The 66,272-nt window shown below is 38.3% G+C and overlaps 2 protein-coding genes and 1 long non-coding RNA gene across 3 annotated transcripts; all 3 read right to left on the reverse strand.

Moving 5' to 3' along the window:
- Window positions 1-30,010: 30,010 nt before the first annotated feature.
- On the reverse strand, window positions 30,011-40,117 carry LOC109976756 (deoxynucleoside triphosphate triphosphohydrolase SAMHD1-like). Its single transcript, XM_065952175.1, has 15 exons — window positions 39,928-40,117; window positions 38,113-38,139; window positions 37,977-37,989; window positions 37,069-37,229; window positions 36,727-36,842; window positions 36,195-36,277; window positions 34,845-35,012; window positions 33,800-33,894; window positions 33,473-33,602; window positions 33,290-33,381; window positions 33,048-33,163; window positions 32,348-32,487; window positions 31,393-31,467; window positions 31,160-31,264; window positions 30,011-31,075 (listed from the first exon to the last, which is right to left on the reverse strand). Exons 2-15 carry the CDS (start codon window positions 38,121-38,123, stop codon window positions 30,014-30,016), a joined length of 2,367 nt encoding a protein of 788 aa, XP_065808247.1. The 5' UTR covers window positions 38,124-38,139; window positions 39,928-40,117; the 3' UTR covers window positions 30,011-30,013.
- A 3,006-nt stretch (window positions 40,118-43,123) lies between these two features.
- Window positions 43,124-46,191, reverse strand: LOC136178176 (uncharacterized). The gene is made up of 3 exons (XR_010665559.1): window positions 45,960-46,191; window positions 45,726-45,832; window positions 43,124-44,415 (listed from the first exon to the last, which is right to left on the reverse strand). It is a non-coding gene; the product is annotated as an uncharacterized lncRNA (long non-coding RNA).
- A 663-nt stretch (window positions 46,192-46,854) lies between these two features.
- LOC110005498 (deoxynucleoside triphosphate triphosphohydrolase SAMHD1-like) lies at window positions 46,855-60,114 on the reverse strand. The gene is made up of 19 exons (XM_065962581.1): window positions 59,524-60,114; window positions 57,473-57,493; window positions 57,336-57,351; window positions 56,607-56,767; window positions 56,273-56,297; window positions 53,451-53,570; window positions 52,783-52,875; window positions 51,878-51,970; window positions 51,326-51,426; window positions 51,021-51,129; window positions 50,838-50,929; window positions 50,596-50,711; window positions 50,160-50,299; window positions 49,198-49,287; window positions 48,966-49,070; window positions 48,733-48,839; window positions 47,158-47,192; window positions 46,958-47,049; window positions 46,855-46,866 (listed from the first exon to the last, which is right to left on the reverse strand). Exons 2-19 carry the CDS (start codon window positions 57,481-57,483, stop codon window positions 46,855-46,857), a joined length of 1,518 nt encoding a protein of 505 aa, XP_065818653.1. The 5' UTR covers window positions 57,484-57,493; window positions 59,524-60,114.
- Between the last annotated feature and the right edge of the window lie 6,158 nt (window positions 60,115-66,272).

The following is a 66,272-nucleotide window of genomic DNA, read 5'->3' on the forward strand; positions in this document are numbered from 1 at the left end:
TTCAGCGTAGGTTTTAGGAGACACAATTTTGCGGAAACAAAAAGTACATTTGCAAAAATAAAGTCCTTTTTGTGGTGCTTGAACTTTGTAGTGGCCCTCCTTTAAGTCGACAGTACTCCCAGTGGCCTCATGCCAGTCTGAGTTTGAGACCCCTGGTTTAGGGTTTAGGTATGATATCTTGATTCAGCCCATGAGAGCAGTACGGTGAGGGAGATTGGTTTCACCTGGCTCAGAGTGACACTTCAGAGAGCCTCTCTGGACTTATAAGACACCAAAGAATTCAGTTGCAGTGGTTCACAAAGAATCATAACATTACGAAGTTGCCAGCTCCTGTCAAAGTTCAGTCTTAAACAATGTGTTCTGTCTTTTATCCCAGGCTTTACAAACAAAATCTGCTGTAACAAAGGTTCCTTTTTTAAAACTTTTCATAATCGTCATAATTTGAAGACATTCTTTTAAAAATAACATCCCTGATGTCAGCATACATCGGGCAATAAAACAAAAAGTGAATCTCGTTTTCAGTTTTTCCCAACTCACACAAAAAACAAAAACTCTAAAGCTAAAGGCAATGTTCCTGAACATAGTTGAGCGCAGAGGGATCTTTGTCTTCTAGTTAAATTAAATTTAGCATAGGCTTCTATGCTGCAGCAATCCTTTATGAGACAGTATGTGCTTAGTTTTGGTTTGCACCACATATCCACAGACCATTTCTCTTTGTACGTTAGAAACATATTATTTTTTATCTCATGAATATCACATATGTTCCATAATAGAGATGGGAGGATGAAGCCACATGACAAATGATGGCTGATAAAGCCTCCACACTTGATTCAAAAAATGAGTCATTACTCAAGGCTGTCAATGACACAGTGCTCGAGTAGGACATCTAGTGGTCAATAAAATGAAGTGCAATTGAGACATGTTATTTATTGGTTCATGAATTGTGTGGGATTTTATTCACCGTGCTCATTCCTGTTCGACTACACAACATGGTTGTATCGTTTCAAGTTGACACAATAAAATACAAGATAAAAATGAACTCATGTTGAAGACAACACGTCTGATTGTAGCTCTACTTAGCCTGACACTTTGTGATATGAATCATATTCTATCCTATAACAAGTTTAAATAGCTAAAAAGATGTTTAATAGTGAGTGTTCAGGGGCTGTATTCACAAAGCCTCCTAAGTACTAAGAGTTGCTCCTAGTGACAAAATTCTAAGAAAATTTGTAGAATCAGGATATTTTCTAAGAATTTCCCCTCAAAGTTAGGACTAGATCTTTGTAAGTAAGTTATTCACAAAGTGTCTTTGCCCTTTGGAGAGCTCCTCAGGTGTAAAACTGAGCTCCTCAGGTGTAAAACACCGTATCAGAGAAATGTTCTTTAAACAGGACATGAAGAATATTTTTATTGACTCATAGGTGGGCCTAACAGACATTAATGATTTGTGCAGACATTTCAATCCATCTCTGACTTTTTTTAGTAGAACGTGAGACATGTTGAGTTCCTTTGTGTGGTTACCTCCACAGGTGCATTCAATAACTAATTAGGACTCTTAACCTGCTGGTGTAAGGATCAGCATGTGAAGAAGCTGCTGCACAAGTGGGCATGTGATTTCAAACATCTTGTAAGCTGGGGGTGCCCACACTTTTTGGCTTGTGAGCTACTTTTAAAATGATCTACCTGCATTAAAATATGCTAAATATATTTATTTATATATATATTGAGTATACTTTATATATACTATATATGTTGGCATACCTTGCATCACTGCATTAACCCTTAAGGCACAAAACAGTTTAGTAATTTCCAACCAGGGGTGTCAAAGTCATATTGGGTCGGTGGCCTGATTGGTTCAAATGAGACTTCGAGAGGGCCGGACTAATTTTGCCAACATCACTATAACTCAAAACATGTGTATATATAGGCCACTGTATTATTTTACAAAATAAATAAAAATAAACTACTGGTACAGAGAACTGTATTTTAACAGTAACAAAACAGGTCAGGCATTAATCATTATGCTATCCTTGCATCATATTATTAAAAAGATCTATTTCACTTAAGATGAGTTTTTAAAACTGCAGGTTACAGATTTAAAACACAAAATATGTCATTGAGACCTGCATGTTGGCACATGGAAATAATTAAATATACCACAATACAGAAGAAAACAACAATCAAATTTTTAATTAAAATGTTTTTGAGATTATTAACTTATATATTTGTTAATATTGCTGTTCAAGGTTATACTACTCTTCAGTGTCCCTTCTCACCTGCAGAGGTCTTGAGGGCGCTTGTGCAGAAAGGATGGTGCGACCTTAGCATGCGTTTTCATCGACCTCTCTAGAGTCTAAAGCCTTTGATACGGTGTGTCACGGTCACCTGGCTGAAGTTTTGGACAAGATGGGAGTCGATGCGACACTTAGGAATCTTATCGGTGATTCCTATTGTAGCGCCCATCCCATGTAGCTATTTGATTTAGTAAATATTAAAGGGGTGTTATAGTACTATGGGCAGGGCCCTGGGTACTTTATGGCTGACCGTGCTTACCTGTGTAACAGAAATTAAGTAACTTATTGCTTAACCTTTTTTAACTTATGATTTTAATAAATGGCGGTGCCTCCACTTAATAAGGAAATATGAACTTTTTATTGCAAATCCCACTAAGAATTAGATGTCTAACTTAATATTCCTCTTTTTAAACTCAAAACACACCTTAATGAAATTAAGTATGACACAAAGACTTCTCTTTAAATTCAAATGTCAAATTTATTTAAATCACAATGATTTTAACCATATAAAACAAACACACATACAATATAATTCTTTTCAATATTACCTCAGTAATAAGTCGTCAGTTCAATTGAATATTGACTAAGGGTACCCTTCAAGCTTTAGACTTTAGGAAAACCTTTTCAACAGATACCTTCACAAATAATTATGAATACACACTGAGTAAAAGTACAGTGTGGTGGCAAAATGCTTATAAAATATAAAATAGTATTTTATTGGTGAGGTGCCCCAATCAGAGCGTCCTACAGAGTAGCAGCAGCTTTAGAGGGAGGAGACAAGAGCATTATGGAGAGGAGCGCACCGGAGGGGGCGAACTGGGGGAGAGATGCACGACCTGATGAAAAGGAAATCCCTGTTTAAAATATAATGTTGGTGAAAAGAGGGAAATAGGAGAACATAAATATCAATGTTGAAATTCTTTTGAATACAGAGGCTGTGAATGTTCAGTTTTCTTTGGCTATAAAAAGGCAACAATAACCTATAGTTTAATCCTGGTGTTTCTCTTCGTTAATGATTATTGAAGCGAAATAAAAAATAAATGCATGACATTTAAAACATATTAACATGCGTGGGGAAAACGTGATCTTTATGTCTTCTTTTATTGTGCCTCTGTCTCCTCCTAACTAACATGATAGCAGCATGTTGTGTGTAACACTGGTCTCCTGCATTAACACCTTCCTTTCAAAGGTGTTAAATACAGACACAGTCACAATCACCGCAATGTTTGTCAGGTTTTGTCAATTTTTAAGAACAATTTCTCAATGAGTGTCATTAAATTTACAATATGATCAACTTGTGACTGTTGAATTGGTCGTGTGTGGAAGCCAATGCAGAATATTTATCAGTTTAAGCAGCATGATGCTCGGTTAATATTACATTACACCACCGCCGGTTGTTGATGTTTGCGTTCACGTTTCGGTTAGTCTCTTAAATCAGTAACAGTTATAATAAATCAGATCTTACCTTTAGTTTTATCTGGATCTTAAATCAGTAACAGTTATATTAAATCACATCTTACCTTTAGTTTTATCTGGATCTTAAATCAGTAACAGTTATATTAAATCAGATCTTACCTTTAGTTTTATCTGGATACATAGAGAAATATTCTACCCTCGTATATAGTCCTATGAATTTCAGCCTGCACGGTGAAAGTAAAACCTGTTCCTCTCGGTATAGTCCACTTATCACTCAGACTGTAAACATGTACAAATTAGTAATGATGCAGGCCAGATTACAATTATGTGACTTTGTTTTTGCCCTAGATACTTTTCAGACCTTACCAGACTTATTTATTTTTACTGTAAAATAACTGTACAGTCAATGAACCGCATCTATGAGCAGATTTTATATTACGATTCTTGGTTTTAAATACAATTTCAATCACAATAACGATATAACAATATCAAGAAACATAGCATGTCAGTTATTAGGTTTGCTCATTTAATAAAATAAAATAAAAAGATAAAACATGCCGGATAAGTAACCTAGCGTTACAACATTTTAGCTAACCTTAGACTGCTTATGTGTTAGCTAGCTAGATAATGACTTTAACCAAACAATGACACATAAATCACACTTTTTTACTTACTGAAAGAACTGCAAAGATCCCTTAGCTCCCACAGGTCGGTTAGAACAGTTTACTGCAGAACAACTCATTTTGCCAGCTCAAAAAAGACGAAAAAACTGAACGGAAAAATTCAATGGCGTCTCGGCTTTCCTTCACTACGTAACTTTTGTTATTCACAAAGAGAGCTACGGAAGATCGGCGGCTGTCAATCATCGTCAAATATGACGTAAAATCCCATTTTTCAACCTCAAATAACTTATTTAATACAAACTTCACAGAAAAATGAGCACTTGAACACAATGTAGGGTGATAATAACTAATGATCACAGCAGAGTTTATGTTTGGAAAAAAATTATGTGATGAGTATTTTAGCTTTACAGTTTGACCCACATCCCATCTGTTATCATTGAGGAGGCGGGGTTTATAACCTATACTGCAGCCAGTCAGTAGGGGGAGCTCTAAAAATAAAAGCTTCACTAGACCGGGGACCTTGTCCCGTCCATTATTTTTACAGTCTATGGGCTGGACTCACTCAGACAATAATTGCACATGACGTTATTTTACATTCTTTGTCAATTGCAAACTATTAATAACTAGAAACAGTTTTTCCCGATGCCACACAGTTTTGATGTGCATTTGTTGTGTATTACATGGAAATGTTTTCGGTAGCTACATGTATGGTCAAGTACAAGATAAACACTATATAACTAACTGCATTATGTTAAATAATAAGATAACGAACCTTAATCAGCTGACTATATAGCTAGCGTTACCCTGCTCCAACGTTTTACATGTGGTTAGCTTCATGATACTTTATTTATATTCATTCTTATGTAACCTCATTGTATTGCACCTTCACACAGTGACCAAAGCGCCAATTCAATAATCAACCTGACTTTTCACTACTACCTGTAAAATAACATGAACTCACCTCTTCCATCAAGGCCAGGAGGAGAAAAAAGCGTCTTCTCCGAGCTCTTCTCCTGGCCCGCCTTCTTCTCTCTAGCACTAACTCCATAGCAACACGCTGCGGTGTCCACATGGTGAATGCAACTCAGAATTCAGATGTTGACAGCTGGCTTTTATTCTGTCAGCCATGGGGCCATTCATGACTTGGCCAGAGGGATCATTAGTGCCCTCATCTGAGTTGGAGTGTCAATAACATGGGGCGGGCTAATGACGTCACTTCCATACTGAATGAATCAGACAAAGTAGGCACAAATATCTGCCTACTGTGTGTGCATACTGAATAGTAGGTACTAACAGTATGCAGCACGGATAGTACGTACTGCTTACTGCCGACTGAAAGATTGAGTAGGTACTTGGCAATTCGGATACGGCCCGTGAGAGCAGTACGATGAGGGAGGCCCTTTCTGAATAGCCACAGTTCAGTATGCAGTACGTACTATTCAGTAGGGAGTTTCAGTATACTGAACTTTTGTGGTCATTCAGTATGCATATTTTGTGTCAACCTCAGTATACTGAACATTTCAGTATGGATACTAACTTCCTGGTTTTATGCAGTATGGATCAGATGCGTGCTTTCAGGAAATTAATTGTATTTTATCACCCACAATGCTGTGCGAAATTAAACGTAAATCGTCACGTCACGTCCACCTCCAAATCAAAACAAACGAGCATGGATTAATTAAATCAATTTTTAATCTAGAGTTAAAGTCCCGTCTGAAATCACTACTTTAAATTAACAACAGAAAATAAAACAAATGTCTGCATTATTATAAAACCTTTCCCCCTCTATTTAAATAATGATTTCACTATTTAAATGCGTCTTTATTGGTTTATTTTATATTCTGTATCTTACAGAAATTAAATCGTAGTTAAACGTTGTCTCTGCACGTGGTGTAGCGACAACAACTTCTTCCTGAACGTCGAGAACGTCGAGACCAAGGAGGTTGTTGTCGACTTCCGGAGAGTCCCCACTCCTAAACCCCGACTGACCATCGACGGTGCTGCTGTGGAGAGAGTGAGCAGCACCAAGTTCCTGGGGGTTCACATCAGTGAGGATCTCTCCTGGACAACCAACACCACATCACTGGCCAATAAGTCCCAGCAGCACCTCTACTTCCTCCGCAAGCTGAAGAGAGCACGAGCCCCCCATCCATCATGTGCTCCTTCTACAGAGGCACCATCGAGAGCATCCTGACCAGCTGCATCACTATGTGGCTTGGGAGCTGCACTGCTGCCAACCGCAAGACCCTGCAGCACAGTGAAGGCTTCTGAATGGATTATCGGTGTCCCACTCCCCTCTCTTCTGGACCTCTACAGAACCCGCCTCACCCGCAAAGCAACCAGCATTGTGCGTGACCCCACCCACCCCTCACACAGCCTCTTCAGCCTCCTGCCATCGGGGAGACGGTACCGCAACCTGCGGGCCGGCTCCACCAGACTGGGAAACAGTTTCTTCCACCAAGCAGTCAGGAAGCTTAACTCTCTCCCCTCTCTTCGTTCCCTCCCCTCTGCCCCCACGAACACTGGACTTTGAAACCCCCTCCCGTTTGCCACCAAGAACTCTGGACTAATAACTCTGAAGCTAACTATTCAAAAGTACACTCAGTTTACTGCACATTGCACAAGTTTACAGAACTCTGGACTAATAACTCTGAAGCTAACTATTCAAAAGTACACTCAGTTTACTGCACATTGCACAAGTTTACTTTTTCTTTAAATTTTATTTTATTTATCATTTTGTACCTTTTGCACAATTTAGAATTTATTACTGTAAAGATTATTTCTTATTTTTACCTCATTTTATTTTATCTATTTTACCTTATCTTATTTTACCTTATTTTGGTTGTATTGCACCGCGGGACGGAGACAAACGCAATTTTGATTCCACTGTATGTCTGGCATATTTTGAAATTGACAATAAAGTTGACTTTGACTTTACTGTTTTTCATTTGATCTTTCCTTTATGTAGGCTACTGTATGTTATTTAGTTATTTAATCTGTCTTTTACTTGATTTACATTGTGATATTGTTTTGTTTACCTGACTGTATATGTGCATTACTCTTCTTGAATAAAGCTAAACAAAAAAAAACAGGTGAATGCGGCCGGTTCGGGAAACGTAAATGACGCCACTTCCTTACTGAATGAATCAGAAGAAGTAGGAACAAATATCTGTCTACTGTGCACGCCTACTGAATAGTAGGTACTAAACAGTATACAGCACAGATAGTAGGTACTGTCTACTGCCTACTGAAAGATTGAGTAGGTACTTGTCAATTCGGATACAGCCGGAAATTGGTTTCACCTGGCTCAGAGTGACACTGATTCAGAGACCCTCTCTGATTGGCCAGAGGCAGCAGGTGACGGGGTAGAAAAGGTGGAAGAGGACAGCACACTGGTTGGTCTGTGTGTTTAGACCTACTTGCAGACTTTTCATGGTCAACTTAATAGAGATGAGAGGATGAAGCCTCATGACTAATGATGGCTCATAAAGCCTCCACTAATGATGGCGAAATGTGGCTTTGTGACGCAATGAGGCTTTCCAGCCAATTGTATAACAAATAGATTCATTACTCGAGGCCTCATTTAACACAATGTACACTAGTGACACCTACTGGTCAAAACAATTTAGAGCAGCCAAATTATTATTGATCACATCACATGCCATTGCATTACTGACATGTTATAGCAAATTGTACTACTGCGGTAACCAATAAGGATTTGCGTGATATCACTTTATAACATACCTTAGTTAATATAATCCTATTATCTTTCGGTGATTTTTTTTTTTTTTATGATTTCCTATCAAGATATAGCCTATGAAACAATAATATATATAAATCTATTGTTCAACAAGTTTGAGGACCTATGTTAACTACAAGTCCAGGAAAAAAAGCAAGATTGAAAGAAAGAGGGACAACATTTGGGGGTTTGATTGGGCAGTAAAAGTGCTTCTGTAGGCTGTAGGAATAGGTTTTTTGGAAACAATTTCCCCAGCCTTAGCGAACACCCTTTTACATGATACAGAGGAGGCTGGTGTGCACAAGAATTGTAGTGCAAGCTGGTAGAGGTAGGGGTAGACAGACTTTTGTCTTTTCCAATACAGCAGTATGTCATCTGATCTTGGGAGGTTAGTTTCATTGAGGTAGTGCTGGACCTCAATAGTGGCATCAGCAGTGACATTGCAGCTTCTTCTGCTTTGGTCCACACTGTTGTCCAGCAGGCACCACAGGTTTCCACCTAATAAATGTAGAAAAAAACATTATTGCCAGTAATTATACTTCACATGATACAAATATACCAGGACTTATATGTCAACAACAATTCAGAAACTGAGCAGTAAACATAAAATTACCAGAGGTTGTTGCAGACCCAGCAACTTGGGTTGACGTTGAAGGTTGTGCTGGTGTGTCTGATGGCAATGGAGGAACATCTGGCATTTTAATAATTCTGGCACACTCAATTTTCATTCGCCTAACTGCCTCACTGGCCTTTGACTGGCTGAGGAACCCAAGACTTTTGAACCTTGGGTCCAGCATGGTTGCCATAGTCATTATGCTCTTGGACTCCACATTAGCCAAGCTTTCCCTGATGCATCTGACCAGGTTTTCAGCCTGTCGGACAAAGTCTATGGTAAAGAGCAGGGCTCTTTTGCTCAAGAGCCTGGCGAAGCTATTCTTCTGCGACTTACTGAGGCCCAGGGCTCCCAGTAGAGAACCGTTAGGTCCGTGCCATTTCCCCCGCGCTCCGATGGGGAAACCCTGCACACGGACCCGTCTTAGAGATGGGTAAAGACCCCTAACTACACTGGCAAAGGGCCTGTATTTGTGATACTTGCATTTTGCAAGATCGCTGAGGGTGTCCTCTGAGCCCTCGAAGCCGATCGCTACGTCGGCGATAATGGCCTGGGGTCCTTTCCTCATAAGGAGGTCAGGGACCCCGACTGTCCCGGCCGGGGTGGTCATCCTCCTCTCTCTGTCTACAGACCAGCCTCGGCGGGTTGCCTCGTTAGCGAGGAGTTCACAGATTTTATTGTGGTTACTCATTCTATTCTTTTGGAGCCCCGGGCAGGAACTGACAATGTGCCGCATGGTTTCTCGATGTGATTTGCATAGACGGCAGCTCAGGAGGTTCTGAGCCGTTGGCCGGCCCCTCGCGCCAGACACCAATGTGGGCATCGCATTAGACCGAAGCTTCAAGGCAGTGATGGTTTCAGACTCAAACCGGAGATGTTCGGCCTGATTGCACAACCAGACGTTGCTTATGCGGTCGTCCCGGAAGACCGAGACGCCGACACCTTGGGAACATAGTTTGCTCCATCTGTCGAATTCAGCATGCCGCCATGCCGAGAGAGACACAGGGGGAGCATTCGCGGTGGGCGAACCCGCTCTCCGAGCCGCCGTCGACCCCAGCAGAAGACTCGACCGTCAGCCTCACCAACTCCAACAGCTTGGGCGGGAGGGTGGCAGCGGATACCACCCTCGTGTACTCATCCGCGGAGGTCAGCATTAGCGACAAGCGACGGAGCCCAAGGGCCGGAATTAACGCTCCGAGCCGAACCAGCCCTAGACCCCCGTCGCGAACCCTTGAGTACAGCAAACCGTCCTCGGTCGACTGCTCCAGATGGAGCCAGGCCTTCACCTTGGTACGAATGTCCCTGTCACAGACGTCCAGATGGGCCCGGCTCACATCTCCTAGGTCTGCGATATATGTCACCCGGGGGAGACCATATATTTTAAGGAGATCGACCCGCTGCGTCGGCTTCAGTTTAGCCTCAGAAATCCTCCGCAGGATCAACAGCACTTTGCTCCGTAAGTCCGGCCTAGCAACTCCTTTAATTGGATTTATCTGGATCCCCAGATAAGTCACAGTTTCCCCCACCCCCACCATGTGGATGGGGGTTTCAGCAATGTGCCAGGGTGGGCAGTTGTTGATAGAAATCTTGCTTTTGTCTCTCTTCTCAATAAGAAATCCATGGCTCTTTGCCAGGTTGACTCGGAGCTGACAGAGTCAACCCGGCAAAGAGGTTGACAGTTGGCAGAACTTTCCAAGGATTGCCAGATTCCTGGACATGCCGTCCCAGGAATCACTCAGGAGGACCAAGTCGTCGGCAAAGGCCAAGGATGAAACCGTCAAATCCTTTACAGTTACTCCCGCCCCCTTCTCCTCCAGAAGGCGAAGAAGAGGGTCGATTGCGAGGTTGAAAAGCAAGGGAGACATGGGGTCCCCCTGCTTAACTCCCCTGCGCAACCTGATCTTCCCTGTGAGACCACCATTCGATTTCAACCTAGTAAAGCATCGCTTATAGGAGTTATTGATGAAGTCCCTGAGCGTCTCATCGACCCCCCTCTTTTCCAGCACCTCCGCCAAGTGGCCGTTATTCACCGATTTGAAGGCCTTTGAGAGGTCAATGAAGACACATGCCAGGGAACCGCTGTCTTTCTTACACAGGTTGATGAGGCCATCCACTACCACAATGTTCTCAGAACAACCAGGGGCTGGTATGAAGCCCCTCTGGCGGGGGTGCAGGGCGCACACTTCAGTCAACCGGCTAGTCAGAACGCTGGACAGAGTCCTTAGGATCACGGAGCTGATGGTGATGGGCCGCCATTGATTAATGTCTCTCTGTAAAGAGCTACTCATGGACTTAGGGATAAGGGTAGTCAGACTACCCCTTAGACAGGCAGGAAGACGGCCGCTAAGGACGATCGCGTTGAACAGATCTGCCAGTTTGACCCCCTTCGGATCCCACCTCAACAGGTCTGTCTTGCGGATGCGATCGGGCCCGGGGGCCGAGCCACTTTTCATCTTCTTCAGCGCCCTCAACACCTCCGCAGGTGAGAAGGAACACTGAAGTGGTGCATTGTCGGCTGCAGGGAGGGCCCCGAATTGACCCAAGCCGCGAAACAGACAATCCCTGCCCCACACCCTTTTGGTATGCGCTCACAATGGCTTCCTTGTTGATACTGCAAGCAACCTCTTCCACGCCGTCCAGAATCCACCTAGCCGCTGCGGACCTATCCGCGAGCAACCGTTCCTGGGTAGTCTTATAGAGAGGACAAGCCCTGTTCCTCTTTCCGCCCTCCCCCCCCCCACATTCCTGTTCAACTACACTACATGGTTGTATGGTTTCAAGCTGACACAATAAAATATAAGATAAAAATGAACTGATGTTGAAGACTACACGTCTGTAGTCGGCTATAGCTCTACTTAGCCTGACACTTTGTGCTTTTAATCATATTCTATCCTGAAACAAGTCTATATAGCCCCTAGCTTAAAAGGTGTTGAATAGTGAATGTTTGGCAGGCTACAAATCAGTGTGAAAATTGAAATTTTCTTCTCAAATCTGATGGGAATCAAACTCTCGTTCTACTGTTTGAAAGTCGTTGGCCTTACGATGCACCACAAGTCCCAATCACATTCCTCCATGGTTGTTTGAGTAACGTTAGCTACTACACTCCCTGGTCCTTCATCAACTCCCATTAATTTGCATGTTACAGCACTTACATCAACTGTTTTCAGTTGCTACGAGTATCATGGTTTAGTAATGTTATAGAATCTTTAGAACTGAATACAACACTGTCAAACAACATCTGTCAGTCTCTATTTACTTCCAAAGCTCAGCTCAGGTCAGCTCTCCCTAAGAGCCGACACAACCTAACCAGTGACAGAGTTTAGATACCGAATGAAGCAGTAAAATGGTTCATACGTTATAAATCACATGATTGTTCCGAACCAAAACACACACGTCTGACTGTATCATGGAACTAGAAAAATAGGACTGCACTAGATGATTGTATGGTTTCAAGTGGATACAATAATAATAATAATAATAATGACAATAACTATTAAAGACTTATTTGGCATGTCTGATTGTAAACCTATACTCTTGACTTATATTTTATGTTATGAAACAATTAAATGGTGCTGCTACATTCAAGACGTGCTCTACACAGACTGGTGTAAATACAGATTATACTACAGATCTTGGGATTCATGGGTAAAGAGGGTGTGCTTGAGAAACAGGGCAGTGGGTGTGCTTGTGTAACTGGTTAGGAGTTTTTACTTAGAAATAAGAGTTTTGGGACTCAAGCGGTTTCAGAATCAGCTTCATTGGCCATGTATGCTTACACACTCACGGAATTTGTCTTCAGTAACTTTGCTCTCAATGTACAAAGTTAAACATGAAACATAATATATACAAAGCTAAAAAAGACAATAGTGCAGTTGTGAGTAGTGCAAAAAAAATGCTGAGATGAACATGATAATATGTAACAGATGGTTAGTATATATGAGGTAGAGTTTTTACAGTGTTTACATAGGCAGTGTGCATAGTTCGGTGAGAGGATAATATTTCAGTATATACATGAATAAGTGATTGAAAAAAAAAAATTTCTCTCTCCCTCCTCTCTCTCTAATCCATCCACACACACATTTACATCTCATTCACAAATTTTGTTTGATAATGTTTGTTTGCTTAGATTAGTTTGTAATAGCTATTTGTTTGATTAAGTTAATTGATTTTGGATTGATGTTGCTTTGTTTAAATAAATTCTGTTATAATTTAAGAGAGCAGTTGTTTGTAGTTACTAGTGTATTTGCATTGGGATATAAGCTGTGTGTGCGAGGGCTTTGTGTATGGAGTCCACGCCTTCAATTTATTAAATACAGTTATAAATTATGAATAACATTAGTAATCAGTAACTAATTTGAGACTGATTTTAGTGATATTTTGGTTATTCTTCCCTGATTTCAGGGTGGTGCCCCCGAGTCAATTATACATAGTTTAATAACATTGTTATTCATATTAAATAATTAATTAAATCTAATTATTAATAATATAACCAAATTTGACTAGATAAAAACCCCAACACAAACCAACATACAGATTGTTCAGACAGTCCAATAGTGTGCAGTCTATCTTTCAGAATTACATAGTCAACCGTATCAAAGGCCTTCGAGGAGTCAATAAAAAGAGCTGCACAAAATCGCTGACTACTTTTAAAGGCGCTATGGTTGTACTGTGTTTTTCTAAACCTTGATTGATATTTACATAAAATATTATTTGTTAATAAAAATTCTTTACGTTGGTCACTCACAAGACATTCCAGAGTCTTAGCCAAGACAGAAAGTTTTGAAATCAGCCTTTAGTTGTTTAAAAGGGGAGGGTCTCCTCCTTTTAACAGGGGGAGAACAAAAGCAAATTTCCAATCAACGGGAATTTCCATGGAGACCAAAGAAAGATTAAACAGATAAGTTAATGGTGATGCAATAAAATCAGTAGCTAACTTTAAAAATAAGGCTCTAAATTTTCTGGGCCTACTGGTTTCTTTATTTCTAAAAGTCTGAGGGCTTTGTGCACCTCAGCAACATTAACTGGCCTAAAATCAAATAAAAGAGGAACAGTTTCATGATATGCAGAATGGACAGGGGATTTAGTCTGCACATGGTTAACTGTCTCAAACAGTCATGTCACAGGTGTAGAAAATCAGGAACTGGACCCAAGTGCAGAATGAAGAAATAAAAATATTTATTTCAACTAAAACTTACTATCTTGAAAAATTGAAATGTAATAAAGGTAGCCACGAGGAATGACTGGGAGACTGACAACTAACATACCACATCTGACATAAATACAAACAATTGACAAGGAATTGACACAGAGGGGAAGAAACACAGAGACTAAATGGACATAGGGGTAATCAAAAACAGGTGAGACTAATAACACAGGTGAAGATAATGAGGGCAATCACACTGGGAAACACAGAGGCAGGAATAAAATACAAGAGACACTGAGGAGAACTACAAACTGAGTCATGAAACACTGAAGACACACAGAACTCAAGAAAGTAACAAAAACACACTGAACATAAAGAAACACTAGGATACAAAGTTACAAAATAAAACAGGAAACACTTAAGACTGAACTATGAAACATTAAGACAAAAGCAACACTAGGATAAACAGGCGAAATTAAAACATGGAAACCTAAACGCTGAAATACAAAACTAAATAAGATCAAATCATAACAACCCAGAGGCGATAAAGTGCTCATTGAACAAATTAAGCATTGTGGCTTTTGTCAGCAATGTTTTGAGAGTCCTTGACAATGCAAGGGGGAAGTGTTGCACCTTTCCTATTTCCAGATAATGACTTTATAGTCTTCCAGAACAACCTGGGATTATTCAGATTAGTGGACGTTTCACTGTGGAAATGCACAATGTACAAGCATTCTGCAGTCGTCTATAAAACAAACAATCGAAGTCCAGGCCAGAACCCATGCTTTAGCCCAAGCTACATTGCACTCATTCAGTAACACAGATAAGTCAGGAGTAAACCATGCAGTATCATGACCTTTTACCCTGTATTTTTGAAAGGAGTGTGTTTATCAACAATACCTATAAAACCATCGCAAAAATACTTCCATGCACTCTCAACATCATCAATAAGATTCCTTTTCTCCCAGTCAAAGGCAAAGTGATCATGAAAAAATCCCTGTTCCACAAAACGCTTCATATTTCTTTTTATAATGATCCGTGGTTTGGATTTAGGGAGCTTGGTGTTTCTCACTCTGGCAATAGCACAGTGTTCACTGATACCGTTTGCAAAGATGACTTATCAGGACATTTCAGAGAGGGTCCAGTTGGTTTACCAACAATCTGAAGAAGATTCAATGAGTCACATTGTGCCTTAAAATCATCAAACTCTGGACTCATCCAGTTCCAATTAAAATCACCAATTAGAACAATTTCATTAGTATTTACTTTTGATATGAAGTTCATAAAGGAGGGAAGTGCGTTACTGACTGCTGAAGGTGTTCTATAGCAGCCTGCAACAGCAATGTGAAGCCTTTTTGAAACCTCAAGATCAAGAGCCAGGAATTCAAATTGCTTACTCAGTGATTTGGACAGTAGTCTAATTTCTCACTTTTGATCAAGTTCTGGGCCTCAACAGGCTGAATATTCACTTCTTCTACAAGTGATACTTTGACATTGTGAATGTTGTTGTAAGCAACGTGTTTCTGCACAGTGAACATTGTGATTGGTCTTCAGTTAAAACCACCTCTTAACCGAGGTGCTGGTCCGAGACACCATCTTTCACCAACCTAGAAGGCTGTCTTGAATTCTCTCCCAAAACAACCGAAGCCCCAGCCCCACCTTGGAACATGTGACTCCAACGACCCGCAGCTGACTTGGGGCGGTAACGACTCTAGGTGAACGACTCGACCACTCTGATGTGACTCATCCACAGAGGCTTAAATCTCAAGCTCCGTCCAGCAGAAAGTTTGGAACTGAAGAAGCCTTTGGGAGGAGAGGTGAAAGGTCTCAGTTAGTCTTCCGGCGCCGCTCTGGGTGGTCGCCCAGCTCCGACCCCCCCTCGTTATTGTTTTTTACTTTATTTTGTTAATATTTACTTTTTGTTGCTGTAACTTCGCGAGTAACTCCAACTCCAAACAGCAAACATGGATATTCTTCTTTTTGGAGTATTGGTGATGTTTTTCTCTCTCTGTGGACTCTTTAAAACTTCCTCGGGAGACCCATTCAGTCATGGCTCTATTGTTTACACCCGTGAACAGCTGGTTGCGCTGTGCCAGACAAAGTCCAGACATCCCCGCAGAACTACGGAGGAAGAGAAGGGGATGCAGAACCGGAGTGAAGTGTCGGGATAAGAAAAGACGGTACAAACCATCCATGCCGTCTTTAATGGGGGGAAAGGGAAATTCCGAGTCAAGTGGGAAGATAGCCATGGTAAGGTTATTGATTTATTGGGGACATCACCACTAGAAAAGTATGTGTTGCTTAATGATCGAAGAAGGTCAAAGATTGAGGGAGACTGTAGTCTTTATTTACGTAGATCTCAGATTGAAGATCAAGGTGACTATAAGTGTACATATTATGACCCAAAATTAGTAAATATGGGAGAGCATAGTGCCCAATCGGGGTTAGGTTACAGAAACAATATTGTGACTTTAGTGGTACTAAATGAAACTAGAATTGCAAAACCCCTGGTTGTTGAAGTAGAAAAACTGTCAACTACCATATCAACTCTCCCGCTGATTGAGAAAATAAAGCAGACATCCACCTTTTCAAAACTGAAGGTTACTGACGTCACAGAGATATTGCGTCTAAATACAGCTGAGCCTCAGATGATTTCTTCAACTCAAATTCCTGTAAACATTGTGATTAAAGCTACGTTAGGGAATTCAGCACGCCTTCCATGTAAATGTGGGAAATGCAATAATGATGGTAATAATCCCCCTAATTGGAAAAATGCTCGTGGTGAAGAAATAGTGCTAACAGGACCTGAAATTAATAGTGTGCCTCGTGATCAAAGAAAGTATATTTTGTATAATCACATAAGGTTGTTTAGGGTTGTAGACGACTGTACATTTGTCCTAATCAATGTAACAGGGGAAGATCAGGGAGAATATACATGCACTTATTTGGATCCAGAGTTTAAATTTGTACCATATCACAATTATTGGGTAAAAGGGTATAGAACTCGTAAGATAATGCTTGTGGTAGAAGGCCTAGATCCTATTGAAGTAGTTACGGTGGCTAAAGAGGTTCAAAAGCAACTAGTCACTCTAAGGGTGACTGATGAACAGATGACGTCTACTACTGTAGCTCAGAGAATAACTAGTAGTATTAACGTATCAACTTTGGTTACTACTCTAGCTGCGACTTTGGTAAAAAAGGATGTTACAACAGCGATGATGACAATTTCTACTTCTGTTACTCCTAGTAATTTTACAAGTGAGGCTGTAAAGATGGGATCTACTATCAACGAAACAATGATGAGTTCTTACGTGTCTACAAAGTCTGTAGGTATGATGTTGACTTCTGTTGCTACATCTACATTAGTTAAGGCAGCTGAAACAATTCAGATGACTATGTCGAATCTGATTGGTGATTTTGTAAATGCTGACGGAACATCAGAAGGCATGACTAAAGATCTTCATGCATTAGAGAAGCGTGAAACCCAATGGAAAGCTTATGGGTTTGATTCCTCGGTGTTGCAAATTGCAGACCCATGGGCAAGTAGAAATTTGTGGTATCAACAGTTGACTCACTCTGTTAGATTGGCTAGTAATTTGAGTGGTCCATGTGTCGTGAGAGTTCCAGCACCAGAACCTTTAACTTCTAAATGTCAAAATTATGCGCTATCGTGGTTGGTATTTAAGCAACAAGCACCAAAGGATTATTGGATGGCCGTGTCGGTGCATCTATTTACACCTCAACGGAATTGTGCTTGGTTGAAAAACTTATCATATATAAATCTCCTTGATCAGTATGAAGATATTATGACAGCAGTCCCTGATCCTATGGAAGTGACACCTGTGAAGGTTAAATCTTGTTTTTGTTCAAATGGTACTCATGGTGGAGATGGTATGTTTATGGGAATATCAGAATGTGATAACTATATGATGCAATTTGGACGACGTGATCAAAGGGCTATTGATGACATGTATACAGTGACCTTTCATGCACCACATCGCCGACTGAGTAAAACTCTAAGTGTAAAGAATCAAACTTTACCGGGTAATTTTACCATAGGAACATTTAAAGATATCTGGTGGATTTGTGGCGATAAGGCATACTTATTTTTACCTTATGGTTGTATTGGATGTTGTTATATGGCACAGTTGAAACTTCCGTATGATGTTTTTGTTATTCAGAAGGGACAAGGGTCTGATGAGGATAACTCTACGAAAATCTCTAGCAGTAGAAAGAAAAGAGATTTGGCACAATTTCACAACTTGGAGTCTTATCATTGGAGGATAAGTTTGGGAGAGAAATGGGGAATAGGATTGTTTCCATGGTATGGTGTTACATACTTAGCTGATCATATTGATAATATTACATATACCCTGCAAGGTTTTGCAAACGAGACCATAAAAGGTTTTGAATATTTGTCAAATACTCAGTCATCAATTGACGTTGCTGAAACATGACATGGCTCTTGATTACATTTTGGCCAAACAAGGTGGCCTCTGTGTAGCTTTGAATCTAACTGGAGAAGCCTGTTACACTTTGATTCCTGATGCCACTGACAATATGACTAGTGTCATAGATGCTTTGAAACTAATTAGGGATTCATTTGGTCCATCAGAAAGAGCGGGATGGTCTGCGAATACCTGGTTACAAGACCAATTAGGACCAGTAGGAGCTATAGTGGTTCAGATTTTGGTGGCTACCCTTCTATCACTGTGTGTGATGTTTTGTTTTTGTACGCTGTTGTTGACCTTTGCTAAGGCTATGATATTGAGATGGGTAGGAGTTGTGATGCCAGGAGAAAACATTCAGATGCCGCTACTGAGTGGTAATGACCTAAGTGAAGGTGAGGAGGTCATAGAGATTGGAGAGAAATATCCATTTTTGAATATCTGAATTCATCATTGACTCACTATTATTTTGAACTGGAAGTGAATTGATAAAAGGGGGGAATTGAATATTTTAATCATGTATATTAATCATGTAGTAGAATAATGTGAAAGTATGATACAAAAATTAATATTTTGTATGTACAAAGATACTGGCTGTTGATTTTTCTTCCCAGGATGATATTTGGGAGACCAATGTGAGGGTGGCTGATTGTCCAGAGATCCTTCCAGATTAATGGAGTTGAAACAACCAAACTTAAGAAAATGGAGGATGGAAATGGACAACGGAAACCTGAATGAAGACATCATGATGTGGGGTTTCGATTGAAAAATCATTGAAGGTTTATTACAATGTAACTTGTATTGTTGATAAATATTTTTGTATGTTTTACTCTATAGTAGATATTTTTAGCAAGACATATTTTTCTGGAACTGTATAAGATGCATATATTGGGACCTCAGGTGTTTTCTTTCTTTATCGATCCTTAGGGAAAGTGGTGTTAGGTAGGGAGAGGTCCGTTGGAAGGTGCGATGGGTCGACCAGCCTGACTTTGGACAATTTTTAGATTTTATTTCTGAGGTTTTAAATGTGTGCATTTATATATCATCCTATAAAGTTTTCATAACCCTTTTCTTTTTAATTGGTTTGGAGTACTATAGGTGGTTGCCTGGGGCAGCGGGACCGTGAGAGAGTTTTCCTGTCTAGATTGTTTGATGGATAATAAAGAAAGATAGCTGCCTGATGGGTTTTTCGCTCTCACACTCCACAAATAAAAATGTTACTATATTACTAAGGTTAAGCATGGACAGAAGTGATTCGTATGAGGCTAATTAACATCATAATTGTATAATTTATCTCGTTTGCGAGACTATAGTCTCGCTAGGGGGGGCTATGAAGTGTCTGATGTAACCAGGACAGAGATAATATAAGTTTACAATGGGCGCATCAGGAGGTAGTATCTGAAGGAGATTTAGGAGTCCCCTCAGGGGGAATGTTTACAATGAGGTGTTGTATAGGAGTATTGCGATATATGGTTGTGCAACGTGATGTTTTTGTGACCCATAACGAAAAGCGGATGTTTGGATGCATATAAGCAATTGTCTCTGTGTGTTCGAGAGAGATCAATATTGGCTTCTTGATCCTCCTGGTCAGACGTGACCAGTGATTCTGTTTCTTGCTTAAATAAAATTATACTCTTTGAAAGCAAGTCAGTCTCAACGGCGAATTTCTTCATCGTCAAACATATCAACAACAAGGAAATCCACATCAATTATTTCCGACGTTAAACATTTCAGACAATTATGCAATGAAATAGACATTACGTCCAACCTGAAGACGGTTAGACGATTTCTGCCTCTATGGGAATGAAATCAGCATTATAACATTCAAAACAAAACACATTAATATAGTATGACGGGTATAAAGTCATTTCTTAAAATACTAAATTTATAACTATGACAAAATCACAATAACTATCGTACTTCCTCCGTCCTGAAACTCAGGTCGGTACAGCGCTCCTGCCACTAGGGGGCAGTAGTGCTCCACGTAAGATTCAAGTAGAGTCCATCAGGTAATGTGATTTAGTTTTCCAATATCTAAATTCGTCATAAATGATAGTAGCGGAATCTAACTTGCATGAAAGTGTTAGTCTTGATGTCATGGATACATATATCCAATTCAGGCCTCCCACCAGATTAACTTTTCAGAGTTGATTTTAGTTTATGAACCAGGACGACCCCTCAGGTCTTCTTGTTCTTCTCTGGTTCTTCTTTTAGTTGTTCCACAGAGCAGAACAAAAACCTTTTGTGATTCTGCGTTTAGCTGCTCTGAGACTTTGGAACAGACTTCAGAGGATCAGAGAATATTGAGATTTTTAAAAACAATTTAAAAAACTCATTTATTCAGTCTGGCTTTTCTATATGACTTAATCATTTTAAGGCTTTTAATTTACTATATTTTAATCAATATTATTCATCTCTACTTTTAAATTTACATTTTAGTGTTTGATTTTAGGTTTTTAGTATTTATATTTATCAATCATTGTGCTGATTTCATTTCTTATTGCTGTTATATTTTACAAACTACCTTTTGTCAGTCATTTTTCCGCTCCTTTGTGAAGGACTTTGAACTGCAATTAGATTTGTACCACAGGTGATATATACAGTATATATATACATATATATATAGATGCATATGGTTTGATAGATTACACAATGTTGAACTCAGGATTTTCTCTGATGTTTATTTTGAATACATGCAGATTTTATCAGATATGAACCCATCACAACAGGAATACACTTGAAAGGTTCTCATAGATGCTTTATGTAAGAACCAATCGTCAAACAATTATAGCTTCACTTAAAGTGTGTCATACATTTAAACACAGTCATCATCCATTGAAGAAAGGTAGTTGATGGATACGTTTAAAAGATATTTTTCAATTCGAATTTCAAGTTTTTAGATGCAAATAAAGGTTTTCACAAGTTCCAGTTTTTAAAGTAAGAATCATAAACTCAAAAGAAGAGCACATTATAAAACATGCCCAAAATAAGACTCATTTTAAAACAGATTAAAATTGTATTGTGATAATAAATGCTGCAGATACAAAGTAATATAAGATAATACCAGTCAACAAAACATCACTCATGATCATCTCTCATTAAACACCACTCAAAGACAAATAATCTAATCTCATGTCCTCAATCTTCAAATGATTAACATCAAAACTAAAACACCACTGAGTATTATAAATCCCTAAATAAAACCACAAGTGAAATATTCACTCCATTACACATGTTGGGAGTGCTTTACATCTTTCCCCGACCAAAAATAATTCACAACCTACAAAGAAGCATAAATGTGACCAAAAGCTGAATCAATTCAGAAACATGCAGTTTATATATTCAGTTTGAGACAATGATTGTTGGATTTCAATAATGGCTTTCTTTACCTAAGTGGTATTCAACAGCCATACAGCTGCTAGCTGTGTAAGTAATGTATCCAGTGTCATGTGTGTCTATGTATCAGTTTATATTATTATATATTATGATTTATCTTTGTCCTCAATAAAATCATGTTGTATGTTGTTGGAACTTATGCAGATGCAGAAGGGAGTCAACAATTTAAAACAACAATACAACATGTATATGATAAAAGCTAGAAAGAGTCCTGAGTCTGAATAAGAAATAATTCTGTGTTATTCATGTTGTTGAGTCATTTCCATGGTCTTTTAATTACCCTCAGGTCCAAGCAGATGCGGCTTCTTCTCGAACTTCCTGCATGTTAATAAAGACACAAAAGTACATCTGTTTAAAGAAAGCAGTATAGAGTAAACCTAGTGAGAGATAAACTGAAGAAGAAATGATTCTATTTAACAAACGATCTAACATTCAACTTATTTTAAAGATAAACGATGTACTCATCATGCAGATCCATCATCTCACTGCTGAGAACTTTCAGTTTTTTTAAATCTCAAGTAATAAAATACATTATTTCAAAGTTTTTGTCCGTTGGTAGGAAAATACAAAAGTTTGACGACACCAATGCTAATTTAGCATCAAAAAAAGATCAAAATCATATATATGCAAAAAAAAAGAATCCTGAAGCTCTGTTTCACTACGCAATCATTCCCTCCCTGCTCATTGTTCCATTCTAATGCTCATATATTAAAACAGCCTTTCAATGTAATAAAACCACAAACTGCATATATTAATATGTCACATACACACCCATTCAAAAAAGCCAATTTTTACAACAGAAATAAACATGTTTACAGCCCGATTCAAAAAACCAAATTGGTCTGATTATCTCATGTCTCAATCAGCACACACTGTATGAAGAGGGATTTTTTTTTTAACATGTCCGTTTTTCTTTTAATGAAGGATACACGTTATTCACAATAAGACCCGTAGCTTATAGGCCTGGGCTAAAAAAATGTTATCAAAATGTCATATCAGTCGATATAATTATCACAATAATTGTCAATCATTTTTACTTTCAAATTTTCAAATTTAAAAGCTGATTTTTGCTCCTGAGTGAAAGTTGAAGAAACCAGAGGGTTGGTTAATCTTTTGGTTTCACTCCCATGCTGCTGTTGCTTACCTCTCTTAACCTGAGGGCCCCAAACCAGAGTCCTGCACGGTTCCAATACAGGTCAGTAAAATTGTTTCAGTACAGAAACCTGACTGACTGTCTAGACTTGCTGTCTAACCTGGATGCAAACCAGGACAAAGGACCAATAACATGTTGGAGTGTTGCTCACTTTGGCAGTATTTTGTTAAGTTAAAGTATCAAATCTATTAGAGTAGAGCTTCACCAGCACAGGTAAGCATACGTTAACCTGAAAGGAAGACCGAAGGCTGAGGATGCTAGCACAGCTAATGTTTTCCACACTCAGCAGATTGTAGATCACATGTTCAACCATATTAAATAAACTGTACTCAATGTGGACTGTTTTCTATTTACTTCAGCCAAGTCAACTGGTTTTATGTTTAATCAACAGCAAGTTAGTTCATATTGTATCCTTTAACATCTTAATATTCAACTATTATCTAAGGATTGGAAAATCATTGTACCACTGTTCAAAGTGCTTTTTTGCAGCCTTCACACTCTTTCTATCAGTCTTCTTACAGAAGACCCTGATCAGCTGCTCAGAAAAGCACGTTGTGCCAATCCTGGATGCCTGTAAAGAATGACAGCAGCTTTAATTTGAGAGTTATGGTGACATAAGCTGCCTTACAAATAATAAACAGAAGAAATATTGAATGATTGCGATAAAAAAAATTGTTTTAATCAATAATTAGTTCTGACATTTTTGCTGTTCTCGTCTTTCATGCCGTAGTCCATGTTAATGACCTAAAAAGAAGGTCGAGAGTAAAATGTGTGCCATAACAAATTCTGCAACATCTTACAAATCAAAGAATCAGCAAAACTGAAGATTTTACAAAAAAAAGTGAGACGAAAGAAAGTAAAAAAAACTCACCAGGATTTCAAAGTCCTCTGGTTTCAGGTTGTTTTCTTCCTCGTCAGGGAGGGGTTGAGCCAATCCTTCTTTCCAGCCAGAAATCTGGCTCTTGACAAGGAATCAGAAAAAAATTACAACAGTGGAAAAGGATATAGATTCAAGTTTTTTTGCATTTTAAGTTGACAATGTAAGCAACTTGGAATTCAATTCACATTCACTCAAAAAACTGCACCAACTTAGTGTAAATGCATTTGACTGTAGGGCTGCATGGTATGATCTAAGCATTCATTTTGCTATGTGTACAAGTGCCATGGTAATATCCCAGGACGTGTGTTAGTCCATGAGCACATAAAGTGTAGAGGGAGAGAGAGAGAAGGGATCACATGCAGTGTATGAAGATGAACTGTTCTTTGCTTAGAAGTTAATGTCACAGGGCTCTTGATGCAAATTAAATGTAGCTTTGAATGTATAAGGGGTTCTTATTTGTAAAAGAAAATAAACTTGAAGACCCAAATAATAATAAAAATTGTAATAGTATGAACATGAAAAGAAAACACAGTTTCCCCAATATCATGCAGCATTAGTTGACTGAGGGATTTTGTATTGTAAGACATTTCAAGCTGCTATCCAATTCACATTACATTTCAAAAAGAGAACTGTTCAATAGTGCTGCTGTTCATGTTAAATGTAATATTACGGGCAAGATAAAATGCTGGAGACAGTAAATAATGTGATGTGTACTTATTCTATTAACTAAAAATGAGCACATTATCCAGCTTTGTGATAACAGTGCATTATTTATTTAACCGTTTATTTGAATCAGGGTTAGTGTACAAAAAAAACCATTAGTCTCAGAAGAGAAGAGATGCTTTGTACCAGATTTAGCTAGCTAGCTAAGTTCCATCTGTTGTCCCTGGGCAGATGATGGCAACAGCAAAATACAAATCAACCAGACACACACGCACGCACGCACACGAGAGAAGAAAGACATAGAACAATTTACAGATATTAAAACATTATAGTTTCCCTGAGAGATCTAAAAGGTTGTCGAGATGACACATTAATGCTGACAAGGCTGGTTCCTTAAAATCCATTTTTTGACTTCCCGGGTGAAAGTGCAGAAGTTTGTGCAAAGTTTAAGACTAGTTGGAAGACTATTCCATTCCTTAACGGCTTTAAAAGAAAAAACTGATTGTGCTAAAGCGGAGCCACGTTTAGGAACACTGCAATCTCCATTAGAGGCAGACGTTGAAGATCTGCTTATCAGCTCAGAGCGAAGTTTCACAAAGCTTTTCAATGGTGGGGGAGCAGCATCATGGATTATTTTGTACACTAAGCGGACATCGGTATAAAAAATGAAATGGTCAAAGCTCAGAATTTTATATTTATCAAGAATATCACAATGATGATACTGTTGTGGTTTCCTGTCCAGAGTTTTAAGGGCTTGTTTATGAAGTGACCTTATGGGTTTTAAGACAGTCTTGTTTGCTTGGGACCAACATGATATACAGTAATGAAAGTAAGAAAAAATCATAGCATTCAAATACATTTTAGACGCTTCGACTGTAAGTGAGTTCCTGATATGTCTAAAGTTGGCTATGTTATATTTAACTTTATGGCACATCTTTTTAATATGACTTTTAAAAGTAAGGTTGTGGTCTAGTGTAACACCCAAGTATCAAGTATCAACCCAACTCATCGACCTTTTTTATCATTTGCCCACCTACAATAATATTTGGAAAAAACATATTTTTGTGTTTATTTACAAAATACATGACCACAGTTTTGTCAGTATTAACGTAACGTATGAATAACGTAACCATTCTATGACTTGTTCCATTGCTAATGACAGTTTGGCAGCTACTTGTTCAGGGTCTTTCCCACATGCATATAGGACCGTGTCGTCTGCATACATCAAGGTCCCCACATCATCACACACAGATGGGAGATCATTGATGTATGCACTAAACAACAACGGTCCTAAGATGGAACCTTGTGGCACTCCCATAACGCAGGCTTTTAGTGATGATATTTTATCATTTATCCGTACGCACTGGGAGCGACCAAGTAGGTAAGACTGAATCCAATTAACAACGTTAGCAGAGAGTTTAAATTTAGACAATTTGGAGATGTGTACTGAATGATTAACTGTATCGAAAGCCTTGCGCAGGTCAAGAAATACAGCACCCACCACCCCTCCTTTATCAAGGCTACCTTTAATGACTTCAAGGAAGTAGCAACATGCCGTTTCAGTGGAATGGTTTGCTCGAAACCCAAATTGCATAGGGTGCAGTAGATTTTCAATATTAAGATGGGCTACCAGTTGTTCAGCAACAACCTTTTCAATAACTAGGTTAAGGTGATTAGATCATGTGTTATAAATGTAATGAAACACAAGAACACAGACTTACTTCCCAATCCTCGATGGGGTCCGCTGGCTTTCTCTCATCAACAAACTTGTAGATATTTCCAGAGACAATGTTTTGCAGAATTAGAGTAGAGCTTAACCAGCACCTTAACCTGAAAGGAAGACTGAAGGCTGAGCACAGCTAATGTTTGAGGCAGAAATGATTCTATTTAACAAACGATCTCTCATTCAACTTATTTTAAAGCAAAACAATGCACTCATCATGCAGATCCATCATCTTACTGGTAAGGATTTTCAGTTTTTTAAAATCTTAAGTAAAAAAAAATATTTTCAACGTTTTTGTCTTTTGGTACTAAAATACAAAAGTTTGAAGACACCAACATTAATTTGGCATCAAAAAAGGGATCAAAATCATATAAAAGCAAAGAAAAGGCAACAGTATCCTGAAGTTCAATGCAATCATTCCCTCCCTGCTCATTGCTCCATTCTAATGCTCATATATTAAAACAGCCTTTCAATGTCATAAAACCACAAACTGCATATATTAATATGGACAATGAGTTTTGGTCTGTTGTATAAAGAGCAAAGACAAAATACCAGCCAACATTTTGTGCTGGTGACTTCTTTTGGAGCCAAGACATGTGCAAACTGAAGCACAACAAAACAAAAAAAGATCCCTCAGGTCAGAAAGAATCCCAGTCTCGATTCTCACATAGTTGCGATGTCATGTCTGCGTGATGCCGATTCTCTTGCTCCTTTTTCCTTCACAAACTGCACTTACGCTGCACTCGCGTCAGTATTTCCCACACAGACAATACTCGGGCTACCCAGGTACATGTATAGCTGCCCAAGTAGCCTATATTTTAAAACTATATGTTTTAATTATTCATAAAATTGCCGTCCGCATGAGAGAGAGAGAGACAAAAAGAGGGCTGCTGTTTGTTCCTCCCTCCTGTTAATGCACCTGAGGTCCAGCCCTCCTGACATGTCAAAACTGAAGCTTCTCATGACTTAGTTTTATTATGTTTGTGAAGCTGCTTGCTGCCGATGTGATGATGCTCTCTCTTGGTTTTGCTGAATCTTGATAACAGGCCTTCACATCATGCTCACCTGTTGTAATAACTGAGATGCTAGATCAACTCTTTAAAGAGTGAGTTTTGTTGTGTTGCACAGAGCCCATGAAGGCTCAGTTAAAAAAAATCAAATGATGTCTGCTAATCAGTACAATGGACTTGTAAAGCGTGGCTACGGACTAGCAAACTGTTGGCAAGGTTTCATAAATTCTGCGAGACAAAACAAGGGGCTGAGGTCCATCAATTATTTCCATCAGCAAGGCATATCTGGTTTTACTCTCTCTCTCTCTCTCTCATGCGCACATCTTTATTCCATTTCTTTAAACGAGACAAAATCAGGATGAGAATGCAGGAAAAGAAATGTTTGGTGCTTAACATTTTCTTGGGGAGACCCCACCTGAAGCTGGCTAGAGAAACACTGGAAGCCACATACACACCCATTCAAAAAAAGTCTGTTTGAGACTGTAGATCACATGTTCAACCATGTTAAATAAACTGTACTCAATGTTGACTGTTTTCTATTTACTTTAGCCAAGTCAACTGGTCTGAATTTATATTTGATGTTTTATGTTCAATCAACAGCAAGTTAGTTGATATGTATTGTATCCTTTAACATCTTAAGATTCAACTATTATCAAAGGATTAGAAAATCATTGTACCACTGTTTAAAGTGCTTTTTGGCAGCCTCCACACTCTCGTCATCAATCTCCTTACAGAAGACCCTGATCAGCTGCTCAGAAAAGCACGTTGTGTGAATCCTGGATCCCTGTAAAGAAGGACAGCAGCTTTAATTTGAGAGTTGTGGTGACATAAGCTGCCTTACAAATAATTTAAAGATAAAGATAAAGATAAACTTTATTGATCCCCTGTGGGGGAAATTTGTGCATTACAGCAGCTCCAGAAAACAGGGGACGGGAATATACTTATTAAAAATAAAACTAGAAGTTAAAATCAAATCAAACATATTTACATCATTTAAATAAAATAAAATATACAATAATTTAAAATTACACAGTAATTAAGGGATTACTCTTAAAAAAACACACACACAGTGTGTAGCATGAGGTGGTGATGTTGTTAAAGAGTCTGATTAAACAGTCTGACTGCAGATGGGATGAACGACCTGCGGTAGCGCTCTGTCTTGCAGGGTGGGTGTCTCAGTCTGCTGCTGAAGGAGCTGCTCAGGGCCCCCACAGTGTCATGCAAGGGGTGAGAGGGGTTGTCCATGATGGATGTCAGCTTCACTAACATCCTCCTCTCACCCACCTCCTCTACAGAGTGCAGAGGACAGTCCAAGACAGAACTGGCCCTCCTGACCAGTCTGTTCAGTCTCTTTCTGTCTCTCTCCATGCTCCCTCCTCCCCAGCAGACCACTGCATAGAAAAGTGCAGACGCCACCACAGTGTCATAAAAAGTCCGTGGCAGAGTCCTGCACACTCCAAAGGACCTCAGTCGTCTCAGCAGGTGAAGTCGACATTGGCCCTTCTTGTACAGGACGTCGGTGTTGTGTGACCAGTCCAGTTTATTGTTGAGGTGAACACCCAGGTATTTGTACGTCTCCACCCTCTCGATGTCCAAGCCCTGGATGTACACCGGTGCAGTCTGGGGTGACTTCCTGCGGAAGTCAATCACCATCTCCTTTGTCTTGCTGGCGTTGAGCTGAAGGTGGTTGAGCTCACTCCAGTCGACAAAGTCCATGATGACCTGCCTGTACTCCTGTTCGCTCCCCTTAGACACACACCCCACGATGGCTGTGTCATCGGAGAACTTCTGCAGGTGGCAGCTCCCAGAGTTGTAACAGAAGTCTGAGGTGTACAGGGTGAAGAGAAAAGGGGAGAGAACTGTCCCCTGCGGGGCCCCTGTACTGCAGACCACCATGTCAGACTCACAGTCCTGAAGCCTCACGTACTGTGGTCTGTTGGTGAGGTAGTCCGTTGTCCATGCAGCCAGGTGACAGTCCACTCCCGCCCTCTCTAGCTTCCCCCTGAGCAGTGCAGGCTGGATGGTGATGAAGGCACTGGAGAAGTCAAAGAACATGACCCTCACAGTGCTGCCGGTGTTCTACAGGTGAGTCCAGGATCTCTGCAGCAGGTAGATGACGGCGTCATCCGCCCCGATGTTCGGCTGGTAGTCGAACTGCAGAGGATCTAGATTTGAAGTCATCAGGGGGCGGAGGTTGTTGAGGACGATCCTCTCCATGGTCTTCATCAGGTGAGAGGTGAGGGCACAGGTCTGAAGTGGTTAGGCTCCCTGAGGTGAGATGTCTTTGGGACTGGCACCACGCAGGAAGTCTTCCACAGAGTCGGTACCCTCTCCAGTCTCAGGCTCAGGTTGAAGATGTGCAGAAGGACCTCACAGAGCTGGTCTGCACAATCCTTCAGGAGTCTGGAGCTGATGCCGTCGGGACCTGTGGCCTTCCTCGCCTTGATCTTCCTCAGCTGGCTTCTCACCTGATCAGCTGTTATGGAGAGGCCGTCGGAGGAGGAGGATGAAGAAGAGGAGGGGGTTGTTGGGGGGTCGTCTGAGGAGGAGGAGGAGAAGGAGAGGGCTGTTGAGGGGGGTGGCAGGGTACTCAGGGTACTCAGATGGAGAAGCGGGCTGGTCTGCGCTCTGGTGGGTGGGGGTGGGGTTGGGAGCAGAATCAAATCTATTGAAGAACAGATTCAGTTCATTTGCCCACTCCCTGTCTCCTGCTTCAGGGCCCCTCCCACGCCTTCTGCTGTGACCTGAGATGTTATTCAGGCCCTTCCAGACTTCTCTTGCATTTTTATGTTGTAAATCTTCCTCCATCTTTTCCCGATAGCTGGCTTTCAATTCCTTGATTTTAATCTTGAGCTATCCTTTTGCACCCTCCTCAGCTCCTCTCTATCTCCAGATCTAAAAACCCTTCTCTTTTAATTGAGCAGGGTTTTCAGCTCAGGGGTCACCCAGGGTTTGTTGTTGGAGAAACATTGTATTTTTTTGGTGGGTACAGTGTTCTCAACACAGAAGTTTATGTAATCTGTGATGCAGTGGGTTAAACCGTCGATGTCCTCCCCATGTGGGCTGCACAGCACCTCCCAGTCAGTGGTGTCGAAGCAGTCCTGCAGTGCCTCAGTGGCCTCCTTAGACCACTTCTTCACATACCTGGTTGTGGGGGGTTGTTTTTTCACCATAGGTATGTAAATGGGCTGCAGTCTCACCAGGTTGTGGTCTGAGCGGCCCAGAGGGGGGAGGGGTGATGATCTGTATGCAGCCTTGGTGTTTGCATACAGTAAGTCCAAAGTTTTATTGTCCCTAGTATGGCAGTCAACATACTGAGTGAAAGTAGGGAGAGTGGCGGACAGGGAAACGTGATTAAAGTCTCCTGAGATGAGAGTAAGAGACTGGGGGTGTGATGTCTGTAGCTGAGACACTACACTGTGGATGAGTTCACAGGCTGCAGCAGCGTCTGCCGAGGGGGGGATGTAAACAGTCACCGCGATGACGTGTGAAAACTCCCTCGGCAGGTAATATGGCCGAATGCTTACAGCCAGCAGCTCCACATCCTTAGTGCAGCGCTGTTCTTTAACGGTGATGTGCCCAGAGTTACACCACCTCTCATTCACATACATCGCTATTCCCCCGCCTTTCTTCTTACCGCTCTCCCTCGCGCTCCGGTCCGCTCTGACGAGTTGGAAGCCGTCCAAAGTCACGAGCGTGTCCGGAGTGAGTTCATTCAGCCATGTCTCCGTGAACTGCATGATGCTACACTCTCGGTACTCCCTCTGAAGCCGGGTGAGCGCCGTCAGCTCCTCCATCTTATTAGGGAGAGATCTTACATTCCCCATAATTAAAGACGGCACGGATGGTTTGTACCGTCTTTTCTTTTCCCGGCACTTCACTCCGGCTCTGCATCCCCTTCTCTTCCTCCGTAGTTCTGCGGGGATGTCCGGTCTTTCGGCTGGATGTAACCGAGGCTGGCACAGCGCAACCAGCTGTTCACGGGTGTAAACAATGGAGCCCAATAAACAGAACAAATATTGCAATAAAAAATGTTTTAATCAATATTTAGTTCTTACCTTTTCTTCGGGCATCAGCTTTGCCTTGTCAAGCTCAGATTTGCTGTAGAAATGAACATGTTGGATAGGGTCCTTGTCGTCCATGCCATAGTCCATTTCAATGACCTAAAATGAAGGTTGAGAGTAAAAGTATGTCTGCAGTAACAAATTTTGCAACATCTTACAAATCAAAAAATCTGCAAAACCCAAGATTTTACAAAAAGGTGAAATGAAAGAAAGTCAAAAAAACTCACCAGGATTTCAAAGTCCTTTGGTGTCAGGTTTCTTTCTCCCTCAGCCAGTCCTTTTTTCCAGCTAGGAATCAGGCTCTTGAAAATGGAGCAGAAACGTTGAGAAGAGTGCGAAAGGATAGAAAAGGTTTTTTGCATTTTAAGTTGACAATGTAAGCAACTTGGAATTCATTTCACATTCACTCAAAAAACTGCACCAACTTAGTGTAGATATTTTTGACTGTAGGGCTGCATGGTATGATTTAAGCATCATTTTTGCGTATGTGTACAAGTGCTATGATAACATTACAGAATATATAATATCAATCATATGTCCTGAAATGCGTCATTTCATGCCATTTTTTGTTGTTTTTGCTTTTGAAAAAACAAAAAGCCTTCAGTTTCTCTCTTTCCATGACTGATCTACAATATCAGTCTGTCTGATCCTCTTCCTGATCACAAAGAGAAGTGACTTCTGTGCAGGCAGAGTCTATGTGCACATAAGATGTAGAGTTGAAGGGATCACATGCAGTGTGTGACGATGAACTGTTCTTTACTGTCACAGGGCTCTTGATGCAAATTAAAAGTCACTTTGAACATATAAGGGGTTTTTATTTGAAAAAGAAAATAGAATTGAAGGCCCAAATGATAATACAAATTGTAATTGTATGAACCTCAAAGGTTATCGCAGTTTCCCCAATATCATGCAGCATTAGTTGACAGAGGGATCTTGTATTGTAAGACATTTCAAGCTGCTATCCAATTCACATTGCATTTCAAAAAGAGAACTGTTCAATAGTGTTGCTGTTCATGTTAAATGTAATAACAACACGGGCAAGATAAAATGCTGGAGACAGTAAATAATGTGATGTGTACTTATTCTATTAACTGAAAATGAGCACATTATCCAGCTTTGTGATAACAGTGCATTAGATCATGTGTTATAAATGTAATGAAACACAAGAACACACAGACTTACTTCCCAATCCTGGATGGGGTCCTTTGGCTTTGTCTCACCAACAAACTTGTAGCTCTTTCGAGAGATGATGTTTTGTAGAATCTCTCTTGCCTTTTCTAGCTCTGAGCAGGAAGACTTCAGTATTTCCTCAAACACGTTGTCTAAAAGAGTAACAGAGTAACAAGCAAACAAATGATAATAACACACACAAAAATTAGTGAATTTAATTTAAACACACGCAATAAATTGTAAGACATGGCATGTTAATTTATAAGTCATAACAAGTAAATTAACAGGATGTGGTTTATTTATCTTTAACAAATGCACAATAAAAAAAATGGATAAAGTAGCATAACTGTAAATTACCTAGCAACAGAGCCATCTGACAGAAAGCAGCATCTAACAAAGTGTGTTTCCAAAAAGTGTTGAAATATGTCATATTTCTGTTACTTCATAAATAAACATCCTAAATATCAAACAAGTTCAAATGATCAGGACAGCCAGTTGTTCAGGATGTTTGAGACTGGATTTGTGAACTCCTCAAACTACCAGATAACCTTGTCCTTGGCCAAACATCAAAACCGACCAAGTGCCTACACACAATTTCCTTTTCAGATTGTTGGGTGTAGTGCATTATTTAAACAATGTCTTGATACTCCTGTAGTCTGAATTGGCTTCAATGTTAAACATGAGCTAACAGCACACATTTAAATCTACACACCTGTGAGCTTTGTGTAGGCCTCCATGTTCTTAAAGGCTGTAGAGAGAGTGAACATCCTCCCTCCTGATCCTTCAATCTGAATGTGATCGTCTGCTTTCAAAAAAGCCTCTGCAATCCTGTATGTTCATATCAAATATATTATTACTGATGAGATAGTGAATCATGATGCAGATTGAATAATCGAAAACAGAAGGAGACCAATCTTATATTTGGAGTAATAACTTCTGAAGGTAGACACTTACATTTCTTGTATGATGTGGCTTACTCTATGCTGACAGGCTCTTTTGTGGAGATGGTGTCTTGTATAGAACAAGTCGTACATATGGTCTTCCTTCTGTTGAGGTTAGGACTGTAGTTTAGTCATAAATAACAACATTATCAGTTTGCTTTCAATTATCTGTTTACAAGCTCAAGTGTGTCAGCACCTTGTCTCTGGTGCAGATAGTTTTCCTTTTTCCTTCTTTGCAGTCTTTGTCTTCAACCTCACACACCCTGGCAAACTGCAGGAAGCGACGAAAGTCAAAGTTGTTCTTGATCCCCAGGTAGGAAGAGTCCCTGAGTAGAGGCAGATTGAGGCAAGGTGAAGAAAATAGGTGTATAGAGGGAAACTGAATTTACTGGAGAGTTTTGTAGCCTATAATTTAAAATAAATCAGGAGAATAATGCATTGTTCACGGTAAAAAAAAAAAGAAGTGCTGTCGCGGTCTTCATCACAAAATGAATTGCTCTACAGCACTTCATTAAAACCTGACCTGGCCAAGTAGTCAAACTTGTCCACATCAACGCCGTTTTTTTTGTTGGACACAATTTCATAGAGGAAGGACCATTCTTTTGAGCGCCCTTTGAACTGCAACTGCAGGGATGACGACACAAAGCGAATCAGGACCAGTTTTATTGACACGTATGTTGTTCAATGAATTTACACTGCATAGAAAAAATATGTAGGACCATTCCACAAAACAGAGATAAAGCTAAAATATGAACACAATAAACTGTGTACATGAAAAAGCATGACAAACAAAACAACTGTTCAATTTTAAGATCTGAGTTCTCGGCAGAAGAAAAACTTTTTTTACCGTTTAAAACAAAAAGGACTCTTCTTGTCCGCCTTTATACTGAATGTTACAAAATAGTGACATTAGTGGCATTGCTGTAGGACACAGACTGATTTATGCACAGATGAGAACTTGCCTTCTGGTCTTCAGCAATCATCACCTTAATGTTTTTCACATGTTCAGGTTTCAATCCATGCTTCGCTTTCATCAAATCATGAAAAATATTGCAAGAAGACAAGGAACTACACAAATAGCACAACCAACATTTGCAGAGTAGATCTCAAAACGTGTGTAAACACTTTAAATGTCAGAGTTCCTCAGAATTCGATGAGTGACTTAATGTCAGCCAATCTTCTGTGGACATATACTGTATACAACATCCTAACAGTCTTTATCAGGGTTATTTTGCTAGCTGAACTCAACCCAGAGTCAAACTGTTAAGCATAAGAGTTTTTGGGAAGGTGATACTGCAGCTCAGTTTTCTCTCTAAGGATTTTTTCACACCTGGATAGTTTGGAAAAGTTGTTCTGAAACCATAGCCCGGTTTGTTTGATAAATATGTGAACACAGCAATCACACTCTTTTAGCTGCTCAACTTTTTTGATCTATTTTTTTATTGAATGGTGCACTGTGTGCTCCTTTTTTGGCTATCTTTGCTCTTTGCTGCCCGTTGTAGGATGAATAAAGTTTTATCTTCTCTTATCTAATATTCATACAGTATCTTATCCGACTTCTGAAAAACATAATGAGGTGAACTTGCCTCCTGCTCTTTAGATTCCTGTAGAGGTCCAGCAATCATCTCCTTAATGAATGTTATGTCTTCTTCAGGTTTCAGTCCATACTTCATCATTGGTTTAAGATTATTCTCTTTCACCAGGTGGTCTAGCATGAGACGAGAGCCCCTTTCATGCTGCGAGACACACAGACTCATAAATGTGTCAACACAAGATTTAATACATAAATACAATAATCCCACATACTTTAATTTTCCCCACATTTGAAGAGTATATCTCAAACGTATGTATGTAAAACAACTTACAATGTCAGAGTTCCTAAAGCGCTTCAGAATTTGATGAGCCACTTAATGTCAGCCAATATACTGTATACAACATCTTAACAGTCTTTATCAGGGTTATTTAGCTAGCTGAACTCAACCCGATGTCAAACTGTTAAGCATAAGAGTTTTTGGGAAGGTGATAATGCAGCTCAGTTTTCTCACCAAGCGTTTTTTGACACCTGGGTTGTTTGGAAAAGTTGTTCTGAAACAAAGGGGCGTTTCCCCTTTAGCCCAGTTTGTTTGGGTGTAAACACAACAATCGCACTCTTTTGATCTAAAGTTATTGAATGGTGCACTGTGTGCTCTTTTTTTGGCTATCCTTGCTCTTTGCTGCCTGTTGTAGGATGAATAAAGGTTATCTTCTCTTATTGAGTGACAAAAAGACATAAATAGATCTAGAAATCCCTTCTGCTTTTAAAAGAGGTCCCTGTCATAAATAAGTACCTCTCATGAACCATGAATTCAATTATTATCTTTGTTTGTTGTATCTAAATCCCTGAATCACCAGGATTAATGGTTAAAACAGAATCATTATTAAAATCTCATGGAGCTTCTGAACAGCGGTAACATGTCAGATAAAAAGTTGACATATTATTACCAAAGAGAACAGGGTATGGGTCATTTAGCAACACAAGCTACAAAGTTCATTGCTATTAAAGAAATAGATCAACATTCTTGGAAATGTGCATAATCACATTACACCTGAAAAAGCAAACAAAAATCAACATCCTGGATTTTGTTTCAAAAGAACAAGCCAGTGTGAAAGGTACATGTGCTTCAGTTTTGCCGTTCCTCTGTATTTCATTTGTTATATTACTTAGACTTAGACTTTCTTTATTGTCATTCAAACTTGTACTTTACAGTGCAGATAAGAATGAAATTTCGTTGCATTTGGCTCGTTGTAGTGCAGGATAAAAAACAGCAGCATGTATTTACATATAAAAAATAAAAATAAGGTGCAGATATAAATAGATATAAAAAGAAAAAGAAAGAAAAACTATGAGTAAAGAAATAACAGAAATAAAAACTTCTTACCTTCCATTTCTTTAATTTCCTCTTTTTTTCCAGTGCTTTGGGGAGGAACAGTCCATCATACAGATGGGAAAAGGGTCCATGACCTTGAAATGGATAGATAAATACAGGCGTAATCCATTGATAGTGTACAGATTATACAGTCAGTATGTCTTGTTGAGTTTGAACGGATTACTCCTGAATCTAAACTTGAGAATATTGCTTACAAGAAAGACTGTTATGTGTTTGTAAATGTATGCATGGTCTGGGTGGACTGTGGTACCGAAACGCCCTCTGGGTTAAAAAAAAATTCTGAGTCTAAATATTATTTTTAAAGATTCAGACCCTCCAGTTCTTATCAGAGTACTTACAGACCGAGCTACCACCACCTCACCCCACCCTCGTATTTTTTATTTATTAATGCAGAAGCCCTTGCTTTTTTGAAAGATGGAAGGGTTATTTCTGGATCATTTCACTTTCATTTTACTCTTTTCATACCCAATAACATAATTTATAAACTATTATATGTAATATTGAAAAGGGATGCATTACTCACCCAGGTCATGACAGAGGCCAGCAATCTGAACACAAAGGACATCTCTGTCATCGATTTTGAGATCCGGCTGCCTTGACCTGAGAGCCTCAGCAAGTTTTCCTGCTAAGTATCCCACCCTTTTTAGACCACAGAAAACTTTTTTTTTTAAAGTCATAACGCAGTTATCACAATAGGATGCTGCTACCAAAATGAAAATATATACTTTTATAATATCCATAGTAAGACAGGCACTGTTTTCTGCCTTTATTGGTTTTACAAGGTGCTTATGTGAAAACCATGAGTCTTCTCCTTATTTGGACTGAGGTCACCTGTGGGCTGAAATCTGAAAACTTGCTGACTTACCCGATTGAGTGTTCAAAGCGGTTGTGAGACGCTCCAGGGTAAACAAAGTAGACACCTCCAAGCTGCTTTATGAATCGAAGTCTCTGGAACTGAGGTGTGTCAATGATCTTGATGAGGAGTGGGTGTAACTCTATGCTACCATGGATGGGATCATTAAACACCTGGCAGAAAACAAACAAACAAAAGCTAAGAAAAATGAAATGCCAAAAACAAAACAACACCATGAAGACAAGCTCAAGTTTGTCTGAGGGCTCTGGGAGGTATAGGATAAGCATGAAATGAGCCCAAGAATAAAGCTGATGCTACAAAGAACGTTTTTTTGACTTTACCACTGGTTGGGATATTAAACATCTAGTAGAACAAAGAGAACAAAACATTGGACACTGAAAATGTCCTTTCAATACAAAGCGTGTCTTCCTATTCCTTTTTTTTAAGTATTGAAGGAAAGGAGAACAAAGAGGGTTGGTTTGGATAGAAAAGGTGAACAAAGCTAGCTGTCCTCACCACTGGTGGGGATATTAAACATCTAGTAGAACAAAGAGAACAAAACATTGGACACTGAAAATGTCCTATTTCAATAGCCTACAGTCTGTGTTCCTCTTCCTTTTTTTTAGGATTAAAGGAAAGGAGAACAAAGAGGGTTGGTTTGGATAGTAAAGGTGCACAAAGCTAGCTGTCCTCACCGCTGGTGTGGATAATAAGCATCTAGAGAACAAAGTCCTCCCAGTTAATTCGATTTTTAATTTAGACTGATAATGGATAATACATGTACACAGGTTTAACTTTGTGGAGGTGTGTTTGTGTGCGGTTTACTCTACAAGTCGTCATTGTTTGTTCTGTTTATTCTCTCTTATCTCTCCAGCCGCAAAAATGTGGTGTGATGTGTGGTAAGACGTGAAGTATTTTACCTTGGTGATCAGTCTGTAAAATTTAGAAAAAAAAAGCATTAACAGTATGAACAAGTGCTGAAACTTCCAACTTAAAATGATTTCTTTATAAAGTTGAGATATTTTAAACTGGTTTAACAAAGACAGAGGTACTCACTTATTTCCCATTTTGCCCCGACTTGTTCTAGATAAAAGAGCAAGAAGTTAGTCTTCAGTCATTTATTAAGTAACCTCAGTTTTACACAAGCTAAAATGCAACATTGTCAAGTTAAACCATGAGTTTAAAATAACCATGGATACAACTTACCAAACCAGAAAACAAACCATGAATTTAGTCGACTGTAACTAGAAAACCGACCTCTAAATTTTCCTCCAATCGTCCTTCTTTTTGTACCAACTCATTTCCTCAGCTACCTGTGACTTAAAGATCAAATCTATCTATATAGTTTTTAATGTTTTGAAGCCGTAAGACGTTGCATTTACATCAAGCTAATGTTTCTGATGCTGATCTGACAAGTGTCAAATGTCATTTATATAGCCATAGCTGCTTAAGGCTTTTTTTTTATGACGCTCAGGGTTTTAAAACATCTGACATTTATATCTCCACCACACCCATGTCATTGGTCTTTACCCTCATAATGATCCTCTTCTTTTATTGATATACCAAACATTTCAGAAAACAAAACTGAAAGTGCATCAGAATTTCTTAAGTCAAATTAACAAATCTAAACGTATAAAGAAGTGAAGAAATGACAGGATGTTAGAAATAAATCAGTATTAGAAGTTACTTCTGAAGAAACATTTAGAGGAATGTTGCATGTTTAACCTGCTCTTTAGACAGAGATTTATAGTGTACTCTATTTGAGGACTGCAATTACATCAAATGGCCACAAGATGGGAATGTTGCTGAACTCTCTATGGTAAAGTGTGCCCTGACCATTTGAAGAATGCTCTGAAGGAGAAATTTTAAACAGGTACTAATCTTTTTTGTGTTGCTTTTGTCATAACTTTCAGAAAGGAAACGTAAGAAACCCCCAGACTGTAAAAGATTTTCTCATTCTATGATGACAAAGATGTTCAGCCTCATGATGTATCCAGAAGCATGTAAAGGAGGTGAACATCTGTCTGTCATCATTCTATCCAAAAATAAAAGATGAGACTATAATATATGACCTCCAGTAACATCCAGAATGAGCACATTGCAGATGTGTTTTTATCAATGTGACATCTCCTACTTTTTCTTCTGAGATTACTTCTGATTGCAGACATAGAAAGTTGTTTAAAGATAATATCTATGTTAACATATCTCACTTTGTTATCTTACTTCCATAAAGAGTTGGTTTTCTTAATTTCATCACAAAGATATGACTTTATTCCCAGGTCAGGTATCTTTATAGGGCTTATAAATATCAATTTTTATCATCTAATTTCTGCTGAGGCTTAAGTTTTGTTTTAAACTGAAAGAAGGATGTCAAAGTCAAACTGATTCTCCGTGCAACAACACAGATCAAACTTAAATGACAAATTGTAATCTCATGTTAGTATAACTATTGATTTTTTTAAAAGTCAATGATGTACTAAAACTGTAATATCTGGTACTTTTTTAGGCTACTTATTTTGACATATTCACAAATTCACAAATCAGTCGTAAAAAAAACACAAATCAACATAAAGCAAATTAACCTAACGTAAGGACAAAGGAACGCAAACTGGAGTTCACATGTTTGTACACAGGATCTGATACTGTTTCAAAAGTTGATCCTCTTTGTAAATGTTGTGAATGATTTTAGCTGATGACAAATAGGAAATATTACAGATCTTGATAAATAATGTCAAACCAATCAGAATAATTAAGTAAGTTTCTAAAATTGTTTTTTAAACTATCATTAATACATGTGTTTTATTGGAAATAATTCATAATATATCAACAAAATAAGAATGAAGTAAGGTGAAAGATCCATTTTACACTCACATGGAGGTTTTTGTTGTTCTCTATAGCAGGTCAGGCTTGGTTTGGATGGAAGAGGAAGTAACAGACCTGAGCGCAGGCTTTTATAAAGTTGTGGTTGTGGCTTAAACAGGTGTGGCAAAGAAGTCAGATATCGGGATGCAGATTGGATGGTGTAACCCATTGGTGTTGATCTAGACCAGGAAAGGGCAACTTTGGTCACAGCAAGGGCCACATATATTTAATTCTCACTGTCAGAGGGCCAAATTGTAGGATACTCTTCGGTGGACTTATAATTCAACCAAAGGAAGGAATACATAGCTTTTATCAGCCTCTATGATACCAACATTTATATTTTAACCTCCAGTACAATTGTTAATCCTTAATTTAATATGCTTACTTCAAAATTAAGTTTCTTTTCCAATGCAATGAACAGAGTATTTACTGGTTATTTTAGGATATTTTTCTTTCTTTTTTTCAAATGTACACACTAGTGTTGTAGTAATCGAAATCAAGACCGGTCTCGAGACCACTGTTTGAAGGTCTCGTCTTGAAAGTATTTTTACTCTGTCTTGTCTCTGTCTCAGACTGGGCGGACTCCTGATTTTAGATTAAGACCAGTCAAGACCACCTCCGATGCTCCTTTCTAAAAGAACAAATGACTTCAATTCATTTGTAGTTTGATTTTTATCTCTTGGTTACCACCGCAACCTTCCTGGTGTTACTGATGAGTGGTGAGTGACACGCCCGCTGCACACATGATGATTTTAAAAGTGATATTTATGGTCTTGGTCTTGACTTGGTCTCGATCCCTAAATGTCTCGGTCTTGTCTCAGTCTCATATCACTCTGGTCTCACATATGTCTTGGTCTCGGTTAGTGTGGTCCTCACTACAACATCAGTACTTAGTATACTTTCAAGATTCTGAAATATATAAATACCTGGATCAGGTTGTGTTTTAAGTTGTTTATTTCTTGGACTAAAAGCTCTATGGGGTGGCAGTAGCTCAGTCTGCAGGGACTTGTGCTGGGAACCGGAGGGTCGTCGGTTCAAGTCTGGAGATTGGTCTGGTAGCTGGAGAGGCGCCAATTCACTTCCTGAGCACTGTCGAGGTGCCTTTAAACAAGACACCTCTCAAGGCGTTTCATAACACATTATCAATCACCCCCCCCCCCCCCCCTCCAGGATTATTAAAGTATTTCTGATTCTGATATAAATGGCGAATGTGAATAATAATGTGATTAATTCCAATAAACTATTGGAATCTAGTGATTCCAAAAGTTTCTCGCTCATCTCCTGCTGCTTCTTTTTGTACCGGCAGAACAAACATGCAAAGTATTCTGCTCTTTGCATAATTTATTTACCTACCCCGCACACACACACACACACACACACACACACACACACACACACACACACACACACACACACACACACACACACACACACACACACACACAAATTATCAGTTTCTCACAATATGAACATTAGGGATTTAGAATGATATCTCCTGCATCCTTTACAACACTTGTATAAATGTGAACATTTGTGTTAAAATTGTATGAACAATCATGATTTGTCATTGTTTCATCATATGACATATCTCTTTTAAAAGCTGTGATTTTTTTCTATGGCTCATCTCCTGCTGCTCCCTGTTCTACCAGCAGAAAGAAAAACAGGCAGAGTATTCAGCTTTGCATAATTTATTTACCTACCTCGCCCTACACACCCACACACAAAATAACAACACATTAACAGTATTATCAGTCTCTCACAGCATGAACATTTGGGATTTAGAATTACACCTTCTGCATACAACACTTAATGTGTGGTGAAATAATATATAAACTCAACCTGTGAAGCATGTGAGGGCAGTCAAAAAACTTCTAAAGGACAGATTAAAACAATATCAAGTAGTTGGCAGTTATGATGAAGTAATGAATGAGTGTTAACATCTTTACAGAAGAATTTATATTTGTTGACTAATACTAATACACTGAAATCTTAATAACGTCTTGGCACTTTATTTTAGAAAGTTAAAAACAGCTTCTAAATGTTTATGGAGAGCTTATAAAATAGGGCGAAAGTTAAGTTCATCAAAAATGATCTTGAAAATAGAGAAGGTCCCAAATTGCAAATTGAAGTGCGGTACCTTCCACTCTTTAATCAAACATAGGCAAATTACTATTCACACTTTGTTTTAATTCTCCACTCATGAAGAAGAAAAGGCTGCAAGACAATATATTTTTATATATATATTTCTACTGTATATTCGGGTGTGGGTAAGTAAAAGCACGGGAACAACTTCTGCTGTGCGTCTCATACGTTTAATGTCCGTCTGTAACAGAGCATGACATATCCAGACTGAACAACAACAACAGTGACACCTTACTTGTCCTAAAGCAATATCACTCCTCAAACCGTAACCATGGGTAACCTTAAAGGCATAGTGCATCATATCAAACAGATACTCTTGTACAGTGCAAATTGTAAATATAAATGAAATTAGCATTAAATCAAATAATGTATATTATCTCAACCTAATCAAAATAAAGATCTATAAAATAATACTTCACAAAAATAAATCTCATCTCCATCTTACACTATCTTTGAAAGTCTTGACACTGGCTGCCTCTTTGTCTTCATATTGATTTTATTATTGTCTAAAGCACTTGGCCTCCCACCAGATTAACTTTTCATAGATGATTTTAGTTTATGAACCAGGACGACCCCTCAGGTCTTCTTGTTCTTCTATGGTTCTTCTTTTAGTTGTTCCACAGAGCAGAACAAAAACCTTTTGTGATTCTGCGTTTTGCTGCTCTGAGACTTTGGAACAGACTTCAGAGGATCAGAGAATATTGAGATTTTTAAAAACAATTTAAAAAACTCATTTATTCAGTCTGGCTTTTCTATATGACTTAATCATTTTAAGGCTTTTAATTTACTATATTTTAATCAATATTATTCATCTCTACTTTTAAATTTACATTTTAGTGTTTGATTTTAGGTTTTTAGTATTTATATTTATTAATCATTGTGCTGATTTTATTTCTTATTGCTGTTATATTTTACAAACTACCTTTTGTCAGTCATTTTTCCGCTCCTTTGTAAAGGACTTTGAACTGCAATTAGATTTGTACCACAGGTGATATATACAGTGTATATATATACATATATATATATAGATGCATATGGTTTGATAGATTACACAATGTTGAACTCAGGATTTTCTCTGATGTTTATTTTGAATACATGCAGATTTTATCAGATATGAACCCATCACAACAGGAATACACTTGAAAGGTTCTCATAGATGCATTATGTAAGAACCAATCGTCAAACAATTATAGCTTCACTTAAAGTCTGTCATACATTTAAACACATTCATCATCCATCCAAGAAAGGTAGTTGATGGATACGTTTGAAAATGTATTGTTTAATTCGAATTTCAAGTTTTTAGATGCAAATAAAGGTTTTCACAAGTTCCAGTTTTTAAAGTAAGAATCATAAACTCAAAAGAAGAGCACATTATAAAACATGCCCAAAATAAGACTCATTTTAAAACAGGTTAAAATTGTATTGTGATAATAAATGCTGCAGATACAAAGTAATATAATATAAGATAATACCAGTCACCAAAACATCACTCATGATCATCTCTCATTAAACACCACTCAAAGACAAATAATCTAATGTCATGTCCTCAATCTTCAAACGATTAACATCAAAACTAAAACACCACTGAGTATTCTAAATCCCTAAATAAAACCACAAGTGAAATATTCACTCCATTACACATGTTGGGAGTGCTTTACATCTTTCCCCGACCAAAAATAATTCACAACCTACAAAGAAGCATAAATGTGACCAAAAGCTGAATCAATTCAGAAACATACAGTTTATATATTCAGTTTGAGACAATGATTGTTGGATTTCAATAATGGCTTTCTTTACCTAAATGGTATTCAACAGCCATACAGCTGCTAGCTGTGTAAGTATCCAGTGTCATGTGTGTCTATGTATCAGTTTAGAGATCAGAAATTCAAATCCAGAAGCGATCCAGATCCAGTGATCTTTGAGATATGGCTTTATAACTAATATATATTTTCCTTAATGTTAAAAAAAAGTATCCAATTTTTTCTGTATCAAATTTTGAATGGGTTTTCTGTGTGAGTCGATAGAAGCGTAACACAGTGAATTAAATGGGCCAATGATACTGTTTCATATTGACTGCAGGCCCCGTAATTGTACAGAGTGGTATCATATATTATGATTTATCTTTGTCCTCAGAATAAAAACATGTTGTGTGTTGTTGGAACTGATTTTTAAACAATCAATTTAAAAGAATGATACAGCATGTATATGATAAAAGCAAGAAAAACATGAGTGCTAGGTCTGAATGCAAATATTATTCAGTGTTATTTATGTTGTTTGGTAAGTTCCTTGGTGTCAACTTCAGGAGGATCGCTCTAATTACCCTCAGGTCCAACCAGATTTGGCTTCTTCTCTAGCCTGCATGTTAATAAGGACACAAAAGTACATCTGTTTTAAAGAAAGCAGTGCAGAGTAAACCTAGTGAGAGATAAACTGAGGCAGAAATGATTCTATTTGACAAACGATCTCTCATTCAATTTATTTTGAAGCAAAACAATGCACTCATCATGCAGATCCAACATCTCGCTGGTGAGAACTTTCAGTTTTTTTAAATCTCAAGTAATAAAATACATTATTTCAAAGTTTTTGTCCGTTGGTAGGAAAATACAAAAGTTTGAAGACACCAATGCTAATTTGGCATCAAAAAAGGATCAAAATCATATAAATGCAAAAGAAGAATCCTGAAGTTTTGTTTCACTATGCAATCATTCCCTCCCTGCTCATTGTTCCATTCTAATGCTCATATATTAAAACAGCCTTTCAATGTAATAAAACCACTAACTGCATATATTAATATGTCACATACACACCCATTCAGAAAAGCCAATTTTTACAGCAGAAATAAACATGTTTACAGCTCGATTAAAAAAACTAAATTGGTCTGATTATCTCATGTCTCAATCAGCACACATTGTATGAAGAGGGATTTTTTTTTTAACATGTCCATTTTTCTTTTCATGAAGGATACGCGTTATTCACAATAAGACCCGTAGCTTATAGGCCTAGGCTAAAAAAACTAAAAATGTTATCAAAATGTCATATCAGTCGATATAATTATCACAATAATTATCAATCATTATTACTTTCAAATTTTCAAATTTAAAAGCTGATTTTTGCTCCTGAGTGAAAGTTTGAAGAAACCAGAGGGTTGGTTAATCTTTTGGTTTCACTCCCATGCTGGTGTTGCTTACCTCTCTTAACCTGAGGGCCCCAAACCAGAGTCCTGCACGGTTCCAATACAGGTCAGTAAAATTGTTTCACTACAGAAACCTGACTGACTGTCTAGACTTGCTGTCTAACCTGGATGCAAACCAGGACAAAGGACCAATAACATGTTGGAGTGTTGCCCAGCTTGGCAGTATTTTGTTAAGTTAAAGTATCAAATCTATTAGAGTAGAGCTTCACCAGCACAGGTAAGCATACGTTAACCTGAAAGGAAGACCGAAGGCTGAGGATGCTAGCACAGCTAATGTTTTCCACACTCAGCAGATTGTAGATCACATGTTCAACCATATTAAATAAACTGTACTCAATGTGGACTGTTTTCTATTTACTTTAGCCAAGTCAACTGGTTTTATGTTCAATCAACAGCAAGTTAGTTGATATGTATTGTATCCTTTAACATCTTAAGATTCAACTATTATCTAAGGATTGGAAAATCATAGTACCACTGTTTAAAGTGCTTTTTGGCAGCCTCCACACTCTCGTCATCAATCTCCTTACAGAAGACCCTGATCAGCTGCTCAGAAAAGATCAATGTGCGAATCCTGGATTCCTGTAAAGAATGACAGCAGCTTTACTTTGAGAGTTATGGAGACATAAACCTCCTTACAAATAACAGACAGAAGAACTATTGAATGATTGTGATAAAAAAATTGTTTTAATCAATAGTTAGTTCTGACATTTTTCCTGTTCTCGTCTTTCATGCCGTAGTCCTTGTTAATGACCTAAAAAGAAGGTCGAGAGTAAAATGTGTGCCATAACAAATTCTGCAAAATCTTACAAATCAAAGAATCAGCAAAACTGAAGATTTTACAAAAAAAGGTCAGATGAAAGAAAGTAAAAAAAACTCAACAGGATTTCAAAGTCCTCTGGTTTCAGGTTGCTTTCTTCCTCGTCAGGGAGGGGTTGAGCCAATCCTTCTTTCCAGCCAGAAATCTGGCTCTTGACAAGGAATCAGAAAAAAATTACAACAGTGGAAAAGGATATAGATTCAAGATTTTTTGCATTTTAAGTTGACAATGTAAGAAACTTGGAATTCATTTCTTATTCACTCAAAAAACTGCACCAACTTAGTGTAAATGCGTTTGACTGTAGGGCTGCATGGTATGATCTAAGCATTAATTTTGCTATGTGTACAAGTGCCATGGTAATATCCCAGGACGTGTGTTAGTCTATGAGCACATAAAGTGTAAAGGGAGAGAGAGTGAAGGGATCACATGCAGTGTATGAAGATGAACTGTTCTTTGCTTAGAAGTTACTGTCACAGGGCTCTTGATGCAAATTAAATGTAGCTTTGAATGTATAAGGGGTTCTTATTTGTAAAAGAAAATAAACTTGAAGACCCAGATAATAATAAAAATTGTAATAGTATGAACATAAAAAGAAAACGCAGTTTCCCCAATATCATGCAGCATTAGTTGACAGAGGGATTTTGTATTGTAAGACATTTCAAGCTGCTATCCAATTCACATTACATTTCAATAAGAGAACTGTTCAATAGTGCTGCTGTTCATGTTAAATGTAATATTACGGGCAAGATAAAATGCTGGAGACAGTAAATAATGTGATGTGTACTTATTCTATTAACTGAAAATGAGCACATTATCCAGCTTTGTGATAACAGTGCATTAGATCATGTGTAATAAATGTAATGAAACACAAGAACACACAGACTTACTTTCCAATCCTTGATGGTCTCCTCTGGCTTTCTCTCACCAACAAACTTGTAGATCTCTCCAGAGACAATTTTTTGCAGAATCTTTCTTGCCTCTAAGAGTAAGAGAGTGACAAGCAAACGATAAACAATAATAATTCAGTGTTATTCATGTTGTTTGGTAAGTTCCTTGGTGTCAACTGCAGGAAGATCGCTCTAATTACCCTCAGATCCATCCAGATATGGATTCTTCTCCAGCCTGCATGTTAATAAGGACACACAAGTACATCTGTTTTAAAGAAAGCAGTGCAGAGTAAACCTAGTGAGAGATAAATTGAGGCAGAAATGATTCTATTTAACAAACGATCTCTCATTCAAGTTATTTTAAAGCAAAACAATGCACTCATCATGCAGATCCATCATCTTACTGGTGAGGATTTTCAGTTTTTTAAAATCTTAAGTAAAAACAAATATTTTCAACGTTTTTGTCTTTTGGTACTAAAATACAAAAGTTTGAAGACACCAACATTAATTTGGCATCAAAAAAGGGATCAAAATCATATAAAAGCAAAGAAAAGGCAACAGTGTCCTGAAGTTCAATGCAATCATTCCCTCCCTGCTCATTGCTCCATTCTAATGCTCATATATTAAAACAGCCTTTCAATGTCATAAAACCACAAACTGCATATATTAATATGGACAATGAGTTTTGGTCTGTTGTATAAAGAGCAAAGACAAAATACCGGCCAACATTTTGTGCTGGTGACTTCTTTTGGAGCCAAGACATGTGCAAACTGAAGCACAACAAAACAACAAATGATCCCTCAGGTCAGAAAGAATCCCAGTCTCGATTCTCACATAGTTGCGATGTCATGTCTGCGTGATGCCGATTCTCTTGCTCCTTTTTCCTTCACAAACTGCACTTACGCTGCACTCGCGTCAGTATTTCCCACACAGACAATACTCGGGCTACCCAGGTACATGTATGCCGATGTGATGATGCTCTCTCTTGGTTTTGCTGAATCTTGATAACAGGCCTTCACATCATGCTCACCTGTTGTAATAACTGAGATGCTAGATCAACTTTTTAAAGAGGGAGTTTTGTTGTGTTGCACAGAGCCCATGAAGGCTCAGTTAAAAAAAAAAAAAATTCTGTCTGCTAGTCAGTACAATGGACTTGTAAAGCGTGGCTACGGACTAGCAAACTGTTGGCAAGGTTTCATAAATTCTGCGAGACAAAACAAGGGGCTGAGGTCCATCAATCATTTCCATCAGCAAGGCATATCTGGTTTTACTCTCTCTCTCTCTCTCTCTCTCTCTCTCTCGCTCGTGCGCACATCTTTATTCCATTTCTTTAAACGAGACAAAATCAGGATGAGAATGCAGGAAAAGAAATGTTTGGTGCTTAACATTTTCTTGGGGAGACCCCACCTGAAGCTGGCTAGAGAAACACTGGAAGCCACATACACACCCATTCAAAAAAAGTCTGTTTGAGATTGTAGATCACATGTTCAACCATGTTAAATAAACTGTACTGGGGATAAGACTTGTGGAAATCAGTGTACTGACACAACAGAAAACTCAAAGTACTTGGTCTTTTTTTCGATTCTCTGATTTTTCTGAAATTTTCAAAATCCAAAACAACTGTTGACTGTTTTCTATTTACTTTAGCCAAGTCAACTGGTCTGAATTTATATTTGATGTTTTATGTTCAATCAACAGCAAATTAGTTGATATGTATTGTATCCTTTAACATCTTAAGATTCAACTATTATCAAAGGATTAGAAAATCATAGTACCACTGTTTAAAGTGCTTTTTGGCAGCCTCCACACTCTCGTCATCAATCTCCTTACAGAAGACCCTGATCAGCTGCTCAGAAAAGCACGTTGTGCGAATCCTGGATCCCTGTAAAGAAGGACAGCAGCTTTACTTTGAGAGTTTTGGTGACATAAGCTGCCTTACAAATAATTTAAAGATAAAGAGAAGAAATATTGCGATAAAAAAATGTTTTAATCAATATTTAGTTCTTACCTTTTCTTCGGGCATTGGCTTTGCCACGTCAAGCTCAGATTTGCTGTAGAAATGAACATGTTGGATAGGGTCCTTGTCGTCCATGCCATAGTCCATTTCAATGACCTAAAATGAAGGTTGAGAGTAAAAGTATGTGTGTAATAACAGATTTTGCAACATCTTACAAATCAAAAAATCCTCAAAACTGAAGAATTTACAAAAAGGTGAAATGAAAGAAAGTCAAAAAACTGACCAGGATTTCAAAGTCCTCTGGTTTCAGGTTGTTTTCTTCCTCGTCAGGGAGGGGTTGAGCCAATAATTTTTTCCAGCCAGTAATCCAGCTCTTGACAAGGAATCAGAAAAAAATTACAACAGTGGAAAAAGATATAGATTCAAGTTTTTTTGCATTTAAAGTTGACAATGTAAGAAACTTGGAATTCAATTCACATTCACTCAAAAAACTGCACCGACTTAGTGTAGATATTTTTGACTGTAGGGCTGCATGGTATGATTTAAGCATCATTTTTGCGTATGTGTACAAGTGCTATGATAACATTACAGAATATATAATATCAATCATATGTCCTGAAATGTATCATTTCATGCCATTTTTTGTTGTTTCTGCTTTTGAAAAAACAAAAAAGCCTTCAGTTTCTCTCTTTCCATGACTGATCTACAATATCAGTCTGTCTGATCCTCTTCCTGATCACAAAGAGAAGTGACTTCTGTGCAGGCAGAGTCTATGTGCACATAAGATGTAGAGTTGAAGGGATCACATGCAGTGTGTGACGATGAACTGTTCTTTACTGTCACAGGGCTCTTGATGCAAATTAAAAGTCACTTTGAACATATAAGGGGTTTTTATTTGAAAAAGAAAATAGAATTGAAGGCCCAAATGATAATACAAATTATAATTGTATGAACCTCAAAGGTTATTGCAGTTTCCCCAATATCATGCAGCATTAGTTGACAGAGGGATTTTGTATTGTAAGACATTTCAAGCTGCTATTCATTTCAAAAAGAGAACTGTTCAATAGTGTTGCTGTTCATGTTAAATGTAATAACAACACGGGCAAGATAAAATGCTGGAGACAGTAAATAATGTGATGTGTACTTATTCTATGAACTGAAAATGAGCACATTATCCAGCTTTGTGATAACAGTGCATTAGATCATGTGTTATAAATGTAATGAAACACAAGAACACAGACTTACTTTCCAATCCTCGATGGGGTCCTTTGGCTTTCTCTCATCAACAAACTTGTAGCTCTTTCGAGAGATGATGTTTTGCAGAATCTCTCTTGCCTTTTTTAGCTCTGAGCAGGAAGACTTCAGTATTTCCTCAAACACGTTGTCTAAAAGAGTAACAGAGTAACAAGCAAACAAATGATAATAACACACACAAAAATTAGTGAATTTAATTTAAACACACTCAATAAATTGTAAGACATGGCATGTTAATTTATAAGTCATCACAACTAAATTAACAGGATGTGGTTTATTTATCTTTAACAAATGCACGATAAAAAAAATGGATAAAGTAGCATAACTGTAAATGACCTAGCAACAGAGCCATGTCTTGATACTCCTGTAGTCTGAATTGGCTTCAATGTTGAACATGAGCTAACAGCACACATTTAAATCTACACACCTGTGAGCTTTGTGTAGGCCTCCATGTCCTCATTGGCTGTAGAGAGAGTGAACATCCTCCCTCCTGATCCTTCAATCTGAATGTGATCGTCTGCTTTCAAAAAAGCCTCTGCAATCCTGTATGTTCATATCAAATATATTATTACTGATGAGATAGTGAATCATGATGCAGATTGAATAATCGAAATCAGAAGGAGACCAATCTTATATTTGGAGTAATAACTTCTGAAGGTAGACACTTACATTTCTTGTATGATGTGGCTTACTCTATGCTGACAGGCTCTTTTGTGGAGATGGTGTCTTGTATAGAACAAGTCGTACATATGGTCTTCCTCCTGTTGAGGTTAGGACTGTAGTTTAGTCATAAATAACAACATTATCAGTTTGCTTTCAATTATCTGTTTACAAGCTCACGTGTGTCAGCACCTTGTCTCTGGTGCAGATAGTTTTCCTGCCATCAACCTCACACACTCTGGCAAACTGCAGGAAGCGACGAAAGTCAAAGTTGTTCTTGATCCCCAGGTAGGAAGAGTCCCTGAGTAGAGGCAGATTGAGGCAAGGTGAAGAAAATAGGTGTATAGAGGGAAACTGAATTTACTGGAGAGTTTTGTAGCCTATAATTTAAAATAATCAGGAGAATAATACATTGTTCAAGGTAAAAAAAAAAAGAAGTGCTGTAGTGGTCTTCATCACAAAATGAATTGCTCTACAGCACTTCATTAAAACCTGACCTGGCCAAGTAGTCAAACTTGTCCACATCAACGCCGTTTTTTTTGTTGGACACAATTTCATAGAGGGAGGAATTTTCTTTTGGGCGCCCTTTGTACGGCCACTGCAGGGATGACGACACAAAGCGAATCAGGACCAGTTTTATTGACACGTATGTTGTTGTCAATGAATTTACACTGCATAGAAAAAATATGTAGGACCATTCCACAAAACAGAGATAAAGCTAAAATATGAACACAATAAACTGTGTACAAGCAAAAGCATGACAAAATAAACAGCAGGTTCAATTTCAAATGGAGTTCTAGGCAGATGAAAAACTTTTTTTTTAACGATTAAAAAAAAAGGACTCTTCTTGTCCGCCTTTATACTGAGGAGATGTTACAAAATAGTGACATTAGTGACATTGCTGTTGAGGACACAGACCTATTTATGCACAGATGGTGTGAACTTGCCTTTTCTTTCTTTTTTTTAACTTTCTTTATTGCTTTTACATATTAACAACATTTCCATTTAGTAATGTCCGTACAGAATGTGTATTCTTTTTCCGAACTTGCCTTTTCTACAGCAATCATCTCCTGAATGTTTTTCACATCTTCAGGGTTCAGTTTGTATTTCTTCTTCATCTCTTTTTCAAGCGTCCTCTGTTCCTGTAATATTTACAGTTAGGGATAGAGAGATTAATTGTGAAATCGTGATAAATTGATTCAAAGGTTTCAAGATTCACATCGGTACTCTGAAAAATGAATCGCAATAATATCGTGAGCGTCAGCAGCTGTAGAGCAAGATTTTCAAATTGAGGACGCACCATCCTCTTTTAAATCAGAGGTGTGGAAGCATTTTAGCTTCCCCAAGACAGAAAATTAAAGATGTGAGAAGATAACAGACAAGACAAAAACTGTGTGTAAATATTGCAAGAAGACAGGGAACTACACAAATAGCACAACCAACATTTGCAGAGTAGATCTCAAAACGTGTGTATGTAAGAAACACTTTAAAAGTCAGAGTTCCTAAAGTTCCTCAGAATTTGACGAGTGACTTAAAGTCAGCCAATTTTCTGTTGACATATACTGTATACAACATCCTAACAGGCTTTATCAGGGTTATTAAACTAGCTGAACTTAACCCAGATATAATACGAAGCACAAGAGTTTTTTGGAAGGTGATACTGCAACTCCGTTTTCTCTCTAAGGGTTTTTTCACACCTGGGTAGTTTGGAAAAGTTGTTCTGAAACCATAGCCCGGTTTGTTCATACATATGTAAACACAGCAATCACACTATTTTAGCTCAACTTTTTAAATCTATTTTGAATTTTTTATTGAATTGTCCACTATGTGCTCTTTTTTGGCTATCCTTGCTCTTTGCTGCCTGTTGTGGGATGAATAAAGTTTTATCTTCTTTTATCTTAAATTTATACAGTATCTTATCTGACTTATGAAAAACATAATGAGGTGAACTTGCCTCCTTGTCTCCAGCAATCATCTCCTGAATGATTTTCACATCTTCAGGGTTCATTTTGTATTTCTCCATCACTTGTTCAAGCTCACTCTGTTCCTGTAATATTTACAGTTAGGGATGTAAAGATTAATTGTGAAATCGTGATAAATTGATTCAAAGGTGTCAAGATTCACATCAGTACTCTGAAAAATGAATCGCAATAATGTCGTGAGCGTCAGCAGCTGTAGAGCAAGATTTTCAAATTGAGGACGCACCATCCTCTTTTAAATCAGAGGTGTGGAAGCATTTTAGCTTCCCCAAGACAGAAAATGAAAGATGTGAGAAGATAACAGACGAGACAAAAACTGTGTGTAAATATTGCAAGAAGACAGGGAACTACACAAATAGCACAACCAACATTTGCAGAGTAGATCTCAAAACGTGTGTATGTAAGAAACACTTTAAATGTCAGAGTTCCTAAAGTTCCTCAGAATTTGGCGAGTGACTTAAAGTCAGCCAATTTTCTGTTGACATATACTGTATACAACATCCTAACAGGCTTTATCAGGGTTATTAAACTAGCTGAACTTAACCCAGATATAATACTAAGCATGAGATGCATTATCTTCTCTTATCTTATATTCATACAGTATCTTATCCGACTTCTGAAAAACATAATGAGGTGAACTTGCCTCCTGCTCTTTAGATTCCTGTAGTCTTCTGTCTACTTCCATGTCTTCTTCAGGGATCGCTGGTTTAAGATACTTCTGTTTCAGCAGGTGGTCTAGCATGTCACAAGAGCCCTTTTCATGCTGCAAGACACACAGACTCATAAATGTGTCAACACAAGATTTAAAACATAAATATAATAATCCCACATACTTTAATTTCCCCCACATTTGAAGAGTATATTTCAAAACTTGTGTATATTAAAAAAAAAAGTTAAATGTCAGAGTTCCTAAAGTTCCTCAGAATTTGACGAGCCACTTAATGTCAGCCAATTTTCTGTGGACATATACTGTATACAATATCCTAACAGTCTTTATCTGGGTTATTTTGCTAGCTGAACCCAACCCAGAGTCAAACTGTTAAGCACAAAAGTTTTTGCCTGAGAAGGTGATACTGCAGCTCAGTTTTCTCTCTAATAGTAAGGGAATATTGCAAAAACATGGGAATAAATTCCTCACCAAGAAATTTCTTCACAAGTGTGTTCATAAAGGTGTCTTATAACATATCCTTGGTGGAAACATGGCCACACCCACTTTTATTGTACATTTAAAGTAGCTAAATATGTTGATCTCTACGGAAGAAGATTAGGGCCACTGAAAAAATAAAATTGGTTCTGATTTTTTTTTTTTTTAATTCTGACTTTAAACTCAGAATTCTGAGAAAAAGGTCAGAATTCCCCAAAAAAACAGAACCAACATTCTTTTTTTCAGTGGCCCTAATCCTCTTCCGTAGATTTCAATATCTCGAATACTAGTTTAAAAAAATACTGCACCACATTTTCAAATGTCTGAGGGGTCCAGGTCGAAGTCTTCTCCAGACTCTATACTGTTCTTAAAGTAGTGATTGGGACCCCTGGGGGCTCATGAGACACTAAGAGGTGGTTTGCGAGATGCCTTCCATTACCAAATAAAAAAGTTGAACGATATAAAATTGCATATTTTACCCATTATTGTGAAAAAAACATACAAATGTATTTGAATTTTAAAAGCAATTATAGTGGCAAAGTAAGATTTTTGCTGAAATGAAAGAGATGGTTAAAAACTCTTTAAATGTAAGTTTTCACACAAGTGAAACAATGCAGGTGTCTGTTGCTCCCTACGAATGAAAATACACACATACTTCACCTGAGCGTCTGTTTATTTAATGTTGTATATCCAAATTTTCAAATTTTAACCAATAAGGTTCCAGGTACATGTACCCCAACTTTGAGTAGCTCTCAAGGATTTTCCTACTGGAGTTGGATTTAAATATTTTTATATGTGTTATAAGACACCTTTATGAACACATTTGTGAATACATTTCTTGGTAAGGAATTTTTATATATATAATATAAGGGTTTTTTCACACCTGGATTTTTTGGAAAAGTTGTTCTGAAACAAAGGGGCGTTTCCCCTTTAGCCCGGTTTGTTTGGATGTGAACACAGCAATCGCACTTTTTTGATTATTGAATGGTGCACTGTGTGCTCTTTTTTGGCTATTCTTGCTCTTTTGCTGCTTATTGTGGGATGAATAAAGGTTATCTTCTCTTATCTTATATTCATACAGTATCTTATCTGACTTCTGATTAACATTTTTTGGGATATTGAGTGACAAAGAGACATAAACAGATCTAGAAATCCCTTCTGCTTTTAAAAGAGGTCCCTTCCGTAAAGAATTACCTCTCATTAACCATGAATTCAATTAGGATTTTTGTTTGGTGTATCTAAATCTCTGAATCACCAGGATTAATGTTCATAAAAAAAACATGAAATCAAATCTCATAAAGCTTCTGAAAAGCGGCAACATGTCGGATGAAAAGTTGACATATTATTACCAAAGAGAACAGGGTATGGGTCATTTAGCAACACAAGCTACAAAGTTCATTGTTATTGCAGAAATAGTTAAACATTCTTGGAAATGTGCATAATCCCATTACACCTGAGAAAGCAAACAAAAAAGAACATCCTGGATTTTGTTTCAAAAGAACAAAGCCAGGGGCGCTGGTGGCGCAATGGTTAGTGTGCGCGCTCCATGTATGGAGGCTGTTGTCCTCCAAGCGGGTGGTCCAGGATTGAATCCCACCTGTGGCTCCTTTCCCACATGTCATTCCCCACTCTCTATCCCTGAATTCCAACTCTGTCCACTATCCCATCTCTCAATCAAAAGCCCAAAAATAAACCTTAAAAAAAAAAAAAAGAACTAAGCCAGTAAAATTGTATATGTGCTTCAGTTTTGCAGTTGCTCTGTATTTAATTTTTCACATTACAACAAAAATATTAACTTCTGATCTTCCATTTCTCCAATTTCTCCAATTTCTCCATTTCTCTGAATTTCCCATTTTTTCTCATTTCTTCTTTCTTTTTTTCCAGTGCTTTAGGGAGGAACAGTCCATCATACAGATGGGAAAAGGGTCCATGACCTTGAAATGGATAGATAAAGACAGGCGTAATCCACTGATAGTGTACAGATTATACAGTCAGTATGTCTTAATAAATCTGTTTGAGTTGAGGATGGATTACTCCTGAATCTAAACTTGAGAGTATTGCTTACAAAAAAAGGTTGTTATGTGTAAGTATTTTTAAAGATTCAGACCCTCCAGTTCTTATCAGAGTCCCTACAGACTGAGCTACCACCACTACCTCACCCCACCCTCGTATCTTTTATTTATTAATGCAGAAGCCCTTGCTTTTTTGTAAGATGGAAGGGTTATTTCTGGATCATTTCACTTTCATTTTACTCTTAACATTCCAAATAATTACAATTAATACACCAGTCATGTAATATTGAAAAGGGATGCATTACTCACCCAGGTCATGAGAGAGGCCAGCAATCTGAACACAAAGGACGTCTCTGTCATCGATTTTGAGTTCCGGCTGCCTTGACCTGAGAGCCTCAGCAAGTTTTCCTGCTAAGTATCCCACCCTTTTTAGACCACAGAAAACATTTTTTTAAATTATAACGCAGTTATCACAATTTATTATATATATTTTTATTCATATTTTTTATTAGATCCATACTAAGACAGGCACTGTTTTCTGCCTTTATTGGTTTTACAAGGTGCTTATGTGAAAACCATGAGTCTTCTCCTTATTTGGACTGAGGTCACCTGTGGGCTGAAATCTGAAAACTTGCTGACTTACCCGATCAAGTGTTCAAAGCGGTTGTGAGACGCTCCAGGGTAAACAAAGTAGACACCTCCAAGCTGCTTTATGAATCGAAGTCTCTGGAACTGAGGTGTGTCAATGATCTTGATGAGGAGTGGGTGTAACTCTATGCTACCATGGATGGGATCATTAAACACCTGGCAGAAAACAAACAAACAAAAGCTAAGAACAATGAAATGCATAAAACAATACACCATGAAGACCAGCTCAAGTTTGTCTGAGGGCTCTGGGAAGTATTGCATAAGCATGAAATGAGCCCAAGAATAAAGCTGATGCTACAAAGAATGTTTTTTTGACTTTACCACTGGTTGGGATATTAAACATCTAGTAGAACAAAGAGAACAAAACATTGGACACTGAAAATGTCCTTTCAATACAAAGCGTGTCTTCCTATTCCTTTTTTTTTTTTTAGGATTAAAGGAAAGGAGAACAAAGAGAGTTGGTTTGGATAGTAAAGGTGCACAAAGCTAGCTGTCCTCACCACTGGTGGGGATAATAAGCATCTAGAGAACAAAGCCCTCCCAGTTAATTAGATTTTTAATTTAGACTGATAATGGATAATACAAGGACACAGGTTTAACTTTGTGGAGGTGTGTTTGTGTGCGGTTTATCAACAAGTCGTCATTGTTTGTTCTGTTTATTCTCTCTTATCTATCCAGCCGCAAAAATGTGGTGTGATGTGTGGTAAGACGTGAAGTATTTTACCTTGGTGATGATCGGTCTGTAGAATTAAAAAAAAAAGCATTAACAGTATGAAGAAGTGCTGAAACTTCCAACTTAAAATGATTTCTTTATAAAGTTGGGATATTGTAAACTGGTTTAACAAAGACAGAGGTACTCACTGTTCTGCCATTTTGCCCCGACTAGATAAAAGAGAAAGAAGTCAGTCATTTATTAAGTAGTCTAACCTCAGTTTTACACAAGCTAAAAGGCAAAATTGGTAAATTAAACCATCAGTTTAAAATAACGATACAACTTACCAAAAGCCAACCATGAATTTAATCGACTATAACTAGAAAACCAACCTCCAAATTTTCCTCCAATTGTCCAAGTCCTTCTTTTTGTACCAACTTGTTTCCTCAGCTCCCTGTAACTTTGAAAAATCTATCTATATAGTTTTTAATATTTTGAAGCTGTAAGATGTTGCATTTACATCAAGTTAATGTTTCTGATGCTGATCTGACAAGTGGTAAATGTCATTTAAATTTAAAGGCTTTTTTTTATGACGCTCAGGGTTTTAAAACATCTGACATTTATATCTCCACCACACCCATGTTATTGGTCTTCACCCTCATGATCCTCTTCTTTTATTGATATACCAAACATTTCAGAAAACAAAACTGAAAATGCATCAGAATTTCTTAAGTCAAATTAACAAATCTAAACGTATAAAGAAGTGAAGAAATGACAGGATGTTAGAAATAAATCAGTATTAGAAGTTACTTCTGAAGAAAAATTCAGAGGTAGCGTGAATGTTGCATGTTTAACCTGCTCTTTAGACAGAGATTTATAGTGTACTGCATTTGAGGACTGCAAATATATCAAATGGCCACAAGATGGCAATGTTACTTAACTCTCTATGGTAAAGTGTGCCCTGACCATTTGATGAAATAAATGCTCTGCTGGAGAAAGTTTTAACAGGTACTGATCTTTTTTGTGTTGCTTTTGTCATAACTTTCAGAAAGGAAACACAAGAAACCCTCAGACTGTAAAAGATTTTCTCATTCTATGATGACAAAAATGTTCAGCCTCATGATGTATCCAGAAGCATGTAAAGGAGGTGAACATCTGTCTGTCATCATTCTATCCAAAAATAAAAGATGAGACTATAATATGTATATATTGACCTCCAGTAACATCCAGAAATGAGCACATTGCAGATGTATGTCTATTAGTGCCAGTAGCTCAGTCTGTAGGGGCTTGGGTTGGGAACCAGAGGGTTGCCAGTTGAAGTCCCAGTGTGGACCAAATATGGAAGTTGGTCTGGTAGCTGGAGAGGTGCCAGATCACCTCCCAAGCACTGCCAAGGTGCCCTTGAGCAAGGCACCAAACCCTCTCCCCACCATCAGCTCAGGAGTGCCCGCTGTGGGCAGCTCCGTCACTCTGACATTTCTCCATTAGTGCTTGTCCATAGGATCCTGTTTGTGCATGTGTGTGTTGCATGGTTAACAGAGTGTAAAAACAGAAATTTCCCCTTGCAGGGATCAATAAAGTTAATCTTATTCTACTTTTTCTTGTGAGATTACTTCTGATTGCAGACATAGAAAGTTGTTCAGGATGATATGACTTTATTCCCAAGTCAGGTATCTTTATAGGGCTTATAAATATCAATTTTTATCATCTAATTTCTGCCGAGGTTTAAGTTTTCTTTTAAACTGAAAGAAGGATGTCAAACTGATTCTCCGTGCAGCAACACAGATCAAACTTAAATGACAAATTGTAATCTCATGTTTGTATAACTACTGATTTTTTTAAAAGTCAATGATGTACTAAAACTGTAATATCTGGTATTTTTTTAGGCTACTGATTTTGCCATATTCACAAATTCACAAATCAGTACAAAACCACAAAAAAACGCAAATCAACATAAAGCAAATCAACATAACGTAAAGACAAAGGAACGCAAACTCTGAGTTCACATGTTTGTACACAGGATCTGATGCTGTTTCAAAAGTTGATCCTCTTTGTAGATGTTGTGAATGATTTTAGCTGATGCCAAATAGGAATATTACAGATCTTGATAAATAATGTCAAACCAATCAGAATAATTTCAAGTAAGTTCCTAATTTTTGTTTTTAAAACTATCATTAATACATGTGTTGTATTGGAAATAATTCATAATATATCAACAAAATAAGAATGAAGTAAGGTGAAAGATCCATTTTACACTCACATGGAGGTTTTTGTTGTTCTCTATAGCAGGTCAGGCTTGGTTTGGATGGAAGAGGAAGTAACAGACCTGAGCGCAGGCTTTTATAAAGTTGTGGTTGTGGCTTAAACAGGTGTGGCAAAGAAGTCAGATATCGGGATGCAGATTGGATGGTGTAACCCATTGGTGTTGATCTAGACCAGGAAAGGGCAACTTTGGTCACAGCAAGGGCCACATATATTTAATTCTCACTGTCAGAGGGCCAAATTGTAGGATATTCTTCGGTGGACTTATAATTCAACCAAAGGAAGGAATACATAGCTTTTATCAGCCTCTATGATACCAACATTCATATTTTAACCTCCAGTACAATTGTTAATCCTTAATTTAATATGCTTACTTCAAAATTAAGTTTCTTTTCCAATGCAATGAACAGAGTATTTACTGGTTATTTTAGGATATTTTTCTTTCTTTTTTTCAAATGTACACACTAGTGTTGTAGTAATCGAAATCAAGACCGGTCTCGAGACCACTGTTTGAAGGTCTCGTCTTGAAAGTATTTTTACTCTGTCTTGTCTCTGTCTCAGACTGGGCGGACTCCTGATTTTAGATTAAGACCAGTCAAGACCACCTCCGATGCTCCTTTCTAAAAGAACAAATGACTTCAATTCATTTGTAGTTTGATTTTTATCTCTTGGTTACCACCGCAACCTTCCTGGTGTTACTGATGAGTGGTGAGTGACACGCCCGCTGCACACATGATGATTTTAAAAGTGATATTTATGGTCTTGGTCTTGACTTGGTCTCGATCCCTAAATGTCTCGGTCTTGTCTCAGTCTCATATCACTCTGGTCTCACATATGTCTTTGTCTCGGTTAGTGTGGTCCTCACTACAACATCAGTACTTAGTATACTTTCATATAAGAGTTTTACAAAAACGCTAACAGTCAATTATATCTCAACTGCATGTGGCCCACCCCTGAATTCTAGATTATAATTTGAATGTAGCCTCATTCTAGGAATCAAAATAAAGGCGCTTTATAGTATTTTGGCGTTGACACTTGCACAAACAAAATGAAAACAAATTCAAGGGTATGAAAGGATTTCTCCATCATAACGTCCCTGCCCTTCCCCAACCGCCTGAGCCCCAGTAAACAGCCTAAAATCCCAGTTAAGTCTAGCTGGTTTTGTTCACTCAACTATACTTTCATCCACACGTGAGGAACCAGAGAGAACAGCCTCTTGGCCTGCAAGACTCTTTCCCTGGATTGCATGAGTAATTCTTGCAGATACTTGGAATACTTTCCCTTTAGTATAAAGCGTTTGGTGTGTGAGTCCATGCTGTGTAGGGAAAAAGTCGATGAGATTGATAGAAGGCCCACACACAACCTAAATGCTTAAAGCTGCAGCTTCCTGAGCTTCTCGTGAAGGACAGCATTATCATACAGCTTACTGTTCAGGACTCAACTTTCAAACTAAAAATCAACCTTTAGCATTTAATATGTCACAAAAAGGTCAAATAAAGAAAGAGTTATTCAAACTTACTGTCCACATACTCCCCATGGGACTGATAGGATTCATTCCCAATGTAAGCAGCATCTTGACCTCAGCAGTGGTCAGATACTCAGATTAGTTACCTGAGTTATAAGAGACATCTCAGAGGCCCTGAGATGATTATAACTGAGCACATCATGCCAATTTAGAAAGGTAAAAATATTGAGACATCTAACAACTCAGTGACATCAGAAATGTGAGAATGTGCCGACATGAGTTGTTATTTTGTGAGGGATAACTTTAAGGTAAGAATTGAATGTACACCGCACTTTATTCATTGACTCCTGTTTTTTAGGTGAAAAAGGAAAGTTTAAAATGTAGTTTTTAAATACATTTTGGGGAGATAAAAAGCACAATCTTCCACTCTTATGTAAAGCATAAAGATGAACACTTAAGTAAAGGACAAGCACCTCTAAATGATTTTTTCTGCTCAGTATTTTGTCAACAAAACATGTTTTGTTTCTCTGATTGTAAATGACAACAGAATGACTCAACAAGTGTTGAGAATGATAAGCAGTCCCTTAAAACGGCAAAGATTCTGAAATCTATAAATACCTGGATCAGGTTGTGTTTTAAGTTGTTTATTTCTTGGACTAAAAGCTCTATGGGGTGGCAGTAGCTCAGTCTGCAGGGACTTGTGTTGGGAACCAGAGGGTTGTCGGTTCAAGTCTGGAGATTGGTCTGGTAGCTGGAGAGGCGCCAATTCACTTCCTGAGCACTGTCGAGGTGCCTTTGAGCAAGACACCTCTCAAGGCGTTTTATAACACATTATCACACCCCCCCCCCCCTCCAGGATTATTAAAGTATTTCTGATTCTGAAATAAATGGAGAATGCAAAATAATGGAATTCCAAACATGCAAGTAATAATGTGATTAATTCCAATAAACTATTGGAATCTAGTGATTAATCACAATTTTTAAAAAAAATAATCGTTTGACAGCCCTGAATAAAATGTGAACTTACTCTGAAGTTAAGTGACATTAATTACAACAGTAATAAAGTGTTTTTCATGAAGTCTTATGTGATCCTCTCCTGCTGAGTGTTTTCTTCTTTCAGATGTATTTTCTATTTAAGTTCATGAAGGATAATGAAAACAGTCTGATCTGAAAATACAGCTCTGTGTTTATGGACTCTCTGTAGTAAATATATTGAGAAACTTTTGGTCTTTCATAAACATCTTTCCTCAAGTTCTGTGGATTGGGTTTTGAACAAAAAGGAGAAAATGGTGCTGTTAACAATGATTTGTCATTGTTTCATGATATGATATTTATCTGAACTCTTTTATCTGAAAGCTGCAACATGTGATTTGTTTTAATCGCTCATCTCCTGCTGCTTCCTGTTCTACAACCAGAAAAAAATGCAAAGTATTCTGCTTTGCAGGTAATTTTGTTACCTACCCCGCCCCCCCCCCCCCTCCACACACACACACACAAACACACACACACACACACACACACACACACACACACACACACACACACACACACACACACACACACACACACACACACACACACACACACACACACACACACACACAAACACACACACACCAAACAACAACGACACATGAACACTATTGTCAGTCTCTAACAGCATGAACACTAGAATAACATCTCCTGCATACAGTAATATGAGTGTGTATAAATGTGAACAGCAGCATTACAAACATGTGATCCAAACTCCACACACTGTTTCTGTTGATATAAATGATCACATGATGTACAGTTGATTACTGTGTCCTACAAATAAACTTGACATGATGTGATGAAATACGTAATGTCAACGTTAACTCAACCTGTGAAGCATGTGAGGGCAGTCAAAAAACTTCTAAAGAACAGATTAAAATCCATATCAAGTAGTTGGCAGTTATGATGAAGTAATGAATGAGTGTTAACGTCTTTATATTTATATAATTTATATTTGTTGACTAATACTGTAGCAAACACTGAAATCTAAATAAAGTTAAAAACATCTTCTAAATGTTTATAGAGAGCTTATAAAATAGTGCAACGTTAACCAGAAGAATAAATTCTGTTAAGTTCATCAAAAATGATTTTCAAGAAAGCGAACATCCCAAAAACCGTTGGCTCAAATTGAAACAGATCTTGAGAAAATCTGGAATAGAAAATGCAAATAGATGTGTGGTACCTTCCACTCTTTAATCAAACATAGTTACATAGGCAAATTACTATTAACACTTTGTTAATTCTCTACTCATGTTGGCATAAAACCCCTGCTGTGATCTGCAACACAATATTATTATACTTAAGATAAAAGTTTAGAATGACAGGATTTAAGAAATAAATCAGTATTAGAAGTTACTTTTGAAGAAACATTTAGAGTCTTGATAAAGGATAAATACTGAAAATATTGACCCTCTCTCCCAGAAATGGAGCGTAGCGTTAGTTCAGGCAGGCCACAGAGTCACGATCTGTTATCATGCCAGAGTTTCAGTAACAGCTGATCTCACGCAAGTCGCATCAGCTGATGGCCAGCTGATTTGCTTCGAAGCATCCTATCGGCCAAATAGTACATATGCCGCCTTATTTAAACTGCTCTAGCCTGCCTCCTTTTGCTGCTCCCTCTGCAAGCAGCATTTGCAAGTGCATTTGCAACCCTCCTCCTCCCCACCTCCTCCCTTTTCTGCTATTGTGACTTAATCAGTGTCATGCTTGTCATTGATGCTTGCTCTGGGGGGTTTGCTGCTTATCTCCCTGCCTTATAGCTTGCATGCAAGCAGGGAGGAATGTGTGCTGTTCCTGCCTAATGCTTTCCATGTAAGCGCGTGGAAGGGCAGGGAGATCCCTCACAGAGACATACTGCCAAATATAAATAATTTCGTCAAAGTATTCTTTTGACAAAGTGGTGCTGACTGAAATGACATTTGTACACACAAAATTAAATCGTCTGGTTTGTTGAAGAGGAGATGTGATTTCAGTCTTAATTGACTTCACTTTAAATGTCCAATTTCAATACAATACCTATTCTTTTTTTCCTTTTAACATTTCCGGTCTCTCTTCAGCTGAACTATTTAATAAAGGCAAAAAGGCCCAAAAACATCTTTAAGAAAAGTTTTATTGTGACTCCTTACCTGCTGAAAGTCTGAAACGATAGGACTCTACGGTGCCTCAAACATTAATAAAAGTTTTATTTTTCTCTTAAAGGGATACTTCACCCGTTGAAACATGAATCTGTATTGACATTGGGTCATATATGTAGTAGAAATGTAAAATACATTTTGAAATTGGTGTCTTCTTGGTCGTGAAAAGGCAGAAAGTGTCTTTCTGGCTCATGTTGATGAAAGACACCAAATCCCAGAATGCACAGCACTGCAGGCCATTCCCACTAAGGTCCTCTAGTTCAGAATCAGAAATACTTTATTAATCCCAGAGGAAAATTCGATCGATACAGTTTCTCCAAAATATACAGTATAGCAGTAGAAATATAGTAATAAAAACATTTACAGACATATTTACTTCAACACATAAGGCCATTTCCTCAACTCATTCCGAAATTTCTTTCAGAATTGATCTTGGAAATTCCTGGCAGAAAACAGACTCTATAACCCTTTTCACACATACGGAAATCTCCTCAAAAACTCCGGAGATTTGACTACCCGGAGGTTCTTTAGTGTGTGAACGCAAACAGCCGCATTTTTCGCCCGGACTTTACCTGGAGTTAATCCGGCCAGACCCCTAGTACTTTATCTGCAGAAAATCCAAGTGAGCTGATATCTGAACGTGGCCGCATATACTCTGGAGATTTCAACTCGAGGTGAAGAGAATGACGTTTATATACAGTGACTGACCGGCTAAAGTGTCTGCCCGCGACCACTACGATCTCTGTGCATGTGATTAAACAGCTGCATTATGTTTTCTGTTCGTCAGTATGTTGTTCTCCTCTCTTTTGTGAATGTTGTCATTCCATTGGATTACACATAGCATTGATATAAAGGCAAATATTCTCATTATAACATCGTGTAGCGGACTGTGTTGCTATGGCCGCTACTTCCGCGTTGTTTATTTACGTCACGTCTTGCCTCAGGAAATCCCCCAAGCCCCCTCCCCTCTGACAGGGATAGTTCCCCGCTGTGAGGAGCATATGTGAACGGCTAGGTCAGGAGAATCTCCGGAGAAGTCCTGCTGTGATTATCTAGATATTATCCGGAGTGCGTATGTGAAAACGGTCTGTATGTCTGTGTCCATAGGCAAACAGTGAGAGCACCGACACTAGGTTTTAAATTCTGGGAGTGAGTTCCACTGATCTGTGATTGGTCTGTAGCTTCAGTGGTCGAAAATATGAGGAACTAGCGTTGTAGTTTCACCCCGCTAACCGCAACAGCTTCCAGTGACGCAAAAATCGTCATTTTGCGTCACTGGAAGCTCCGGCCGGCGGCCAGCGCCCGGCGGCCAGCGTCCGGCGGGCACAGCAGCCTCGACACAAGATCGGCCTGTCAGCAGCAGCCGTCTCGCCGCTATATTTATATTTTTTCGCCATTATCAGCTTTCTTCATAGAGCCTGTTAGCATAGCTTCCAAGCAATATGGCGGACGTTAAGTTTCGATTCTGGGAGCGAGTTCCCACCCACTGATCTGTGATTGGTCTGCAGCTTCAGTGGTTGAAAATATGAGGAACTAGCGTTGTAGTTTAACCCCGCTAACCGCAACAGCTTCCAGTGACGCAAAAATCGTCATTTTGCGTCACTGGAAGCTCCTTCTCAGACTTAGAAATACAAAGATTTCCCATCTCAGGGGAAAATGAGGGCGGGATGCACAACCATTCAAAAATACTACCAGGTTTCTAATGATACAAAGCTTAATGCAAATGGGTGAAGTATACCTTTAAACTTATATCACTAGTTTATTTTAATGTATCTCTCCAGGCTGCCCATTCTCTCAGTGGTTAGGTGTTTTGTTTTTTTACTTAATGTTTGTTGTAAAATGTGCTCTTAGCAGCTCTAAACATTGGTGAGGAGCATTGGAAGCAGAAAGCTGAAGGTAAACAAGTTCAACCTGAAACTATTGGAATCATTAGACACCTGACAGAACACAATAAAAGAAACATTGGACACACCTGTCCTTTAAAAACAAAGAGCAGCAGTAAAGAACGCTCCTAGCTCTTATGTGATCAAAGTTTCCCCATAATTACATTTCTAATGATCAGCCTCACATCTCCATTGTTACAGAACAACAATCCTCCTAATGTTGGAATGGAGA

This window comes from Labrus bergylta, chromosome 2 (assembly GCF_963930695.1).
Source record: "Labrus bergylta chromosome 2, fLabBer1.1, whole genome shotgun sequence".
NCBI classification, from domain to species: Eukaryota; Metazoa; Chordata; class Actinopteri; order Labriformes; family Labridae; genus Labrus; species Labrus bergylta.

What these genes read in the sequence shown, in the direction of transcription:
- LOC109976756 (XM_065952175.1), bottom strand. An exon ending in CTATCTGCACCAGAGACAAG is followed by an intron (nt 33,382 to 33,472) that starts GTGCTGACACAC and finishes TAACCTCAACAG; the next exon opens with AAGGAAGACCATATGTACGA. An exon ending in AGCCACATCATACAAGAAAT is followed by an intron (nt 33,164 to 33,289) that starts GTAAGTGTCTAC and finishes ATGAACATACAG; the next exon opens with GATTGCAGAGGCTTTTTTGA.
- LOC110005498 (XM_065962581.1), bottom strand. An exon ending in GGCCTACACAAAGCTCACAG is followed by an intron (nt 50,300 to 50,595) that starts GTGTGTAGATTT and finishes TTACTCTTTTAG; the next exon opens with ACAACGTGTTTGAGGAAATA. An exon ending in AAAAAGCACTTTAAACAGTG is followed by an intron (nt 47,193 to 48,732) that starts GTACTATGATTT and finishes ATTAACATGCAG; the next exon opens with GCTGGAGAAGAATCCATATC.